The sequence below is a fragment of the Heteronotia binoei genome, chromosome 7 (assembly GCF_032191835.1).
Source record: "Heteronotia binoei isolate CCM8104 ecotype False Entrance Well chromosome 7, APGP_CSIRO_Hbin_v1, whole genome shotgun sequence".
Classification (NCBI taxonomy): domain Eukaryota; kingdom Metazoa; phylum Chordata; class Lepidosauria; order Squamata; family Gekkonidae; genus Heteronotia; species Heteronotia binoei.
Window position 1 is genome coordinate 31,594,060 of NC_083229.1, and position 72,089 is coordinate 31,666,148.

The following is a 72,089-nucleotide window of genomic DNA, read 5'->3' on the forward strand; positions in this document are numbered from 1 at the left end:
CATCATAGACAATGTGTGGACCCTTGGGACATGCACAGTTTGTGCTGTAGCTGACAACAGAAATGGGTAGTACTTTTCAAACATTCTCTGAATTACATCAGAAAAACGGAAGAACTTCTGGGATTGGGATAGCACAAATATTACACAACTAGAGATTGGCAAACTCTCCTCAAACACTGCAAAAATCTCACTTTGTTAAATTGGTTCACAACTAATTTGTGTATGTTTGTTCTCAGGTTGTTGATTAGGATGCTGCCCATGTACAGGGAAAAGTATTGCAGTATTTATTTATTTAGATTTTTATCCCACCCTACCCTGCAAGCAGGCTCAGGACAGCTCACAACATGTAAGTATAAGAATTTTCAAAATGAAGACATAATATGATAAAAGTTTTAAAATTCGGTTCTAAAGATAGATCACAAGATGGCAATAATGCAATTAAAGTGTTCTCAGAAAAAATTAGCCTTCGTTTGTGCACTCAGTCTTCTGATTTTAAACAAGTGGCAAAGCATTCCCACCACAATACATAGAACAGGGATGTCAAACCTGCTGAATCAGGCCCCGGGAGGGCTCCCATCAGGCCCCTGAGCAACTACTTCCTTCTCCCTATCTCTTGTTATCCATTACAGTGATCTCTCTCGGATTGTATTCTAAGCCATCTAGCCCATGGTAGGAAGAAGACCCTGATTCAGGAGGATCCCCCACTTGGACCTGGGGACTGGCAAACAGTCACATTTGGAATTCTGACACAGTTTGGTGAGGGAGCCAGAAAATGGCTGAAGCAGAAGGCTTAGGCAACCATCAAATAGCTGCCACAGCTTACCTTTGGTCAAATAGTAAAGAGATATTTGTGCTGTGGGGGCAGCTGTTGCCAAAGCAACATTTTAAAAATCTGCACAGCCAATCAAATCTCCAACTGCCTGTCAGAAACCATGTTGGGCAAAAGCTGCATATGGCCCAACTCACTCTAAAAACATTTGGTAGGCAGGCACCATGAAAGGTGTTGGCAGATGATGTGGTACCCACAAGCACTATGTTGGGAACTGCTGTCCTAGCCATAGATACCGAGTAGTAAAGAAAGGGAAACAGTTACCTTGATGTCAGGACCAGTTCTAATGAAGTAAAAGATCTATGTCAGTTTTAGGCACCTAAAAATTAAAGCAGTAAGAATTTTATTTATGGCAATCTATAGAATGACATAGAGTTACAAATCTTTGGTGCCAAGTTTTTATTAAGTTACTCCAAAATTGCGTTCCACTTGGCTACTCTATGAAAATACCACCTGGTGTAAGAGAAGGTATGTAGAAGGATGGGAGGAGGGAAGGAGTCCCTAAACAGAAGTGAGAAGGTGGGGGAAGCCATGAGGAGCTAGAGGATAGTAAAACCAATTGACAGGCAGTTGGAAATGGAGTTAGGGAAGTCTGAGCTATGAAGCAGGGAAGGGAGGAAGGACAATGAGATAAATTTCAAAGGATAAGGAAAGAACAGTGGGAAACATTACATCCTACTCAGTCTGCACTGAAAAAGTGACATTGTCTTTTGCTTGTGGTAGAAGAAAATACGATGAGGCAAACGGATTCAAAATGGCAGTTCAACGGGAATCCCTCTGATTCCTTTCTCTCTATTGCCAGGAGATGACAACAAGGTGGGGACAGGATCCTTCACTGGATGACTGGGATGGCTGACCAATTACATGTGGAAGGTGCCGGGGTCCTTTGTGGGGTACCTTGAATGATTAGCATCCAACCTGAAGATAGGATTATTTTGGGTCTGGAGATGGGATTATCCTGCCTGATTATTATGTTTCCATTGCAAAGGACATTTTTGAGTGGAATAAAGTACCTAGTTATAGTCTTGCAAACAGTTATTATTAATCATGGCATGGGTGTGAGGTGCCTGAAGAAGGGATTCCAATGAGGGAGGTGGATGCCTTAAAAAAAATCAGTAATGTTTGCTTGCATGATCATCCTAGGTTACTTCCTACCTTTGATGTGGAAGGTGCCGGGGTCCTTTGTGGGGTACCTTGAATGATTAGCATCCAAAATACTGCTTGAGATTTTTTAATTGAGATTTACTAATTTGATATTTCTTTGTGCCATTGGTGTGAGCGCCATAAACCAGCTAATCTTGAGATCAGTTCTTGAAATCACCTCACAAATCGATGTCTCTGACAGCACAGGTCCCAAAAGCAGACAATATAACCGATGCTGGTCATTTAAAGAATGCATCCAACTATAAACATATAAAGAAAGAATGAAGTGCAAGTCATTCCGTGCTTGACAGGTGGATCATTATAATGACCCAACCATGACATAAGGGCTATGTGCTTCTCCAAGAAGATTTAGCTGGCGGACTGTTCAACTGTACAAATGGCCACACATTGCAACTTATTTGTTGCTTATTATTAAGGCGTGACCTTGCCTTGCACTACACGCAGCAACTGTGCAGGCGCAAACTTATCAATTTGCATGATGTCTGAGACCACTTTCAGCAGAAAACATTAAGACAATCCAATCAGAAGCTCAGCTGGCATGTAAGGAAGGATCATATTCAAAGGCCCTGATTTGGGTGCCACTGCCATCTGAGGTTCGACTAGGGTTGTCAGCTCCAGGTTGGGAAATACTGGGGGATTTTGGGGGTGGAACCCGAGGAAGGTAGGGTTTGGGGAGGGGAGGGGAGAGATTTCACTGGGGTATAATGCCACAGAGTCCACATTCCAAAGTGGCCATTTTCTCCAGGTGAGCTGATGTATGTCACCTAGAGATAAGCTGTAATAGCAAGAGATCTCCAGCCATCACCTGGAGAATGTAAATGCTAGGTTAGACTAGTAGTAACTTGAGAAAAGGCCTTTTCAGTCATGGTGCTCAAACTCTGGAACTTCTTCCCCAGGCTGATTTGCTTGTTTCCCTGTATTGTTGTGTTTTGACAATGGGAGAAGACTTCTTCGTTCTGTTTGGCATATCTCTAATAATTGCTATTGACCTCCACATATGTTGTCGGAGATATGTCTATTTACATGTTTTTATTGAACGATTATACATATACTTTAAGTGTTGCTAATGCTGAAATGATTTAATGTTTGATGTCTACTGCCTTGGAGAGCCTATTTGGGTGGAAAGGTAGCTTAGGAATGGGTTAAATAAAATACAACACATTTAATAGAATCATAGAGTTGGAAGAGGCCATACAGGCCATCAACCACCTTGCTCAATGCAGGATCAACCTAGAGCATTCTTGAAAAGTGTTCGTCCAGCCACTGCTTAAAGACTGCCAGTGACGGGGAGTTCCCCGCCTCCCTAGGTGTAGGTATTTCAATGAAGACCTGGGTAATGTGCCAAAATTCTCAGTATCCCTGATTGCTGAATCTTGAGAATTTTTTATTATTATTATTTTATCTGGTATATTATTCTAAATCAAATGTGTTTTTAATAATGGTTTTAGAAAGCATAATCAGCATTTTAAAAAAGATAGCATGAGAGATTAATGCTTTAAATTAGTGTTTCTTCTAAGAATTAAATCCCAGAGGTGTGTGTACAAGATTGCAGCAACAATTTATATTATTATCCCATCGTTATCTTTTGGCCTTGCTGTCTTATTCCTTTTTAATGTTTAAGAGTTTTTGCTGGTATTGATGTCTAACAAAACCTAACAACCCTGTTCTGTGAGGTCATTGTACGCGCAAATGAAAGTTACAAAACAGTGATATGTTTTCCCTATATAATTTTAGCATTTTAGCAGTGCGTTTAAAGTGTACTTCACAGTCTCTTGGGATGAAGGCTGCTAAATCAGCATAAGATACTGTTAAACATCTTGGCAGCTTCTTCTGTTGAGGTTTGCAGCTATTTAATGAGAGTTCACACTTTGCAAGAAATTGCAAAATGAAATAATAAAAAAATAACAATGACGATAGTGGGTGATTACAGTGACCTGCAATCTAATCAAAAGATCAGTTACAGGCTTTTAAGGCTGGTGTACTGGCAGTTCCCATCCATCCCACAATGATGTCTAATTCTCTTTAAGAAAAAAATGGGAGTTGGATATGGTGGCAGTAGGGTTGCCAACCTCCAAGTGGTGGCTGGAGATCTCTCGGGATTACAACTGATTTCCAGGCAAAAGAGATCAGTTCATTTGCAGAAACTTACCTCTTTGGAAGGTAGACTCCCCTCGCCAAGCCCTGCCTTCTCAGACTCCACCCCCCAAACCTCCAGGTATTTCCCAACCTGGAGCTGGGAACCCTAAGTGGCAACAAGATTGCCCTTAGGCAGAATTGTCCTTTGCTGAGTTTTCACATAAGACCTCCCCCCTGCCCAAGTAGTAATGTTAGGTCTTCAGTTCTGCTGCTGCCATGTTTAGAGCATGTGGTTGGACAATGGCAGGGGTTTCCAGGCCTTCTTTTCCTACATTAGCACAAGCTATACCTTGAATCTGCATTTGGAGTACTTGTATAGTTCTCGCTGACTGTGGGGGGAAAATGTAGCACTGGAAAAAGATGCTGATAAGGACAACCAAAATGATCAAAGGGTTGGAAACCTGTTTGGGGCTTTTCAGTCTTAAGAAAAAAATGACAAAGGGGCTGTGAAGAAATGCTCCCCCCCTCCTTCTGAAGTTTGAAATAAGCAGAGAACAGGCAGGGAGGAGGCACCTTCCAGCTGTAATTGGTCAGTTAATGGCTTTCCAGGCTCACCTCAGCTACCTCTTTAGAAATGCTAATAGGTCTAGCAAGAGACAATAGGTGGGTCCAATCCCTCTCCCTTTCCCAAGAAGTGAACATAGATCTGGAGGACTTTAGACTAGAATCTCCAGAAAAAGCTTCCTTGACCTCATCTGACCTAGTCAGTGGGTGGCTAAAAGAGAGATGATAAAACTTAAAGAAGCAAGAAGAATGGTCTCTTTTGTGCTGAGTCCATCAGAGCAGACAAAACTCTTAACTGATGTCTGGAAGAAGCCACCATTAAACATATGCTGACCTGAGGAGGTGGAGGAAGCTGCAAGGTAATGGAAACTATGTAGATATTTATAACATCCTAAGCTAAGGAGCCTGTCCAATATTTTAACATCCAGTAGGGCTTGGCAGTATCACTTGAGCCTTAATGCTGAGTGAAATGGAGAAATGGAAATAAGCTCAGGCACATATTGGCACATGCTTGTGTGCAGGCAAAAAGAAATAAGGAACAGGAATAGGGTTTTGGTGAGAACCAGGGAGAAAATTACCACCGAAGAAATCAGTAAATTACTGATTTTTAAATAATAATGATAAACATTAGCAAATGGTAGCAGCTAGTTACTGGAAAGGCAATCTCATTATATACACGTTTGCCTCAGAGCGGTTTTGCCAGGCCTTTGGCTGAGGTGGCAGACACTACATTAGATGCCCCCACCCCCCATCCTACTCACTCATGCTATTCACCTGTACTATGCAAAGGCACTTTCTATGTATTGAGTGGTGAGATTGCTTTGCCACTTGTTAAAAATCAGAAAATTTAGTGCACACACCAAGGCTAAATTTTTCTGAGAGCAGTTTAATTGCATTATCATCATCTTGTGATTTATTTATAGAACTGAATTTTAAATATTTTATGGTTTTTTCTAAAAAAAAATTATACTTACATGTTGTAAGTTGCCCTGAGCCATTTGCAGGGTAGGGCGGGATAATAATCTAAATAAGTAAATAAATAACACAGTACCTTTCCCAGTACATGGGCCACATGTCGTAATCAATAGTTCGAGAACAAACATAAAAAAAAAAAAATTGTGAACTAATTTAACCAAAAGTGAGCTCTTTGCAGTGTTTGAGGAGAGTTTGCCTACCTCTAGTTGTGTAATATTTGTGCTATCCCAATCCCAGACGTTCCTCCATTTTTCTGATATAATTTCAGAGAATGTTTGAAAAGTACTACCCATTTCTGTTGTCAGCTACAGCACAAACTATACACATCCCAAGGGTCCACATATTGTCTATGATGTTAGTAACCATGCCAAAGTAGCTATTCATGTGGGTGAAAGACATGTTCTTTATGTGCATATAAGCTACAGCAATGCCAAAACTGTGTCATTATATATAAACAGTCTATGTGCCCACTTTTAAAAGATTGTCCCAAATGTATTCTATTTAGTATAATTAATGATTTGTCTTGTATCTCTTTGTGGCCAATGAAACCATCCCTTTACCCTTTAACTCACATCAATAAACATTCATTCAAAATGTCATAAAATTCGATAGTATATATGCTTTATTTTATTTTATTTTATTTTGTCTTTTCTTCCAAATCCTTCTTTGTATTCAGGGTGTCTTCCTCTGGATTCTTCTGTGTGATGTCACAGCAACTAAAGCCAACTTGGTCATGGCATCTCTTCCTGCTCATGAACCTATCATCACAACCTATCAGCAGCAAAGTGGCTGAACAAGCAGAAAAGGCAAGTTGAGTCATGAAGAGTAGACTGGATAAGTGCTCCAAAAGTGGACAAACTATGTTGACTTTTTCTTACAACTGGACATGTGCATGTACACGCAGGATAGGGTTGCCAATCCCCAGTTTGGAGGCCCTCCTTCACTTCAGGGTTAGCAGAAAGTGGGGTGGGGTTGTCCGCTGGGCACTCCATTAAATCCTATGGAGACCAGTCCCAATAGGGTATAATGGCAAATCAGTCTGTGGGAATCTGGGGCTCTGGGAGGCTGTTTTTTGAGGTAGAAATAGCATCTGGTGCTTCTCCTCAAGCTTTAAAAAGATTAGACCAGGGGGTTCAGTTCTACGAGCCCCCAAAGAAGGTGTCCCATCCTCCATTATTTCCAATGAAGGGAAGGCATTTAAAAGGAGTGCAGTCCTCTTAAATATGATAGCCAATCATGCTTGTCACAACCTTGCTCCTGGCTCCACCCCGAAAGACCCAAGATATTTTCTGAGTCGGACCTGGCAACCTTAATGCAGGATGTTCATGTGTTCACTGTAATGAGTGAACAGGTCTTATATTCTGCACTTTGTACTAAACCTTCAGGTTAATGGAGAGTTCTGAGGACCTTGAAAAACTGCACAGTTTTGTGCTGCCACTGTTTGGTGATAGTCCATTTGGTTTTTTAAAGTATTATTATTTGATTTCAGAATGTTTCTGCTTTTGACCTTAACACAATCTTATGAGCCATACAGAAAAAAAAAAAATATCCCTGAAATGGCATAAGTAGACTTTAATATGATGTAAATGGATTTGGAGTCTAAGCCAACTACACTCTCCCATGTTTAGCTTGCTTGAGAGTAAACCCTGTTCAACTCAGCAGCACTTACCTCTGAGTAAACATGTACAGGCTCAGGTTGCTCAAATAATTACCTTCCTAATATTTGCAATAAAAGGAGTCTGTGGAGCACAGATGAGTGATGCTTGTTCTGAATGATGTCTAGCAGGCAGAAAGAAAAGAAATGTAATAATCCCGTCAATTTGAGATCTTGCAATTGCCTTAAAAATATTTTATAGATGCCTTTATAGTAATCATGGCTCACAGAGAGGGGGAGAAAATAATGGAATGAGTTCTGTACCAAGGAAGAGAGGCAGTATTCAAAGACTAGAATTATCACATTCTTGTACAAAGCTAGAAACATTCATGTAAAAGTGATTTATAATGTGTGGCAGGCATCAGATCTATAGGCATATACAACGCCAGAAGATTTGTGGATGAAAGCTCAACAATGATTGCAATGATGACGGCGGCCATTGTTTAACAGACAAAAGAGGAAATAGGAAGTTGATGCAATTGAACTGTATTTAATTTAAGAGCCCTGTCGTGGAGATTAGATTTAAGCTAGAACACCACTGTAGCTGAAGGTCAAAGATGGAGTGGTATAACTCAGTAGTACAGCATATAGAAGTTGGGCTCTGCATTTAAAAATAAAATAAAATAAAAATGTTTTAGATCTTGATTACTGGTAGGACACCTGCTTTGTTGTCCCAAGGTTTGTTTGGTTTTTTGGTGCAGTTTTATTTATTTATTTTAGTATATTTCTATTCCACCCATTCCCCGTAGGGCTCAGGGCGGAGCACAACATATGATAAAACAATAAAATACAATAAAAACATTTTACTAGTTCAGGATTTCAGTTCAGACTTTTGTTGTTGTTGTTGTTGTTTGGTACCCACTTCTACCGGCAGTGGGGTCTGGAAATGGAGGAGGACTGAAATGTGGCCCCAGAGTCACCAGGAAAGCAATGTCAGGCAAGTTCAGGGCTAGGCTAGTTCAGTGTTTGATTCTTCTTCTTCTTTTTTTGTCATTATCTGGGTTTTTTGTCATTATTTGTTTTATGCCACTTCTTCAGAGTCCTGCTCCAGGCAGCTTACTATTAAAAACACAACAGAACAACAAGCCATACAAAGCAAGACAACATAAAATTTGTCATAAAATAGAAACAGACTATGAAAGTTGATAACATGAAACTCCTAATTTAAAACCTGGTGTTTTGGCCTGGCACCTAAAAGAAAGTAAAATAGGTGCTAGGTGAGCCTCAAGAGGGAGAGTATTCCAGAGTTGAGGTGCCACCACAGAAAATGACCCATCTTTAGTTGAAGACAGGGTTCTAGAGAGCAGTGCTTGAGAAGAAAACCTGAACAGGCTAGTATAGTAGGAGATGGTTCTTCGGGTAGGATTGGGGGGAATTAATTATCAGCTATCTGGCAGGGCCTAGTTCCTTCAACTTTTAAAACATTATTTTCTGGACTTTTTTCAATGCTATAATATCCTTTTTAAGGTGCGGTGACCAGAATTGCACATAGTATTCCAAATGAGACCGCACCATAGATTTATACAGGGGCATTATGATACTGACTGATTTGTTTTCAATTCCCTTCCTAATAATTCCCACCATGGTGTTGTTATGTTTACACATAAACACACCTGAAGTTGTCTTTCATTGAATCAGACCATTGATCCATCAAAGTTAGATTGGCAGTGGCTCTCCATTGTCTCAGGAAGATCTGGTCCTTTTAACTGGAGATGCTAGGGATTGAACCTGGGACCTTTTGCATGCAAAGCAGAGGTTCTTCCTCTGAGCTTTCACACATCACCAACCAAATAGCTGTTTGCTGGGTGAGCTTCATCTTTTCTTCCTCTGCGTAGGAAACCCAAAACACTCCAGAAATTCTGGAAGAATAATTACAATTATTCCTGGGATTTCAAGAGTATTCAGAATCACCTTGGGTATACCTAAGCTGACTAAACCTAGAATTTCCATGTGTATTTTTCACTTGGGTATACCTAAATGCACACCCCCACGCAAAAGGTCTCAGATTCTATCCACGACATTTCCAGAAACAGGTGAAAAGAAAGACCTTGTGCTTGAAAGCCCCTGCTAGTGAGATTTTATGTACTTCTTATATATGAAATGCAACCATCAATTGGAATATTCAATAAGCAAAAAGGAAAGACCCCCATATGCAGTATACAATTACAGTATGAGCTTCATTGTCAAATGATGCTGTAGAGACAGCTAGCATAAGTAGGTACCTCTTGAAAAGGAATTAGTTACATTTATGGAGTATGGCTCCACCAATGCAATGCCCTGAGCCCATCTGGGAGAGGGCAGGATGTTGGGGGGGGGGCATAATTGCTCTCTTTAAGTATTTCAAGGGCTGTCACTTAGAGGAGGGCAGGGAGCTGTTCCTGTTGGCAGCAGAGGAGCGGACTTGCAATAATGGGTTTAAATTAAGGGCGGGAAGGTACCAGCTGGATAATAGGAAAAACTTTTATACAGTAAGAGTTGTTTTACAGTGAAATCAGCTACCAGAGGAGTTGATGAGCTCCCCCTCGCTAGCAGTCTTTAAAGCAGCGATGGGATGAACACTTGCGAGAGATGCTCTAGGCTGACCTTTATGTCCCCTTCCAACTCTATGATTCAAGGGAGATTAAGCCTTGCCTTCCACATTATTGGTCAGAGGAAAATGTTTCCCCTCCAGACTTGTTAATTATAATGATAGGGACAACAATATATAGTAGGAATTATTTACCGTACATTACATTTCTCATTGTGAATTAGGACCTTGACACGAGGATTCTTAAATTGGGTACAGGAACAGAGTAGGGAATCAGGAGCAGCCTCCTCTCAAACCATTCCCCCCCCCCCAAAAAAATCCTTTATTTATTTCATTTAAAAAAAAAAAAAAGACTTTACTGCGATGGAAGATAAGGGTGCCATTTGGAAGGAACACTCCTTGTGAGAGGTACTAAATGGCAGCTTCCTTCTCACACTCTCACACATACTCTGCTGGGGCCAGGTACTTTCACTAGCTATCTTGCAGAGATGCCTTCTGTCCATAAAATCTCCTAGACACCGATGAAACCAGTGGGCATTAAAACAGCATGTATGGACAAACATGCACAAATTATAGTTTTATTGATTTTTTTTTCTTGTTGAAGAACTCAGGGAAGCATACATATTTCTTTCTTCTTCATTTCATTCTCACAACAACCCTGCTAAGTAGATTAGTCTGAGAGAGAGAGAGAGAGCAACTGACCCCAGAATCACCCAGTATGTTAGCAGGGGGCTTTGATCCCAAGTCATTAGTCTGACAACTCCTACCCTGCACTGGCAGGATCAAAACAGTTTCAGATTGAGAAGATCAAATGCTTCCTAGGAGAAGAGAGTTTTAACAAATCTCTAGAAAGCCGGAGCAAAGGTGCATGATGAACTTCTTGGAGTAATGAATTCTAGAGTCTGGAAGATATAGCTAAAAATGCCTGTGTTAAAAGCAAAAAATAAAAAGCTTTCCAAAGATTTTCAGAATTGCATAGATCAGTCAAAATACATTACAGGCAGACCTATAATAGTTTATAATAGTAGCCATGTTGGGCTCTTCAGTGATGACTCCTATTAGAAGACTATCGCCTCATTTTCCTTCCAGTGCATCCTTTGATAAATCTTTCCCCAATTATAAATAATATATGCTCTCATTTTTGGTGACATTGCTATGGGGAGAAACATCTTTAAAAAAAAACAGGAACATTAATAAAGAAAAAAAAACCCTTGCAATATATTAAGTGGGCAATTATTTTCTTTATTACAAATGTGGACAAATTCTAAAGTCAGATTTACACATTAAGGGTAGCAGGGTGACTATTTTAATGGATCCTTTCTAGACAAAAATGTGCATTGCGAGAAGCCAATTTTGATTTAAAGTGATGTAAAATTCAATTACAGGCAGGACCAATTTTTGACAAGCTGCTTTAAGTGATTACTAAGTCTTTGGGAGGGGTGTACTGTTTGTAGCCACAAAAATGATCCTGTGACCTTAACTTGTCAGAGCCAACATCATTAAAACAGAATGCTGAAAGCATTTATAGGAAATGTGGAGCCATATTACTGCAGGAGGCCATCCAGATGGCATTTGATGGATGCCAGACCTGCAAGTTCTTTGATACATATCCACCATTAAGGGTTTGAGATCCTAAGCTAAAGTTGTTGGCTTTTCATTAAGACTGTTTGAGCAACATGTCTTATTACAGTTTATTAAACAGAAGCTCAAATGATGAATTCGGTGGTGAGGCTATGCTGTACAAGTGCTATCACTTGTTAACGTCACATTAAACAATAAGTGTGTACTATGTTATGTATCTATAAATTCACACAGATTGAGTTTAAAGCAGTTTGTGATAAACTGTCCAACAGCAGAAAGTCTCAAAACAATGTTTGCTCAGATACACGATGAACGAGAATAACGGCAGTCTATATCCTAAAATAAGAATGTCATCAACACATCAGATTCTATTACAAACCATGGCCAGGGGAGGTCTTAGTGATTCTGGGCTTCCAGGCAAAAGTCTATGATGGGGAACTAGAATCACTCACCTCTCCACCTGAACTACACCTCTCCACCTGAACCACACCTTTCCACCTGAACCATGCAGAAATCACAGAACTGACTGCTGCCTAGTATTACCACACTTCAGGTGGCACCTGGAAATCTCCCACAAAATTGATCTCTGGATGACGAAGATAAATTCTCCTGGGGGGGGGGAATGGTTGCTTTGGAGGGCTGACTCGATGGCCTTATCCCCTGCTGAGCCGCCCTGAGCCTGCTTCAGCGGGGAGGGCAGGATACAAATAAAATAAAATAAATCTGTCTCCTCTCCAAATCCCTCCCTCCCCAAACTCTACCCCCAAAATATCTAGGTATTTCCCAATCCAGATCTGGCAAGCCTACCAGTCCTGCCACAGCTCTGAGGAGCAGGTATGTTTAAGGCAAATTCCTGATTGGCAACCAGGCAGGCCAATGTAGCATGATCAGCCATTGCCTGAGCCCCAAAGGGGGTGGGCAAATGCATCACAGCCGCCAAACTTGCCAGATACTGCCGAAGCCTCAAAGCAGGTGGGCAGGCTGAACATTTGGCAGCTCTGTCTCTCCCTCTTCTTTACCTTTTAGTGAGGGGAACAGGACCATGGGCGGTCAGTGACCTTTCCAATCCCCTGCCTCAGGTCCCCTATGGTTAAATCCACTCCTGACCCCTTGAATTTCAGTATTTTGTCTTTCTCTTCATAACAATCTGTTTTCTCACTTGTATAAAGGTATATCACATAGTTTTAGTTAGCTCTTCAGCTGTATGAGGATAAATATACATATAATGTAAAAAGTGGGCTTTCAGTAAATTCCAGTTTCTGATACTGAAAATTTGAGATAATTGGACTTTTGTGCAGCTAGCCATCTTCCTCTACACTCTAGGCTTCAGATAGGTCACTAGCCACTATCTAAGTGCTACGTGACCACTAGGGATGTGCAAAAAGAAGAAGTAAAATTTGGATTCGGGGGCAAAAATATCAAGGGGGGTGAATATCAGATTCAATGGCTGAATCTGATTTGGGAGATATTCGGCTATTTCTGAATATTAAAAAAGGTAGTCCCCTTTGCAAGCACCAGTCATTTCCGACTCTGGGTTGATGTCGCATCACAACATTTTATGAATATACATCTCCATTATACCCTATGAACCATTGAAGTCAATGCAAAACATAGGGTAAAATATATGGGGTTGGGAGTTTGTGTGAGAGGCACCAAATTTGCAAGGCATCTGCAGTAGCCTCTCCCCCACAGAACTCCCACGTTTCAAAAAGATTGGACCAGGGGGTCCAATTCTAGGGGCACCCAAAGAAGGTGCCCCCATCCCACTATTGTTCCTCATGAGTTATTGAAGTCAATGTCAAAACATAGGGTATAATGTATGAGTGTGGGAGGTGGAGGTTTGGGGGAGAGGCACCACATTTGCAGTGTAGCCTCAAGAAAACCCCCAAGTTTCAAAAAGATTGGGCCAGGGGGTCCAATTCTAGGGGCACCCAAAGAGGGCAACCCATTTCCCATGCTTTCCTATGGCAGGGGGAATATGTGTCAATTTCCCCTTGGTGGGAAAATTGACACTGGGGAGGAAGGGGTTTAAGGGAAAGGTACCAAATTTGTAATGTAGCTGCAGAAACCTCTCCCCCAGAGAATCTCCAAATTCCAAAAAGATTAGACTAGAGGTTCTCATTCTATGGGATCCCAAAGTGGTTGCCCCCATTCCTCAATGTTTCCTACGATGGGAAAAACTTGCAAACAAAAACAGCAATCAGATTCTCCAAGAGAATCTCTGCAGTGAAAAATCAACTGTGGTGAGGGTGCTTGTTTGCAAGGAACATAACAGTGCTATGTGCCCAGCAAATCAAGTGCCACTGTGGCAGTGCCAGTATCTCACACACACACACACACACACACACAGAGGACCTTAGTTAAAATCTCAGAATCTCTCAAAATTACAAACCTAGAGAGCTGCTTTCTGCAAGGACCACAGTACAAAAACAGTACATTGAATGCACTGGTGCTAAGCAGCAGAGCTCTGTACCAATGATGACCAGCCCAGGTTAATGGTGACTAACCCAGTCTCACAACCCTACCAACTACTGACCAGTTGCTGAAACAGCACCCTTGTGGCCTGGGTATACCAAAGGATGAATGCACACAAATCTGAAATCAAGATTCACAAAGCTGAAGAACTTATTTTACTACAACTTCATTTCATAAACAGACAGGAACAGGAGAGTGCAGGGGTTCTATTGCCCTGAGTTTTGGAATGAGAGTAAAGATTATAATTCAGCAATCTCCTGTTCCAGTCTGTAATTCAGCAGTCCAGCATCTCCTGTAGCATGTTAACAGGTGGTAGAAGATGGCCTGATTTGTAACAGTTTTCAATCAGATGGTGGTAAAAGTAAAGGTAGTCCTCTGTGCAAGCACCAGTTGTTTCCAACTCTGGGGTGATGTTGCTTTCACAATGTTTTCACAGCAGACTTTTTACGGGGTGGTTTGCCATTGCCTTCCCCAGTCATCTACACTTTCCCACCAGCAAGCTGGGTACTCATTTTACTGACCTCGGAAGGATGGAAGGCTGAATCAACCTGAAGCCGGCTATCTGAACCCAGCTTCCACCGGGATCAAACTCAGGTCGTGAGCAGAGCTTAGGACTGCAGTGCCGCAGCTTTTCCACTCTGCGCCATGGGGCTCTCAGATGGTACCCTAATATACAATAGTACCCCATAAGTAATAGACAGTATCTGTATGGCAGGCACTGGACAAATACTAAATGCAGGGGAAGCTGAGATGGTTTAACACCCACTGTCTCACCCAAAGGCCTGGAGGAACAGCTCCATCTTACAGGCCCTGCAGAACTGTGATAGCTCTTGCAAGCCCTGATATATGACACTTCCAATTAATGTAGGAATCAATTCCCCCCCCCCCCAAAGTTCAAAAGCTAGAAAGGATAAAAATGAGGTGCATTAACATCCAAACCATTCCAGCTATTCTTCTTTCTGGGGGAAAGTTTCTGATTTCATCTACATTTCTTTAAAAAGGATTTAGTAGACCATGGGAGCAGTCCTAAGCAGTCCAACTCAGAAATTCCCAACTTCAAGAAGTTCCATTTGTGGTAATGCTATCTTCAGCTGTAACCAGGCCTTTTAAAATTAAAAAAATGCCCAGCAGGAACTCATTTGCATATCAAGCCACACCTCCAGATGTCATGCCAGCTGAAACTATGTTCCTGTGCATTCCTGCTCATAAATAGCCCTGACTAACCATTTCAACATTCCACCACCTTATTCTCTTGCTAGGTTTGAGGGTTGTTCAGAGAATAAAATGGAGACTTGTGTACAACACCCTAAGATCCTTGGAAGGACAGCAAGATAACATTATAGGAAACTATAGTAGACTAGGGAAAAGTTCAGGCACAGTCAACGCAGTTATAAAATGGCTGATTTCCTGGTGAAGCAATGTTAAAGAGAAAACGAATTTGCTCATTCTTTCAGGTGACTGGAGGCAGTAAAACTTTTCAGAATAGTTGATTTTGCCTTCATGTTTCTCTCCCACCTGTGTTAGGGCTACCAGGTCTGTGTTGGAAAATACCTGGAGACTTTGCGGGCTAGATCTAGGAGGGGGCAGGGTTTGGGGAGGGGAGGGGCCGCAGCATGGTACAATGCCATAGAGTTTAGCCTTTAAAGCAGCCATTTTCCCCAGGGGAGCTGATCTCTACCAGCTGGAGATCAGGTGTAAAAGCAGGAGATCTCCAGGCCCCACCTGGAGGCTGACAACCCTAGGACTGTCTAGAACTGTTGGCAAAAAATGCACAGTCCATGATTTAAAAAGAGATAAAGGTGCTGAATCTGTCGGCTGAAATAAAGAAGTAGTTTCGCGTCAGAGTGAACAAACTCTCTAGGCTAGCATCTGCCAGAGGCTAAATCAGCTATCAAGTGGCAAAACATGCCTTAGCTACAGGTCATAAAGTAAACACAGATGCAGAAAGTCTGTTCATTGGAGGGAACTGGATTATGAAGCACAAAGAGAAAATGGTGGTACTAGAGCTTGGCAAGATGAGCATTAGAAGGAAATTATCCAGGGTAGGAATAGGGGAGAAAGCCCAGAAGAGAACCTTGATCTTTAGCAGGCATGAAAAACTAAATGTTATCTATAATTTCAGAGAGCTAAATGTTGACTAGATTTCCTCATAATTTGTTTTATAGACCATTATAAGACTCAGGGAATTTTGGGCTAAGAGAGATATCATATTTTCTCCACCCACAGGCACAAGATAGTAGCTGTATTTTATTCATTTTCAGAGTATGCCTCATTATCAATTCTTAGAAGACGACAAGAGCAGAAAAGAGGAACAAGGCTCTATTTGAGAAGATAAAGAGAAGGGATAAAGAAAAAATGGACCAACAGAAAGGGAGAGACTTGGCCTTTCATTCATGCATTCTACATGTAATCATAAAGTGTGCAGATACTGAAGGACTCACCGGATTTCGAGTAGAGTTGTTAATTGACACTGAAATCCTAGCAGAAAAAATTGAGGGGATAGGAACAAGTGATATGGCACTGCAGCAAGTATAGCTAAACCATAGAGTTTTTAAGTAAATCCTAGAGCATTGCCCCGGAGCAATGACATAATTTCTAATCTTGCATCAAAAACTGACAGTGCACCTGAATCACCCCTCCCCTCTTTCCCCCCATTGCTGGGAGGTCTGTAGCCTGGTTTCATGTCAGAGTGGCTGTCATGCCTACCTTTTGCTAGGGCCAAACTTTGGTCAAGTGCTGCCATGACACAAACCAGCTCTGATCTCATCAGCTCTCAGAAGTTAAGCAAGGTCAGCCTTGGTTAGTACTTGGAAGGGAGGCCACCAAGGAACTTCAGGGTCGCTACACAGAGGCAAGCAATGGGAAACTACCTCTGTTTTTCTCTTGCCTTGAAAACCCTACAGCAGGGGTCCTCAAACTACGGCCCGCGGGCCAGATGCGGCCCGCTGAGGACGTTTATGCGGCCCGCCGAGTTATGGCAAAATCAGACTGGAAGTGACGTTCGACCTAAACTCGCGTTAGTAACGCACACTTCTGGCACTGGGCTGAGGCAGCGGAGACAGAGTGTGAGGTGATACCGGGGTGAGGTGAGTTCCCAGGCCGGGGTGTGTGGTGTGGGGAAGGGAGAGAGATGCAGAAGATGGAGAACTGACGGCCCGCGGCCTTGTACAGTAACGGCAGTCCGGCCCTCCAACAGTCTGAGGGACGGTGGACTGGCCCCCTATTTAAAAAGTTTGAGGACCCCTGCCCTACAGGATCACCATAAATTGGCTGCAACTTGATGGTATGTTCTGCCACCAGGGCTTCAAATGTATTAGCATTGAGTTCTCTCCTCAGTTCAAATGTGTATGGCCTCCACTAAAAAACGGCATGTATTCAAAATGCTTATACTTCCTTTGTTGGTCCTTTAGCTCTGGACAGTTATTATTCTATGGTAAGTGATTCTGTAATTCAAGCCTCCCTGAATTAAATTATGCCTTCTTCCTTTAAAAAAAACCTAATCCCAGCTTTGGAGGGGGCAGTTGGCTAGAGAGACTCTTTGTTTTGTGAGTAGAAGGCTTTCTGTGTCTGCTCAGAGGCACACATGCTTTCACAGGCAAAGATATTACCTCATTGTTTTCCTGCGTCTGAAATGTTAATCAGCTCATAACCAGAAATCTGAGTGCCGACTGCAAGGATTACCAGACATTTTAATGTCCCTCATGAAATACAGGGCCTCAGGATAAGAGAGCAATTCACACATTTTGCTGTAGGAGATGAGAAAATTTCCTTTGCAGATGTTACACTGGAAGTGTGAAAAGCAAACTCCTTTATTTAGTCAGTCAGCCAGTTTATTATGATCCAAGATCAGAAATCGAGTCTTCCGGAAACATGCCCTTTAGAGAGGGGTGAAACAAGGATGTATCCTTGCCCCTTTATTATTTAATTTTTATATTAACTCAATGGTCAAGGTTTTATTTGGCTCTGATTTTCATCCTCCAAATTTGGTGAACAGACCAGTCCCTAAGCTCTTATATGATGATGGCCAGGGCTTCTTCTTCTTCGTCGTTTTCTTCTTCTTTTTTGGAGCAGGAATACAGCTCTGGCTGGCTTGGTGTCAGGGGGTGTGGCCTAATATGCAAATGAGTTCCTACTGGGCTTTTTCCTGCTGATGTCACAGTCATTCTGAAGTAGGGCACTCTTGATATACTGTAAAGAAAATAAGGCAACAATCAGTTTCTCCAAAATCAAAATATTTATTTTTGTCAAAAGGTTTTTCTTCATTCTCTCCCCCCCCCCCCCCTTCATATCTCCATAGAACATTGAAAGCCACTATTAGCCAGCATAGGCCAAACATACCATGCACCAAAGCAACCCCACATATGGACATCACTAAATGGCTGAATGAGAGAATAATTAGAATGGAGATATCGGGTAGTGGTGTTCTGGTTTTGAGGAACTGTACTGGTAAAATAAAATCATCCACTAGTTATATTTGCTTTTCATAGAATCATAGAGTTGGAAGGGACCTCTAGGTTCATCATCCAACTCCCTGCACAATGCAGGGAATTCATTACAACATTCCCCCTACACACACACACACACACACACATGGTGATCCCTGCTTCAATCCCAGAAGATGGCAAAAAAGAAGAAAAATTTCTGCCTGACCCCAAAGTGGTGAACATTATTTATCTGGGTGTGTAAGAAGTGGTTAAGTGTACAGATTCTGATCTAAAAAGAGCATTCACACAGATTCAAAGCAAAAAAAAAAAAATTGAATTTGGCCTCTGAATGCCTGCACTGGAAGGCAGCATCAGGGGAAGACCTTGGCCTTGAGAGTCTGTTTGTGGATCCTCCAGGACAACTGCTTGGTTGCTCTATGAAACAGGATACTGGACTAGATGGATTCAACTCTTCTTATGTTAGATTCTTAACTTTGTTCCCCTTGTCCTCTCCTCTTGCCAGCCCTGTTTTAGCTGCCGTCTTGCAAGCTCTTGTAATATTCTTGATTTAAATTATGAGCTGAAGATAATTGGATTACTTTAGCTAACTCACGCTAATGCCTAGATCACAGCCCTAAGCAGTGATCGAGAGAGAAATGTAAGCCTTTGCCAAATTATGGGATTGGGAGCAGCCTCCCCCCACCCAGTGACTAATTTGGCACCTGCAAAGATGATCAGAGGGGCCTGGAAGATTGCTAGATAACCTTGGACCAGGAACATACTCTCAGCCTAACCTACTTCACAGGGTTATTGTGAGGATAAAAAGAGGAGGAAAAAATGATGTACACTGTGTTGGGTCTCCACTGGGGGAAAAGGTAGTATATATATATAAATTAAATAAATAAATAATCTGGTAGTTATATTATAAAGGGTATGCCTTGACATGTATATAATGGGGAAAATAGGGTAGACTAAAAGTGAATTGAGTAAATTCGGTATGCTGACTCTCCATTTGATTACTCTGAATTACTCTTTGATGGTCACAACCAGTTTGAGCCTGTTTGGTGTAGTGGTTAAGTGTACAGATTCTTATCAGGGAAAATCAAGTCTGATTCCCCACTCCTCCACTTGAAGCTACTGGAACAGTGCTGACATCAGGAGATGTGGATTAATATGCAAACATGGCCTAATATGCAGCTTTTGGAATGGCCTTGGGTCAGCCGCAGCTCTCGCAGAGCTGTCCTTGAAAGGGCAGCTTCTGTGAAAGCTCTCTCAGCCTCACGTACCTGACAGGGTTTCTGTTGTTGGGAAGGAAGGTAAAGGAGATTGTAAGCCACTCTGAGCTTCAGATTGAAGGGCAGGATATAAATCCAATATCATCATCTTCATCATCATCAGTGTTCTAGAGAGAAAGTGAGTATCACAGCATAAGCAAACACTACTTATTTCAGAACTATCACACTCCTAGCACAACTACAGTAATGTTAAACATGAACTAGAATTCTATGGAACTTTCTAGGTACAAATATATGAAGCTATATGGAATTGAAAACAGTTCAACAGGATTTCAATGGCAGCTGTGTATCTCACTACTAAAGAACAGAGTGCCAAGAGACACAATTATTAGAGGAGCCTGTATAATGCTTTTTTTATAAGCCTACAAGGGATGTTAAAATTTATGGACAGACAGAACATTTCTGCTAGGGGGGAAAAACACATATATGCAGTGATGGTGACTCAGGGGAAGAAGCCAAAGTCTTTGGAGAACTCCAGATTGTAATAAAGCAACTATAAAAATGTGTTCATGGACAATTGTTCTTCCATGTTTATGTTTTTAAAAAAGGCTAATAAAAGAGCATCCCTGTAAGAGCTGTAAGTAACAATGCACTAAAAAATCCCCACAAAATTCCTTAGAAATTTGCATGTCACAATTTTAAATTAGTTATGCTAAGATGAGGGCATCATGTGGTCTTTAAAACTTAATGTATTCCAAAGGAACTATTGAAGACTGGGCTTGCCTCAGAGAAGAAAGAATGGGGGACTGTAGCTCTGGGGTAGAGCATCTGCTTTGCATGCCGAAGATCCCAAGTTCAATCCTCAGCAGTCAAACAGTACAGGTAGTAGGTGATGTGGAAGACTTCTACTGGTTGCCTTGGAGAGCGCCTGCCAGTAACTGTAGACCAATAATTGATTTGTTAGAAGGCAGATTCATGTAATCAGGTGACCATTCCAATCAACATCTTTGAATCATGCCTAGGTGAGATGTCGTGACTCTTTTTCTCAGATTATCTGGCAATTAGTGTTCATAAATGGTTTGGTTCTGACTCAGACCATTGGTTCACTGAGTTGTCATTACTGGTATTATCATTTACTTTGCTTGGTAACAGCTTTCCAAAAGTTTGTTGTTAGTACACAAAACAGATGGAAAAAGAGAGAGGGAGGGAGATTTAGCACCCTTCCATGAGCTTTAGCAAATTCATAGCAGTGTTTTTTTTCCTTCTCTCTTTATCGCTCTTTATTTTCCAGCATCAGAACTCCCCTCTATTTTCTCACAACTGCCTACTCCAGCCCTTCAACTAGTCAGCTCCTCCAAACCCTAATGGGTGCTCAGGCAAAATCCAGTTTTTAAAGACCTTTAAGATGATATGTATAGTTGTTTTGTCATGGAATAGACTGAGCCTTATTTATTAGAAGCCAAGTTCACAACAGTATGTTTAGGGATGTCACATGTTATTTTACAGAGACAGAAAGAGTTGAAAATAGTGGTGTGCTCCTGAAAAAACAAAATCTGATTTTAATAATAATAATACTTTTTATTTATATCCCACCCTCCCCGCACAAGCAGGCTCAGGGCGGCTCACAACATATAAATGCAATACAATAAAATCATACTTTTTGGTTTCAGGAAAAGCATACATGCCAGTATTTGATGGTATTTGGTACTAATTTGGGTTTGGGTTTTCTGGCATTATAGAATTATTTTTGTTCCATTATTCCCTATGGGGACGGGGTATGAGGGGGACAGAGGTGGCTGTTTTTCAGCCAAATGATACTAAAATACCAAGAAAGCTAGTTCTGCTTGTCCACTAAGGATCCTCAAGGGGTCCAATTCTATGGGCCCATGAACAAATTGCTCCCAGCCATCTTACTTGCTGAAGTTTGTACCAATAGGAATAAATGGCTCTGGAAAAGCATCTCACCTCCACAAAGGAGGGAGGAAAGGAGAAGGAGCCAACCAGACTCACAGCTCTGCCAGGTTCTGCACCTGGCTTGTGCTGGCTGTGAGCTGCTGTCCCTGGGGCAAGAGAGACTTGCACCAGCTGGGAGCTTGCTGTCTTTGGGCTGGGCAAGACTCATGCTGGCTGTGAACTACCATTGCTGGGTTGAGCAAGAAATGTGCTGGCTGCGCTCTGCTTTCCCATTGCCCAGGCAACCAGTCAAAGGGAGGGGGAAAACAGGCCTAGGATCCTTAAAATATTAGCCCCGGATATTCCTGAATATATATGGGAACCAGGTACAGGTATTCTTGAGAACTCCAAATACCATTCTGGATACCTGCGTAGACCCAGAAATACCAATAAAGTCCGGAGTGAACATCCTTAGCTGAAAAATCTCCTTCAAATAACTTTATTTTTTTTTTTGCAGGTAGATGCATATAGACGTGGCCCTTTCAGAAAAACACTGTGCGAGACATCCAATTTTGTTGATACTGAATGAATGCAAATCTTCAGCCTCTAACAACCATCTGGTGTCTGTTGGCAAACCATCATTTTATCATTTGAAGGATATAGTTCATTAGAGGGCTTTTTCTCATCAAATACATTGTAAGTTGTTTGTATGAACAGCTTCATTTCAAGATGCTGCACTTGGGGTACTAATGAAAACAGTCATTAAAGACTATTTTATTTTAAATTTGATGCAAAAAGTTATAACATTAGATACAAGTTTGTAGCCATAAATCTGTCTATAGAAAGGCAGGGTCTGTTTTTTCTGATGTGCTGGGAAATTATTTTCTCACACAATCTGTGCTGCCAACTTCAAGGTGGGGCCTGGATTTCTGCTAGAATTAGAATTAGTTTCTAGACTACAGAAATCATCTTACACTGGAAGAAATGGAAGCTTTGAAAGGTAGATTCCATTGGCATGACATCCCCTCTGAGCTTGATTGTTGAGATGTGGCATAGTGGTAGAGCATCTGCTTGCTATACAGAAGGTCTTAGATTCAATCACTGGCTTCTGTCCCCTCTTATCAAACTCTGCCCTCCTCAGGCACTAAATAAAAATATCATTCTGCAAATTACTAAATTTGAGTGAATGGGAGTCAAGGAACAGAAGCCAGAGATATTATCAAGGAAGAATGTACAAAGGCTATTCCAATCCAGAAATCTCATCAAGGAAGACTGTACAAAGACTATTCTAGTAGCAAAAAGAAATGAAAAGCCTTGATGGATGGCTAATGAAACTCTTAAAATGCCTAAAGATATGGGGATATTTGGTTAATATAGCAGTTTGCCCAGTCATAGAAGCATGATACTGAGCACAGTAAGTAAATCTTCCAAGAAGAATATTGAAAAGAGAGAGAGAGATTATATTTATTCAAGTAGTTCTAGTAAACATTTAGGTTGCATTTGAAAGGAGAGTGAGAACCCTAATCTAAAAATTACTTTCCCTATCACAAATGGCCAGCTAATCCAGCATCATGTATATGGGAGTATGAGGGCATTGTATCAACACAAGAGACCTGTAGAGATGTGTGTCTTCATGGAAGGCCAGGTAAACAGAATCATAGGACAAAGAGAAAGAGGAGGGGTTGGAGGGCAGCTCCTAGGTTAAGAGGAAGAGAGGCATCCCATTCAATGTGATAACATCCATACACACATAGAGTGATGTAACACTCCCTAATGTCCAAGCATGTTGAGTTGCTCACTTAACAAAAGATAGATAAGGAGCAAGAGTAAATGTGATGGAAACCCACACAGAAGTCTAAATGCTGCTTTCCAGTGACAAGCACATAGCAACAGAACTTTTTTTCCAGAAAAAAGCCCAGCAGGAACTAATTTGCATATTAAGCCACACACCCTGACACTAAGCCATCTGGAACTGTGTTCCTGTGCATTCATGCTCCCCCCCCCAAAAAAAAAGCACTGCAAAGCAACAAAAAGAACTATTACATCAACCAGTGTAATGAAATAGTAGGGAATTAAAAAAAGGAAGACTGCAACCTATACTCTAGACAAAAGTCTACTGTTAGGATCGAATATGGTGAAACAGAATGGTCCCCAATTTGAAAAATGTCAGAAAACGATTTTTTTTTAAAGCCACATCCAGGCCTTGAATTCAAGAGGAGCTCACAGGAGCTTAGCTAATGAACTTTTCTGAAGGTTTCCCTTCCTCCTCCCCACCTACATACCTTGTCCATTGAATAGTGGGTGCAGCTGCATAACAATCCCTGGATCAGCTCCACCACCTATTTTTCTACAAAATGACCCCTCTCTTCTATGTATATGCAGAACATATCATGAGGAAAACTGGATTAGATTTAGATGAAGGCAGAATGAAATTTGGTGGAAGGAACATTAACAATTTGAGATATGCAGATGATATCACATTACTGGCAGAAAGTAGTGCTTGAAATAGCTGATGAAGGTTAAAGCAGAAAGTGCTAAAGCAGGAGTACAGCTGCACATCAAGAAGACAAAAATAATTATTACTGGGGAACTTAAAAATGGACAATGAAAAAAAAATAAAACTATTAAAGATTTTCTGTTCATTGGCTCCGTTATCAACCCCAAAATCATGAGACTGAGACTGGGAAGGGTAGCCATGAAGGGAAAAGGCAGCAGGAAAAGTGGAATATCCAAGAAGAGATAGATTGCTTTAATCAAAGAAGCCATGGTCCTCAATTTGAAAGACCTGAGCAAGGCTGTTAATGGTAGGAAATTTTGGAAATCGTTAATTCATTGGGTTGCCATAAATTGGAAGCACCCTGATGGCACTTAACACACGAACATTCTGCAAATAATCCCACTTATGTTCCACCATAATCATTCTATAATAATGGTGGGGGAGGGGGGGCTACTAGTCTCTGCCACCCATTGGAAGAATAAGACAGACATGGATGTTGGTTTAGCTAACAAGCCACTTGAATTATTTACACCATTTCAAATGTCAAAGGCCAAACTAACTTGCAGCATGGTCAAAACCAGGGGTCACTCTGACCCCTCCCTTGTCATATTATGGGTGAGCCACCCTGCTCCAGGCAGGAGCCATCTTGACATGGCTCACATCCAGCTGGCACAGCAAGCAGATAATTGTCCTGGGACTCCATCCCCCCCCCAGCTGCACAACTAAAGAGGAGGAGCTACCCAGCACAATTCAAAAGGCAGTTTACATTGTCCACCGTGGGCCTCATAACTCAAGAGCTGTACACACAAGACCCCTTGCCACCAAAAGTGGAGTTTCCAGATGGTGCACTGCTCACCAACCTCATTTTCTTGCCCAACACTATCCTGCCAACCTATAAAGTGACTAAGCCTATTTAACAGCGCAGTTACCCAATCCACTGACCACAGTACAAAGTAGGCAAAGACACACCCACCTCAAAGCCAATCCAGAAACAGCAAAAAAATTCCTACCCAGCCCCTCAAAAGGCAACCAATTGAAACCTACATTGCATACTAGGTGGGAGGATAGGCACAAGGGGAAGGCTGAGGACTGGAGGCAAGGCCAGCACAGGAAACCTCCAGCTCTGCTCCTGGGCCCAGTGCCTGGATGCAGCTTTTACCACCAAAGGCTGCCTCCTCCTTCTTCTGGAGAGGCAAAGGCAGCTCCCAGCCATGCCGCTGCAAAATCTGGTGGCCAGATGGAGCCAAATTCTAAAGTCTTTACTAATGAAACTTTTATTTTATATGACCAGATGTGAAATATTTCAGTGGACAGTAGTTTCAAATAACTGGGGACAGTGTTTTTGCTGCTTCTTCAACTAATGTTGTGGTGTGAGATTCCTGAGCAGCCAATTGATGGGACAGAAATGGTGATTTAGGGGAGAAATGACTAGCTGCCATCATTTCAAATTTTATTCAATTCCACTAGAAAATGATGCACAGCTCCTGCCAAGAACAGAAGAGCAGAACCTTCTAAAAGTCCTCAAAAACTAAAATAAGAAATACTGATGCCCTGCATTTCCAGAATTTATTGTACTTCTGGTGTACTGTCAAAAATTGATTCCCTATCTCAATTGTATTTGTATAGCACATATGCTTCCATTCTCTGGTTCCGAATGTTTCAGTTTGGATGTGTCATGGTTGACCAAGATAGGTTGGTAGAAGGGAAAAAAGAGATAGGTTTGATATTTTGTTGCAGATAAGAAAGATGTTTTCATGCTAAAAAGGCCCTCCTTGCTTTGTAGAACTGAAATATAAATCTATACAAAAAATGGAACAGTGTTTTCATTACTAGCGTTGAGACAGTTTCAAAGTTCACTGCATATTTTCAATTTCACAGGAGCAGTGCTTCTAAATCATGTTGTCTGTCTGTCTGTCTATCTAATTTGTGTGTGTGTTATCCTCCATTACTTGAACAACTTTCTGTTCATTTACTAGTTGAATGTTCCAGATTTGGGGGATGGTAGGTTGGACATTGGATGTGGTTTGGGATAAAGATTATCATTATGGAAGTATTATAGAGGTATCGCTGTACAAATGCAAAAAAAGCAATATATATATAATTGGAAGAAAAACCAGCGTGTAAAGCAATATGGAATGCATACTGAAATGTGCATCATGCAAATCCATATGGGCAAGGTTCTCAGAAATTCATTCTGGCTCATCAAAAGGATGCAGAATAAACATTAGATGAGGCAATAGGGCAGCCAGGCCTCCTGCTGTGACCTCCTACAGAGAAGCTGTATTGCTTGTCCCTGCTCTGAAAACAACAGCAGCAGCAACAACAAAAAACCTGATGTTGTATGCACCATGATGTCACTTTCAGAGAAAATTTTACTATAGAATTTCCTAGAGCTATCTGACATCACTTCCAGGTTTTTCTGGAAATGGCATCCTGGCACACAAAGGATGCAATGTGCTTCCCTATGTCCCATCTCCAAGATCCCATCCGCAAGCTGCTGCACAGCCTAGCGACTTTATGAGACATAACATGGGGGAAAAGAAGGAAAAAAATATGTCCAGTGCTTTTCTGATACAGAAAGCAGTTCCAGGGAGGAAACCTCATGAATATGCATGTATGTTAAGTGTCAACAAGTTGCTGCCAACTTATGGCAACTCTATGAATGAATGACTTCCATAACAAACTATTGTTAAAAACTTTGCTCGTGTTTTGAAAACTGAGGGTCATGGTCTCCTTTATTGAGTCAGTTCATTTCATGTTGGATCTTCCTCTCTGCTGGCTGTCTTCCCTAGCATTACTGTTTTTTTCCAGTGACTCACGTCTTCTCATAATGTGATCAAAGTATGATAGCTTCAATTTGGTCATTTTAGCTTTTAAGAGTTTGAACTTGATGTGATCTAGAACCCACTTATTGGGGGGGGGTGGTGTTTGGTGCAGCATAGTATCAGTAAAACTCTCCTCCAACACCATGTTTCAAAGGAATCAACTTTCTTCCTGTCAAGTTTCTTCATTGTCCAACTTTGACACTCGTACATAGTAATGATGAATACTAAATCGCCTTGATCTTGGTCAGCCATGACACATCCTTACACTTAGGGATTTTTTCTGGCTCCTTCATGGCTGTCCTTTGCAGTCCAGAATAATACCTTATTTGTTCTTCTGCCTTGTCTCAACATTGGGTTTTCAAAGTATGAGATAATCAGAAATGGGTTATCATTGTCTTCTTCTGTGCAGTACTAACCAAGGTTAGCTGAAGTGGCACTGATGTTGTCTGTAAAAGATCCTCTGTCAATGTCACCTTCCAATACTGCTGTTGCCCTGTAGCTACCCTTCAATGGTGCCCCTATCACCATTGGAACTGTTCTTAGCCAGGATTCTTTTGGAGCCAGGATTCTTTTGGCACAGAGATGGAAATTTCAGGAAATTCCCACGAGAATGGACTTGGTGGGAAAAATTCTGGAAACAGCAGAGCTGGACTTTTTATCCCAGCTGTTGGCTGGGAAATCTAAGGAAGAAGCAAGAAAATATTGGTTGAAATTTTATGCCTGGCTAGATAAGACTCTTAAGATTCTCTGGTGTGAATTTATATCTCCTTTTCCTGTATTCTGTATTACAAGATTGCTTTTACTGGAAATGTCAAATTCAATAGATATTTTAACAAAAAGATTTATAATACAAAATATCAAAATGTTGATGATGCAAAGTTAAGAGATAATGATATGTGACAATCTATGTATTTTAAGAAAGTATAGCAGATGCAGATTTGTATTTTTTAAAGTACTCTCTAAGCAGATTAAGACTGATTTGTAATCTTTATTTCTTATCCCTTCTTATCCCCTAGGCTTAATTCTTTGAAACTAATACAAAACTTTTAAAATTGGAACTGTTCTCTTCTTCTGATGTGGTTGTTGATTCCTGATGGGGGTGTTTGCATCTGAGTCTAGTGTCTCAGCTGTAACTTTAATGATCAAAATCAGCACTCTTAACCAGGCTTGGAAAACAGCTGTTAGCTGGCACAACACTTTCAGGAGAGTCAACAAGCTTCATTGTGGATCACTATGGTTTCCCAGCATCTTTCAAAAGCAACATCTCACACGTCTCAACAATTCAGCCATGCAGTTACCAACATGTTATCATTGTGATTTAGCCCATGTTGATGAAGGCAATTTTGGGGGTTACATGTCCCTCCCTCCTTTCTTTCATGGTATTCTTCTACATTTGCAGGATGGATGATATTAGGAAAAAGATAGCTTACAATGAGAGCACTTCAGCAGTGGAACTGGCTGTCTAGGGAGGTGGTGAGCTCTCCCTCACTGACAGTCTTCAAGCAGCGGCTGGATGAACAGTGGTCAAGGATGTTTTAGACTGATCCTGCATTGAGGAGAAGAAGAAGATGATGATAATTTATATCCCACCCTCCACTCTGAATCTCAGAGCAGCTCACAGTCTCCTTTATCTTCCTCCCCCACAACAGACACCCTGTGAGGTGGGTGAGGCTGAGAGGGCTCTCACAGCAGCTGCCCTTTCAAGGACAACTCTGCAAGAGCTATGGCTGACCCATCTCCATTCCAGCAGCTGCAAGTGGAGGAGTGGGGAATCAAACCCAGTTCTCCCAGATAAGAGTCAACACACTTAATCACTACACCAAACTGAGCCAGGGGGTTGGACTAGAAGGCCTGTACAGCCTCTTCCAACTCTACGGTTCTGTGAAAGAAAGAAACCTATTCACACTCACAGATTATCCTTACTGGAGAAGTTTGCTTGAATTAAACCTGTGGGATGGATCCAACTTGCTTTTCAATCCATTATGCCCAGTTCTCCTCTTTACCATAGCCCCCTGTTCCACATGACATTTGTCCCTGCTGCTCCCTTGATACCCAGGATACCATTTTGGTGCTCAAAGAGAACCCCTCCTTTTTTTGATAGATGAAGAACTGTTTGCATCCAACACTATGTTTATAATGATCTTCATCAGCATAGGTAGCATAGGGGATTCACATTGTCGATGAAGGCAAGAATCTTAGCATTCAGCTAATTTTCAATTCATGAGACGCATTCCTGGCATTCTGTCATGAGCTGCATGTAACTCTAAAGAATTTTAATGAGATTTTAGTACTATAGAAAAGCAAGAATCTGACAATGTAGAAAATATTATGGAACATAAATGTGAAAATGGAAAGCTATAATGTCTCCTGTACTTCCTGTTTGTTTGCAAGCAAACACAAATACAGTTTTCCTCTGTAGCCTTGCAAATTAAAATAGCTAAAATCACAGCTGACAGAATTGCAGAATTGCAGAAAGAAATGTTGAGCTGATCATTATTTAATGACTTACGTGGAGTGGAATCTCTCTCTGGCCTATTATGCACTAGTCTATTCCCTCATTTTCACTATGCATCACCTTTGGCTTTGGGGGGGGGGGGGTTGGTCATTTCCCCCACTGTCACTACGCATGTCTGTTGGGTTTTCTTTTTCATTTTGTACTCCTCCCTCCCATGTCAGTGCTCAGTTCACTTTCTACTTGCAGTTTCCCCAGTGTTTCTCAGAGTGGTTTTGTGGCAGTCTTTCCCTTTGCCTCACTTCAAAGTGTCACGTTCACAGGGCGCAGGCAGGTGGGAGTCCAAAGCCAGTCCAAGGTCAAAGTCCAGGAGGTCAAGCAGGAGCCAAGTCACCAAAGCAAAATCACAAATCCAAAGTCAGTGTTCAAAAGCCAAAGGGTCAGAGTGCCAAGGAATTCAAGCAGGTCAGGATCTGGAATCAGGAAGGAGCGTGGATGCAAGTCAGAGAATTGACTTGTTGCTTCCACGAGGTTGCCAGTTCCTGGGTGGGAGTTATATGAGAGCCTTAATCAGCCTGCTCCCTGGGCAGCCGTGACTCTGCTAGAACTCAGGGGTGAGAGATCTGAAGCATCTGCGTGCCTCATGTCTCCACTCTGAAAGTTCCTTCTGGAGCCAACTCTGAACTTTTGAGATGGGAGGGGGAGAGCTTGAAGGAGATTGATTGTCCACAGCTGACGCTGGTGCCGGGAATGTGGGGAGAGTGATTGATAGGCCAGCTGCTGGTTGTTCGGCTGAGGAGCTAGTAGGCAACTCTTCCAGGTCTGTTAACCCTTCCAACTCCCCCTCATCAATTCCTGACACAAAGCCATAAATAAAATTCAAACACAAACATTCCCTTGTTCCCTCTTCCCTTCCCCACCTCTTGGAAGCCACTCCTGTGCCCACATCAAGGTCTTTCCTCCCACTCTGCACCTTCTGCCATCTTCCCGCATTCATTGGTGCTTACTTGTAAAGCTTTGGGGTCTTTTTTAACAGGTGGATTGAGACCGATTCCCCACTCACCTTGTTCTGGTCTCATTGCTCCTGTTCCTTCTTTTCTGCTGGATTTCACACAAACTGCCCTGGGGTGGCGAGTTGCTCTGCCTCTCTTCAAGTTCCCTCTGCAGCAGGCAAGATCCTCTGAAAACCAGTTTCTGCCTGCTGCAGAGGGAGCCCTGAAAAACACAAGGTTTGTTATGTAAATAAAGCTCTTATCTTTCCAAACATCATGGAGTACAGGGATTTTTAGCTGTTTTTAAGGAGAGAGGAAAAGATTGTGCTGCCCTGTGTGAGGCTCAAACTCTCAGTCTTCAGATTATGAGGCTGGCACGATGCCTATTGCACTAATGAGGCCGCTGCTTCACATGAAACCAAGGCTGATTGCATAGCCCTGTCCTCATCTCTTGGAAGCAGGACAGTAAGCACCCAGCTTGGAGGGGAAAAGCTACAATTCCCAGGCTTCCCAGAGGCATTGGGGGGGGGGGAGGACCAAATTCAGTAGTAGTAAGGAATCAAACAGACTAATTTCCATCCCTGAATGATGGTCCTGCTTCGGGCTGGAACTCTCCATCTGTTGCCTTTGGAGGGAAGAGAAGAAAGAAAAGGGCAACCTTCTCCTTTGCATTGCCCGTGTTAGACTACAGAAGAAGAAAGCACGGTAAAATATGTCTTATTGGAAGAAAATAATACCTCTGCAGTTTATGAAACTCTGGCCCACATTAACTTTCCTTTCATTCAAGGAACTGAACCCTGTGGATTTAAATGGATGCTATTGCACAGCTGACTTGATGCTATTGTGCAGCTGCAATAGGGCAATTGCATTAATTTCTTAAAAAAAAAAAAAAACTTTGGTGGCCACCCCCCAGATGTCACAAGTGACATCCCCACCCCAATTAAGAAAAACTTCAATTTCTGTCATAGCTGCAAAATGAATGCCCCAGAGAAAAAAAGAAATACCCAAGAGAGGGGGGGAAAGAATACATGGATGGCAGGCACAGAAATCCAATGTTAAGCTTCAAGGGACTGCTTGGGTACTGTGCAGTAAACTGCAGTAAGTCCCTCTCTCTCGGCTTGACTTTGCGAACGAAGATTTAAGAAGGGTGCAGTAGTCCACGTCTGCTGCAGGCTCGCTGGTGGCTGACAAGACCAATGCGGGACAGGCAGATCCGGCCACAGTGGCTGCAGGGAAAAGTCTGATTTGGGGTTGGTGCTGTAGCAGTGCGATTCTTCCTCAATCTCCTTTTGTCCTCAAGACCAGCTATGCATGCATTCTCAAAAGAAGAGACAGCCTGGTGGATAGTGTTCCAACACACAAGCTTTAGTCTTTGCACACTTTGTGAGGCAAGTGCATGCCTTTTCTTTGTTGTTATTTTTTGACCACAAGTAAGGATGCCCATTGACCGCGGCTAGCCAACTGGAGTGGGGGAGATGAGCTTTGTTTAGGCCACCTTTTCTAGGCCCCTCTCTGTGTGGAGCAAGCAGTGCTGTCCCTAGATAAGGCTGCTTAGTCGTTCAGGGTGCTGCCGAAAAATGCTTTCGTCTCCGGGTCAGCATCAGGCGACCAATACCCTGAACCGCCTACATGCAGGATTGGGACTGCGGCTTCCAGTGGCATCTTCCACCTGCTGTTTCGCCCCTTGCCTATCGCTGCAGGACTTGGTGTGTTGTGGGTTGTGGATGTGGATATGCCCTTCAGGCCTGCGCAGAGGAATTTTTAGGTGAAGCACAGTGTGCGCGGTACTGGCTCCACCCTTTCACCTTGGGGTCATCTGCCATGGCCCAGTAAGCTGGGACGCCGGCAGTGAGTCCTCCAGGTGGTAGGTGTACTGCAGTAAGTAGGGGTGTGCAAAAAACAAACAAACAGAATTACAATGAATCGGAAATACACGGGGCCAAAAAGATACGGAATACCGTGTATTTCCTATTACTGTACTCGGAATAGCCGCATATACGGTAGATGCGCAGCTATTTCCGAATATACGGCCCTATTATACCCTATGGCCATTGAAATCAATGGCAAAATAGGGTATATTGGAAGCCGCCTGGAGGGGAGGGGGGTTGAGAGGATGCAGGAACAAGTAGGTGCTCACTTCATTCACTCTCAAAGTCTACGTTCGGGGAGCCGAACAGAGGCAAGTTGACCTTCAGGAAGACCAACTGCTCAACTGTCCAGGGTTGCAGGTGATTGCGATGTGGGCAGACAATGTTGCTCATATGCGAAAAGACGCACTTGCTCTGCACGCTCATCAGTGAGCATGAGAGGAATGCCTTGGCTATGGAGGAGAGGGCCAGCCAGACCCCCTCCTTCATGACCCAGTAGTCCAAAGGAGATGTTTCCTGCAAATTGATGGGCTCTGAAAGATAGTCCCTCACCATCGCAGCACCCATCTTTGCTCTCAGGGGCCTACCACCGCTCCTAGAGACGCCAACAAGCCACCGGTGAGTGTCATCTCAGGACTCTTCATGGCGTGAGTCTGGTGGGAAACACTGCCTAGCCAGGGAGGTTGGGGATGAACAGCAGTGGAAGTGGCAGATGAACTGCTTCCACCCACCTCTTCCTCAGCTGGCACTGGGCCCTCCCTGGCACTGGGCCCTCCCTGGCACTGGGCCCTCAACTGGTACTGGGCCCTCCCTGACTCTGCAATGCTTGACCTTCTGGGAGAGCTCGTCTCGCCAGTGATTGAGCTCGTTGGCCCGCTCAGCGACTGTGCCCTTAAGGCGCAGGTCTAATGTGGTTGCCATCATGTAGACCTTATCCTGGGTGAAAGTCTGAAAGTGGGCCTCAAGCCCTTCCTGCAGCCTAACATCCAGTGCGCGCACCACTGGAAGAACGTCTGCACGGCCTTGAGCTGGCACTAGAAATGACGCCAGGTCCTCATGGGCCATGTGGACCATGGGGACGACCAGTGCGATGCTCGCCGTGTCAGACGAGAGCATTTCTGTGTGGGTCTTGAAGGGCCCAAGAACCTCCACAGTCTGAGAAATGATCACCCAATCCTCTTGGGTGAGACGGTTCTCATCCCGAAAGACCCTCGTCTCAGAGACAAAGGCATCCAGGGCTGCTCTCTGCTCCACCATGCGCTCCAGTATGGCACAGGTGGAGTTCCAGCGTGTGGTGATGTCACTGATCAGGTGGTGCCCTGGCATGCCTGTCAGTGTCTGTTTCTCACGCAGCAGATGCAAGTCCATATTGCTGCATGAGAAGTGACCCGTGATGTGCCGACACTCCTGGAGCAGAAGTCGGTACTCATGGGCTGCGGCTAGATACCGACGATCCTGGCTTTTCGTCTGGCCCAATGCATCCTTAACCATGCGGTGGAGAAGGTGGGCCATGCAAGGAAGGCGTTTTAGGCCCTGACACTGGATAGCCGCCTTGATGTTGGAGCCACCATCGGTCACCACAAAGCCCTTGGCGACATCCCCACTGCCTACCCAGCCCTCTAACTGCCGTGAAAGGATGGCTTTGAGAGTGTCTGCCATGTGTGGTGCATCGACTGCTTCGGCGCTCAGCAAGGCCCAGCGATAGCCGGCCTGGCAGCCCTGACCCTGCCTGTTGCTACTGCCACCCCCACTCTGCACCTCACTAGGTTGCCACCAATGTGCAGTCAGGGAGAGATCCCCCTCGAACGCATGTTGGGAGCTCCAGATATCTGAGGTGAAATGAACAGTCCCCCCAACAGCAGAGGACAAATGCTTTTTCACCACATATCTGGTTGCCCTGAAAACAGCTGGCACAATGGTCCTGTTAAGGGTGGTTCTAGCAGGAACTTTGTACCAGGGCGCCAGGTACTCAAGCAACCCTAGCACCCCAGGATTCTCGACCTCTGAAAATGGAAGCCCATAGGCGACCGACCTGGCAAGGTTCCAGGTGATCACCTTCCTGCCGTACCTGATTCCCCCTCTTAGCACACTGGTGCCACCCCTACCAAACATCTCAGGCAGAGATGGCTGGTGTTCCTGTACTCCCATGGAACGCTCCTGGAGAACTCCTGAGGTAGTCGCGATGGGACTGATCTCCTGGCTGGGTGATGTTGGCCACTTGGGCACTGCAGCACCAGCCTGCTTCTCCCCCTTAAGATGCACTGCCGGGTAGTGCTTCCGCAGGTGGTTCCGCATCCCACCCAGAGTCAGGTGGGCAGGGTCCCGCCCATGACTGATCCGGGCCCTGCACAGCTGGCACTGTGCATAGCGTGGATCATCCATAAGTCGGAAATACTTCCAGACTTCGGAGGTGTACGGATGCCCAAGCTGACTGGCAGCTTTGGTGTCTGGAGCCACCTCCTGTGAGGTGCTTGGGGCAGACACATCGTGTCTCGGGGTGGCAGGAGGGGCTGGCAGCCGGGGGGAAGTGGGCGGAGATGGAAGCACCTCGTGTGTCTCCATCTCTTCCCCCTCCACCCCATGGGGCCTCCCCTCCTGGCCATCCCCTGAAGGACTGCTGGTGCCCAAAGGAACCGAAGAAGGGGGCTGGTCTTCCTCAACCAGCTTCTCCTCCAACACAGACAGCAGCAACAAATCAAACACAGAAGCCTTTTAAAACAGTAAAAAACTTAACTTTTAACAATACAGGAACTTTACCAGCCCCTCTCCCCACAAAAAACCTTCACCCTAACTCCAAGAAATCCAAGCCATCCAAATCAGGAAAAGTAAAAGGACACTGCACTTTTAAAAGTCCTCTCACTAAAGTAAGATACGGGCAAATTGGCAAATCCCCCACCCCAGGCCCCCACCCCCAGCAGAACCCCCTAACCCCAAATAAGCAACCCAGTACTCACCCACCCAAATTTGGATAAGTAAAGGGACTCTGAGTCTTAAAAAGTCCTTTTACTAACTAAAATAAAAACAAGAACCCCAAGACTGTCTTACCTTTAGACCTCTTCTCCAGGCACTGTCTAGCAGGTCAGGCAAGGCTGAGAGAGAGCAGCAGCAGCTGAGGCCAATGACCAGCGCAGCACAATCTCTCTTTCACACCAACACAACAGCAATGGAGGAGTCCAGCCAGGCAAACTCCTTAAAAAGGTTCTCTGACCCACAGAGAGTTTCAAAAAATAGCATTGCTCTGTGATTGGCCAGAGAACACTGTTTACTTGGATACCCAAGTAAACAAAAGAACAACAATGTTGCTGATGGCTGAGGGATTAGCCCAGCCATCAGCTACACAACAGCCCTGCAAAGCATGCATTTGCAATGCTTTGGATTGGCTGCTGCGGCTCCTATCCCCCTCCCCCTCCCTCCCTGATCCCAGGGAGGCTATGGGAGAGGCGGGAAAAGGCTTCCAAAGGCGGGAAAGGAAGCAAGCAGCTCCCCTGAGACTGCAGAAGCCCCTTTCCCACCTTTTCCATTGACTTCCGTATACTTCCGAATATCTATACGGAAGTATATGGGGAGCTATATATGGCTCCCGTTTAATGGCCTGAAAATGGGATCGGTAGTATACGGTGCCAAACCGAATGCACACCCCTAGCAGTAAGCCATGAGTTCAGAAAGGGTTGGTCTCTCTCTCTCTCTCTCTCTCTCTCTCTCTTTCTCTCTCTCTCTCTCACACACACACACACACACAAACACACAAAAGCATACATACATTTATACAGACACTATTTGGCAGAGTGTTGCCCCAAACACACAATTGTATTGAACAACATATTTGCCAAATCCTTTTTGTTGTTGTTGTTGGGGTGGGGGGTGGGGGTTAAAGGCATACATGTAACAAACCTAATAACAACAAACCTAATAATAAAATAATGATGCATAGAAAACCGAGGAAAGTAGATAAATAGAATGCAAGAACTCTCATTAACGTGTCAAAATTCTGCCAAACATATAGCCAATCATCAAAGGCAAGCACATAAAATTTGCACCTGTCATAATACTAATTATATTTTTGATCATGAGTTCTTCATTGATGGATTATGTTCATCCGTTGTCAGAATATTTTATTCCACCACTGAAAATAGTTTGTCTCACATTTCATAAAGAACACAAGTGAAAATTAGCACTTGAAGCAAGGGGAATCAGGTAATCAATTACACAAAACTCTCAAACCAAGAAAACACATAAGAAACTCCAAATCTTTCTCTAGAAGAACATGAAGCATAAGAATATTTTTAAAAAGCTCATGTGATTTGTTTCACATCTAGTGCCCCTTAGAAAGGTATTCATATGGCACTAGTTGGTAATCCCCACTCCAACCCATCATGGTGTAATAGTTAAGAGCAGCAGAATCTGACCTGAAAAACTGGGTTTGATTCCCCACTCCTCCACATGAAGCCTGCTGGGTAACCTTGGGACGGTCACAGCTCTCTGCCAGAACTCTCCCTTTCTCAGCAATCAAACGTCTCTCCCCCCCCCCCCAATTATGAACTATCCACTTGAAGAAAAGAATTAAAGAAGGCCTAGCTAGTATTGGTGCTGGAGAAGACTCTTGAGAGTCCCTTGTACTGCAAGAAGATCAAATCAGTCAGACCTAAGGAAAATCAACCCTGACTGTTCCCTGGAAGGTCAGATGCTGAAGCTGAAGCTCAGTTACTTTGGCCACCAAATAAGAAGGGTGCACTCACTGGAGAAGATCCTGATGCTGGGAAAAACAGAAGGCAAAAGAAGAAGGGGATGGCAAAAGATGAGACGGCTGGACAGCGTTACTGATATGACTAACATGAATTTCAGGAGACTTCAGAGGATGGTGGAAGAAAGGAGGGCCTGGCATGACTTTGCCCATGGGGTCGCAAAGAGTTGGACTCAACTGTGCAACTGAACAACAACAAAAGCTAGTAGTAATCAAAATGAGACCACTGTGTTGAGAAGCACTGTCCAGTAGGGTTGCCAACCTCTAGGTGGTAGCTGGAGATCTGTTGGGATCACACACAGAGATCAGTTCACCTGATGAAAATAATGACTGCTTTGGAAGGTGGACTCAGTGGCATGCTACACCGTTGAAATCCCTCCCATCCCCAAACCCCATCCTCCTCAGGCTCAACCCCCCAAATCACCAGGTATTTCCTATCCTGTAGCTAACAACCCAAGGCTGAGTCTAACATAATCCAAGCAAGACATCTCTCCCAGGAGACAAGGAGCAGTAAACCAAGCACACAGGTGGTGCCAAATGGGCAATGGCATAGATAGCTGCAGTTTAAAATTTTCATTGGAAATTAGAAGGTGGGCTTTGTTTTTGTTACATTTTATTTTTGCTTGAAATGCAAACAAGTCTAAGGTTTGTGCAGCTCATAGAATAGTCATACAATAGAAGAGGTGAATGCAGGAAACTGATGCCCTGTCTGGAATCTGCTTCATGGTACACTACTAGACAGGGCTATGGTTCACATTCTATTTCTTTCTTGTCCAGTGTTCCCTCTAAGCTGAGTTAGTGTGAGCTAGCTCACAGATTTTTAGCCTCCAGCTCTTACATTTTTGCCTTAGCTCAGTAGAATTGACCCCAGAGCACAATAATTTATGCAGTAGCTCAGAGTTTTAATGCCAGTAGCTCACAACTTTAATACCAGTAGCTCGCAAAGTAGAATTTGTGCTCACAATACTCTGCAGCTTAGAGGGATCATTGCTCTTGTCCTCTCTTGCCTTTTTGAAACCCCTAAAAGGTCTGTGTATCATATGGAATGGGAACAATGTTCATTTATTACTCACAGTTGTTCATTTGAAGATTTGATTTGCTGTCTAACGACATGTCTGGTTATTTTAGGAATAAGCAGTGCAAATATAACATGAAATGACAGTTCCTAGAGATGCCATGTATTTGATAGAAGGCAGCAATCATATTGTAAAAATGTCATATTGCTAACCTGGGAAGAAATATAACCTTAAATAGAGAAAAGAAATGGAATTCCACCAATATATAAACTTTCATTAAAAAAAATAAACCTTCCATAAAAACTGTTTCGTATCTTTAAATGAAATATAGAGTCCTGAAAACACCAATTCCTCAATTATCTGGTTTTCACTGGAAGTAAAGGTGAGGGTGTAAAAGACGGTGGGGGAGAGGAGACTGTGTTGTGTTTTTTGTCTCACTTCTGATGTGCATGCAAAGGAAGCCCTGTGGTCTAAAGTCCAAACAAAAGAGTACCAAGAAAAGAGAATGGCCTTGGTTAATTGTCACTTCTAACATTCAGTAACAATCCTGAGGCAGTTGCAAATGCAAAGCATTGTCTTTGTTGTTCTGCTCAATAATGTTCAGAGGGAATCTGTTAGCTACATTTTAACTTTATGCATAAGAATGTCATTCTGAGGGATGGGCAAATGTTCCTTATTCCATGTATTTTTTTAGAGTTGTTTATGTTTCTGTTAACAGTTTCGGTTTTCTGATTTCTGAATGTTCCCGTTTTTAGCTTCATTTGCATTGTGTGCACACCGTACAGTTTTTATAAATAATTTATATTGTATTTACATGTACAACGTAGGTCAGTGTATGGATGGTGGTAGAAAGTGCTGTCAAGTCACAGCTGTACGGTCACACTGCAGGGTTTTCAAAGAAGATGCTCGGTGGTGCATTACCATTGTCTGCCTCTGCATTTGCTAGACTTGATTTCCTTGGTGGTCCCCCATCCAAATACTAAACCGGAAAGACCCTGCTTAGCTTCTGAGATCAGACAATTATGATCAGACATTATGATTAGTATTATAATGCCCCTGTTTAAATTGATGGTACAGCCTCATTTGGAATACTGTGTACAATTCTGGTCACCACATCTCAAAAAAGATATTATAGCATTGTAGATATTATAGTAAAGTCCAGAAAAGGGCAATTAGAATGATTAAAGGGTTGGGACACTTTCCCTATGAAGAAAGTGTTGGGGCTCTTTAGCTTGGAGAAACGACGACTAAGGGGTGACATGATAGAGGTTTACAAGATTATGCATGGAATAGAGAAGGCAGAGAAAGTGTGTGTCACTTCATAATATTTCTCCCTTTCTCACAATACAAGAACTTGTGGGGACTCAATGAAATTGCTGAGCAGTCAGGTCAGAATGGATAAAAGGAAGTAGTTCCTCACCCAATGAGTGAGTAATACATGGAATTCACTGCCACAGGAGGTGGTGGCAGCTACAAGCATAGATGGCTTCAAGTGGGGATTGGATAAACATATGGAGCAGAGGTCCATCAGTGGCTATTAGCTACAAGGTATAAATGGAACACTCTGTCTGGGGCAAATGATGCTCTGAATTCTTGGTGCTTGGGGGAGGGGTTGCAACAGTGAGAAGACTTCTATGTCCTGGCTCCACTGGTGGACCTCCTGATGCCACCTGGGTTTGTTTGTTTTTTGCCACTGTGTGACAGAGTGTTGGACTGGATGGGCCATTGGCCTGATCCAACATGGCTTCTCTTATGTTCTTATGGAAGGACACATATAATTGGCCCCACTTGAGCAGTTCCTGGCTGCTGTGTGCAATCATAATGGCCTATAACCTTGCTACTGGAAAGTAGTTCATGCACTTCTACAGTTTAAAAAAAATCCTGATTTGAAGAAGAAGAATTGCAGATTTATACCCCTCCCTTCTCTCTGAATCAGAGACTCAGAGCGGCTTACAATCTCCTATATCTTCTGCCCCCACAACAGACACCCTGTGAAGTGGGTGGGGCTAAGAGGGCTCTCACAGCAGCTGCCCTTTCAAGGACAACCTCTGCCAGAGCTATGACTAACCCAAGGCCATTCTAGCAGGTGTGAGTTGAGGAGTGGGGAAACAAACCCGATTCTCCCAGATAAGAGTCCACGCACTAAACCACTACACCAAACTGGCTCTCCTTCTATTTCAAATAATGAGATTTGGATTGTGTGTCACTTCGTAGTGGGAGAACTGGCCCTCATTATTATTGATTTCAACAGAATTTATTTGTATTTATGTATGCACAACCTAAAGTCACTAAGAAAAGGAAAAGTCCCCTGTGCAAGCACCAGTTGTTTCCGACTCTGGGGTGACGTTGCTTTCACAACATTTTCACAGCAGACTTTTTACGGGGTGGTTTGCCATTGTCTTCCCCAGTCATCTATGCGCCCCCCCCCCCCGCACCCAGCAAGCTGGGTAGTCATTTTACTGAGCTCGGAAGGATGGAAGTCTGAGTCAACCTTGAGCTGGCTACCTGAAAACCCAGCTTCCACTGGGGATCAAACTCAAGTCGTGAGCAGCTTAGGACTGCAGAACTGCAGCTTTAACACTCTGCGCCACGGGGCTCTTGAAAAACGCTGTTAAAAGCCAAGTAGAGTTGCCAGGTCCCCCTGGCCACCGGTGGGAAACTCCTGGAGATTTCCAGATGGAGCCTGAGGAGGATAGGGATTTCAATTGGGTACAATGCCATAGAATCCATCCTCCAAATCATCCATTTCCTCCCGGGGAACTCGTACCTGTGGGGATGACCTGTAATTCCAGGGGATCCTCTGGTCCCACCTGGAGGCTGGCATCCCTGATCACAGAAACATCATTAAGGAATTAACAGGAATTATACAAAAATGGTGAACACTGGATTTTGCCCCATAGATTGAATCATTGTATAGATATTGTACAATGACAGTCATTTCATTAAAGGGCGTAACTGGCAATCAGGCTGTGCCTCTTCAAAAGCAAGAACAGAATACTTCCACTTCAGTCCCTGTGGCATTTGCAATTTGTACCCTTTTATTGCTTCAAAATCTTTCTGTCTTTCCCAGGGAGGACAGACCAAGTGTTCATCTTGATTGATGACATGAATTCTCCTGTACTGGAATTGCTAGGATCTAACCCACTTGTAAAATTTGTTAAGCGCTACTAGAGGCATACAGCCCTGATGAACCTGTGGTTCTATTTGGTCCCACTGTCAAGTAAAATGTTCTTCAGGCTCAGAATATTTACTTGACTGTTTGCATTCCTATAATTATTTTCAAATAAAAGCTGAGAAGAAAAGAGAACGTCTGCCTCAGGCTGTGTCTTCAGAATGCCAGCAAAGACTCATAAGGACTGCTCAGCTGCTTCATGAGCACATTATTTTGCTTTTTCACACTGAAAATATGATTATCATGTATAATTCTTCCCACAGAGTAGTGTTTCTTTTCTTTTTTTAGTGTTAGATCATTATCAGCACTGAATGCTAGTGCAATGTTTCCGTTTCGGAGGAAGGAAAGGAAAGTCAGATTAGTTTAGTGGGAACCGAACATCCACTACGGACTCATCATTATTTTAAAAAAAGCATAGGTACTGCCTTGTCTTTGGTTCTTTTGCTTTCTAAATATCACCTACAAAAGTCAATGCACAGAAGACTCGTTAGAAGAAGGTCTGAGAGTGAAGTGTGACATGCGCAAAGATCTTCAGTTAATCAGTTGCATCATACCAGCTTCTCCGTTATTAAAAAAGAAGGGGGAAACGCCCCTTCTGACCACTGAAAAACACAACAGTGGGAATTATGGAACCCATATGGACAAAAATAATGGAAGAAGTTACACTGTGGAGAAGAATTAGACAAGACTGCTTAGAAAAGCTGGTAGATTCCAAACCAATGATTAATGTTAAGCATATGAAGAGTACCTAATATTAATGTTGGCATGTCCCTTCCACCTTCCATATTGTTCTTCTTCCCCTCTGCTAGCCTCATTGGGGTCACTGCTTCAACAGGGTGATGACCACTTTAGTTTAGTTTAGTTTTTGTTTTGTTTTTTTAATGTGAGATAGTTTCCTGTGGTGAGAGTTGTTATCCCGAAGGCTCTGTGCCAATGGTTCTGAATTCAATTGTTACCATCTTTTTTGTCTGTGATATATATTTGGGAAGAGCCACTGGGTAAAGTGGTGCTACCATCATGAGTCTCTGTGGAAGAATTGGAAATGGTGAGAAGGGATGAGCCAGGTAAGGAGGAGAGAACTTAGATACTGACAGCTTGTCCCCCTTCCAGTACTGCTTTCAAATACAGGATTCTTGATTAGTACACCCATATCTTCTCCTGTAAGAGATTGCTGCTCTCAGTGAAAAGAAAGCAGCTATCATCCATGGTTATATCCAGGGCTTTTTTGAGCAGGAACTCACTGGAACGCAGTTCCGGCTGGCTTGGTGTCAGGGTGTGTGGCCTAATATGCAAATGAGTTCCAGTAGTTCAGTTGTCATGGTCAGATAGTTACCCAGGAAGCCTTAGACCTGGAGCTGGAGTTGCCCTTTTCCTCCGCAGTGCATGACACTATTATTACTGCGAACCACACCTAAAGGATGGGTACATATGGTTCTCAATAGCTTTGGGGGATTTTCCAAGGGGTAAGGCTAGTTTTCCAGAATAAGGGAATGGTTCACAGTTGATGTCATCACTCCCAAGTGCATCTTTTGACCAATCAGAGCTTGTTCATTTTCATGACTTACTGAGGAGCTGGAGGAGATGAAATGGTGATGAAGCAGATGCACTGATGGTGCTAAAAGAATGAATTTTTAAAAGTCATAGGCTAGAAAGTATGTTCCATGCCAGTGACAGCAGCAAAGAAAAAATATTTCTCTGGTATCACAACTGCATGTGCTCTGGTAACTTCCAGATTAGACTATATAGCATGGATGATGTGAAAACTTCACAGAAAACCCTGCAAGTCCAAAATATGGTCTCCAGTTAATATCAGAAATTTGGCACAGTGACCATTCTACATCAATTCTATGTGAACTTCACTGGCTATCAATTCATTTCTGGGTACAGTTTAAACTGCTGTTCTGATCATTAAAACCTTAAATGGTAGTTTTGTATTCTCTACTGTATTCCCCTAGGATGTGGGACTAGGTGAACTAAAAGATGTCTTCCAGTTCTATGACTCAGGATGATTAATATATTCTGAAAATGGATACATAACAAAAGTGATCCTCCAAATTCTAGGTCTTCCTATAAATTGAGGAGTGATTACACCAAACATATTGAGGTTAAATAATCAAACCCACAGGCCAAATATGTCTAGTGTACATTGCCACTGTGCATTTTTTCCACTGCATGACCACTCAGTTATATTTGAACAATATACTAATCCGGTTTGCTTTAAACCAAAGCATAGCAATTGTTCAGGTCTGAAATTTGCCCTGAATATCTGGAGGGAATCTTCCTAGGCTGAAATTTACAGCATTCTTTTCTTGCCAGAAATGTCCTTTGTTGTAGATATTACATCCAAGAATATCACTTTACCTGTCAACAGTATGAAATATACTCTATTCGTGTCCTATGCAGTAGGTCAAAATCAAATCCCAGCTCTGCCGGCTGTAGGTAAAGAACACAACTAGGCACTGAAGGATAAGTTGATACCTTGGCGCAGCGGGGATCTGTCTTTCTAGTACTGAACTCAGGATGCTTTGGATGAAAATAGCCCTAAACAATTGTGTTTGTTGATGATTCTTTTACGTACTAAAACTAAAGGAGCCTGGTTTTATGTGATTCATTCTTTGTTCCTTAAAATATGGTTTAATCAGCCCAGATCTTATCTATTGACAAAAATATTTCCCCCATCAATATAAGGATTATTTTCTGTTCAAAACCAACTGAATAAGATATAGGATCTTTTTTAAAAGTCAACAAGCATAATAGGTATACACCAACCGAGGTTGAGTTTTTAGGTTCACTTGTCAGGAATATGTAAACTTCATTCCAGGACTGGAAAGAATGTCAGATTGTGTACAGTCAAGGGACTGATTGCCCAAATGCTTCAAACTGTGCTATGTCCCTGTTAATGTTTGCAATTAAATAACTGGCAGACATTTAATATTATGATTATAGATCCTGAAACCATTTTAAGTCCAGAAATCCAAAGGCAAGGTTTCATAAGATGGGATGCAATCTAACAGAGTCTAAAAATGGTTTCCTCAGTTGGAGAGTTCTTCCCCAAAATGAAATTATTCTATATACGGAGGCAATGGGTTGGCTTTCAGTGGGTAAAGCTTGTTACCCTTCTTCTCAATTTCCAACAAGTTGTTGTAATTTAAGAGTACAAGTAAGGGTCTGATGATTATATGTGACATTAAAAGCAAGTCTCCTGGGTAGACACATGGAACTGACAAATCAAGATGGGTAGCCATGTTAGTCTGTCTGTAGCAGTAGGAAGAGCAAGAATCCACTTGCATCTAAAAGACTAACAAAATTTGTGGAGGGGTATGAACTTTCATGAATCGCTGCTCACTTCTTCAAATACAACATGGAACTAACAGTAACACAAAGAGCTTCCCATGGCCTTTTTCTGTTAATAAAATTGTGTAGGGTGGAAGGAAGGGAATGGTGAAGCCCCTCCTGCTACCAAGATGCACTCAGGAACCAATTGATCCCACACACATTGTTTTTCAAGTGAGTGCAGCATCACATGCTAAATATGAGCTTGGAAAGCCCAACCCAACTTTATTTTAATATTCAGTTCAGACCTTTATTGGCATAAAAGCAAAAATGAGTCATCTTTTAATATTTAATCTAATCAGAGTCTAAATCTCCAGTCTTCTCTACCTTTTGTTTTTTAAGTACCTGAGTATGACTGGAGTTTAGAGACATAGATCTTAATGACACATAGAAACTAACTAAGTTTTTAACACCATTTCTCCTGATTGATAAATGTAAATATGGACTTTGATTCTATTAACAGATCTGAATTGGAAAAGGTATGGCACAAAGCCAAGTCAATTATTTGTTTTGAAGTGACTCCACACATTTTGACATGACTCCACTCACTTTGATATTCCAGACAATAGAAGTGTCATGCACAGAGCCAATTTTTGGGCTGAGGTAACTAGGAGTACACAATCCTGGTTTTTTGAGGGTCCAGGGAGCCAGGAATTTCACCTGCCTCATTTTTCTTACCTGGTAAAAATCTCTGAACAAATGCTAGACCCTTGCTGGCATACCTTTGAGCCTTATGATCAATGAAAACCAAAAGGCAATACAAGATACCAATATGAAGTTTAGAGTAAAGGAAAGCAGAAGAGGATGTAGTCTTACCAAAGCATCAGTTAAATTTCATCTATGTATTGAGAGGTAAAAGTCACTCAGGTTGCTCAAGTTAGATACTTTATGAGTTTGTGGCCTTATAAGTCCATATTGCCTCATGTTTTTATTCCAAAGAATAAGGTTCATAGAAATCCCATCTCAACTGATTTCCTGAAGTGGTTGGTTGATTACCAAATCTATGAGACCTAAGAAATCTTTACTAGATTTTTCCTATATACTTTTTTCCCAAGTGAAGGTTATCTGATTTCTCTTTATTCAACACCTGAGAAACCTTCTTACCCTTTTACAGGGCTGTTAAGACCTTGCACATTAATCTTCATTACAGCTAATGAACTATGCTCCATTCTATGAGATTCAGAGTAATGAGAGGAAGGCTAAGCAAGATTTATGCTTCCAGAAATGACAGTAAATTGTTAGTTGTGGCAACAAAATTGTAATTTGGCAATAGAAGTGATGGTATAATGAAACTATTATGTATTGCTGCACTATAGCTTTTGGACAAAGTGCAGTGGGTGCTATGCATAATCTAGAACCAGTGGAACAACCAATTTATTTATTTATTCTATAATTTAGATACATAGAAAGTGCCATCAATGGTGCACAATAAATATAATTATGATATCCAACTAGATGAAAAAAGTGATCTTGAGAAACATAGGTCAGGAATTATTCAAGATGGTTTCAAACTAGGGAGAGTATGACAGTTGGAGTAACTGAAGCCACTCTGTAGGAAGAGGTCAGTGAAATGGAGAAAGGTTGTTGCTCAATGGTAGAACATCTGCTTGGCATGCAACATGTTCCCAGTTTCAACTCCTGGCATCTCCAGTTAAGTTGTTAGGTAATGTGAAATATCTCTACCTGAATCCTTGGCGACTACAAGTCAGAGCAGATAATTCTAACTTGATAGACCAGTTATCCGACCCAGTAGAAGGTGGATTAATCAAAAAACAATTGGTGTTAAAGATAGCAGCTCATAATAGTTCTATGTAGTACAGTTTTGCTTGTGTTTATATCTACGAGCCACTCTAAAGGAGGGTGATCCATGTAATAACAATTCTTCCTTCACTCCTTGTTTAGCCACCTCTGTGTCTTTCACATTAGCTACTAACTGAAACGGAAAACAATGCATATTGTCATATGGTACAGGACCTCTGTTCAGATGGCCTTCAGGAACAACTTTTCAAGCTGTGCTTGTGTAAAACAATGGGATCATCTAACATACAAATCCACCTCCCACTATTCCAACTAGAGTGCCGAGTTACTATCTGAGCTATGGAGATGCGCACATCTCATTGACAAGAAAAGCAATGTGCTCAAAGAAGCCAAACTTGAGAAGAGCCTACTGTATTTTGTTAACTTTCTTTTTAAAGGAAGGCTATAAGTTAATAAGCAACTTGGCCAAAGCCCCAGAGAACTGCTGTCATAAGGCATAGCAGAACACAGCCATTTTCCTTTCTAGTCCTCTGTGCTCAGAAGACAATACACGCAATGATCATTAGGTTGGAAAATACAGGGAACACAAACCTCAATCAGTTGATCTTGTACAAATTGACTCTCTACAGAGCATCTGATTCCTTAATTAGCACATGAGAAAGGAAAGGAGCCAATAGTGAGGCAGATGCCTTTGCTGAAGGAAGTAGATATCAATGCAGTCTCTCTTTGCTGACATTTTCCCTGTTTCTCCACTTAGATACTAAAGATATATATATATATATATTTAAAAATATATCACTGAACAAACAATAGAGCAACAGAGACCCCTACAGGACCTTTCATAAAGGGGAAGAACTGTTGAGAAAAATAAGAAGAACTTGGCTGAAATTTAAAACTTTCTGTTCTTTCGGATTATCATCATCAGTTCAAATAGCCTGTAAAAGGAAAATGGAAAAGTCAGTGGATCTTACATATGAGACATTCTGCATCACAATTATTTTCCTTCAGTTTCCAGTGCTTACACCCTGTGGTAATTAATGGCTAAAACATATACGCATGCACATGTCAGCTAGAATAAATGTCCAGGTCAGGTTTCCAGAATGCCACTAAGTTATTTGCATAATGTTCTTACAAAATACGTTTTTAATCATCTCTATGTAAAAGATTTAGGAAAAGGGTTTTGAGTTTGAAATTCAGTGTTTGTATCTAGTTGTAGCTTCATCTTCCATAACGCTTGTGGAGTATTAAAACTGACTTCCATGGAAGCTACAAGTTCCTGCATTAAGGCATCATATTTAAAGACCCATCTAAAGCAGGTCTTGTCAGTATCCTACGTAGGTCATTTCATTTGGCTTATTCCAAGAAAAGTGTTCTTGGGATTGCAGTGTTAGTGGGCCTTGCTTTTCCCTCTTTCTACCACTCTTCTACCAAATATTTACACTGCAATAGGAACACTAATAATTTGTGTCTCCTTTTCCCAATGTTAAATGGTAAGGTTTGGCTTTGTGTCCATTGCAAATGCTATGTCCATTAACATATTAAGACAAAAATGGTGTGTAGTTTTATATATTTGGTCTTCTTTATCCATAAAATTTGGAGGGAGATAACAAGTAACACAAATATTTTGGCTGTGTGTGGAACTAGTTTGTCAGGAGGTATGATGTGAAGGTGAGTAGCTCCATTGCATGCTTAGTTGAATGTAAACACATCTGAAATAAAAGTGCCATATAACAGAACTGGTCCTGTTGCATAGCATGCCATCGCTCAAGGCTCTGCTATGAAATGGAAGGCAAACAGTAAAATGGGGAGGAAAGAGCGCTCTTTGGCTGCCAAAAACACTATGCTTGGGGTCATGGCATGAGACCTGCATGGATAACAGGCATGTGGGGTGGGGCTGTAGGAAGAAAACAGATGGGGATTGTACCCTCACAGTAATGATCTAGGGATAAGAGGGGCCACCTCACTAGCAGCTTTTTTTTAAAAAAAAATCAAATTCTAGTAGCTATTTATAATTTAAGCATTATTTCCCATTGTATGACTTGTCCATAGCAAGGACAGAACAGTCTTGCTCCACAATGCAGCCCAGTTATGCTAACAGATTGTAAAAAAAGAACTTATTATGAATTGATGCCACTTAATTTTTCTATGTAATGTCCAAGAGGAGGATCTAGGACAACATAACATGGCTGATGGATCCTTTGCTTCTCTTCATGGTTTTCAGTTCTTCAAAACGTGGTGGAATACATTTAAAGGTAGCCAAACATCTATAACTCCAGTTTTATCTTGGATATATACAATAGTAGAAAAGCTGGCTTACATGTATTCACTGTTTGTCCTTCACAAATACTCTGAATGACTGTTGAATTGCCTGAGGGAACTGGAATGTTGCTTTGACTAGGGAAAGCACTATGTACTATTAAAGGGCACTGATCAGTGCAGTGCAGCCCAGTGAGCTACAGTTACTGTACTGCATGCTTAAATAGTTGAATGAGGACTTTTGAGAGCCAGGTTCAAATCCCCTTTCTACCCTGAAGCTTACAGAGTCAGTCGCTCTCTCTCAGCCAAACAGATCTCACGGGATTATTGTGAGGACATAAAAGGAAAGAAAGATAGGTATATGCCACTATGAGCTTTCAGAGGAAGAGTAGGATAACACTGCAATAGACAGATGCATAGAGATATAAGTTTTACATAATAATATTTAGAAATAACCAGCCAGATGTTTGATTGCAGGTTTAACGTACTGGTTCAGTCCATTAAGTTAGAGCTACATGCAAAGCAGACTGGTGTGTTTGGGTCTGCAAGGCTTTGGGTCTGCAAGGCAACTTAGGCACAAATGGTGAAATTGTGGCCCTCCACCTGACTCCTTAAGATGACAATCATCTTCTGCAATTTCATGACAGCAAGTCATAGCATAAAGAATAGTAGATTGGATCCAAGTTCCCAAGAAAGGAGATGACCAGCCTTTCTTCCGACAGTCCAGTGTGACCCTGTAAAACCATCTGTGTGGCTCTCTGGAACCATGTGCCATGTGACATAGAGGAACCGCAATCACAAAGGGAGAATTGATTGAAACCTCATTCACCTCTCATGCTTCCCCTGAGCCTGCCTTTGGCGGGGGAGGGTGGGATACAAAAATAAATTTATTATTATTATTATTATTATTATTATTATTATTATTATTATTATTATTATTATTATGCTTCTATCATCAAGATTCTTTTGCATGGGTTTTGATTGTGTGTAAAATGATGTCAAGTCACAGCCGATTTATGGCAACCGCAATCAAACTGGACCTATAGGTTATGTCTGTTATGTGTAACGTTCCAAGTTGTATGTTATATTTTTTTAAGTTGTATGTTATTTTTTTTTTAAAAAGGTTGTACAATATGTTATGTTTTAAAATACAGAGAGAGACCCAGTTTGGTGTAGTGGTTAAGTGTGTGGACTTTTATCTCAGAGAACTGTGTTTGAATCCCCACTCCTCCATATGCACCTGCTGATATGACCTTGAGTCAGTCACAAGTTATTGCAGAGCTATTCTTTTCAAGAGCAGTTTCTGTTCGAGCTGTCTCAACTCCACCTATCTCACAGGGTGTCTGTTGTGTGGAGGGGTAGGGGAAAGAGATTGTAAACTACTCTGAGACTCCTTTGGGTAGTGAAGGGCAGAGTATAAATCCAATCTCCTCCTTGTCCTCCTTTTCTTCATAAAATTTAATTCTTAAAACCAGGACAAGTGAGGAGCAGAGGTGGTTTGCCATTGCCTGGCTCTGCAGAGTCTTCCTTGGTAGTCTATCTTCCAAGTACTGACCCTGCTTAGCTATAATACTATGCCACCTTTCCTCTAGTGTGGGTTTTACTAAAGCATATATGCTTCATTTTGGGTACGTGCTCAAAAAGTTTGATTTTTAGCAAGTGGACTTTCAATCTTTATAAAAGTTCTCTAAAATACTGTATATCAAAGTCCCCTTACTATAATTCAAACTTTTTGAGCATGTAACCAAATGAAGTTTTATTTTTTTTAATTTATTTTTATTCAATTTATATCCCACCCTTCCCATGAAGAAGACTCAGGGTGGCTTACACAACCAAGTTTGCATTGAACACACAAACACCTATTGTATGTTAGCCAGTTCTTGCTAATTTTTGGGACCTGCTGAAATTCTGAGTCTTTTGTTGTATTATAGCATCCTGTATAGTAACGCAGGAATTCATTTTTAATTTTTTTTTTGTCAGTTTGCACTGAAGAATAGTATGCCATACCAGTAGCAATCAGCCATATACTAGAAAGTCTAGACAGGACATGGATTTTTTTTTTTAAAAAAACCCTATTAAATTACTGATATATTGATGTCAAAGCTGTACTCTTGGCTATTTCACAAAGATATAATAGTGAACAGAATATTGCAGTGGACAGTTAGAATCATAGAGTTGGACGAGACCTCCAGGGTCATCTAGTCCAACCCCCTGCACAATGCAGGAAACTCACAAATACCTCCCCCTAAATTCACAGGATCTTCATTGCTGTCAGATGGCCATCTAGCCTCTGTTTATAAATGTAGAATAAATGTAGTTTACCTCCCCTTACCAATTTACCTTTCTATATATAATATATATATAATTTTCAATTATCTTATATAAAGCAGCAAGAATCTTATCCAACTCCCCAAAAAACAGGTTTTCCTTGGGCTGCTTTCCTTCACTCACTGACTCCATCCCTATTGGGCTAAGCCATCTAGTTCTTAATGGTTACATATGACATAAGCAATCCTTCCACTTCCCATTGACCATGCATTCTAATGTTGTGCAGAAATTTAGGTTGTAATATAGCAACTGGCCCAAGGTCACAATGAGTTTCATGGCTGAAGGAGGATTTAAGCCTGGGCTTCCCTGATTGGGAGGCTCTCAATACAGAAGACCAGCTCCATTGTTGAAACAGAATAACCAAAATTAAAATTTCTTCCCATTTTCCCCACATTTTCTTTATATTCTATTGTATTAACTCTCCCTTTCCATTCCTTTATAAAATCTTTATATAAATTTATATATATAAATTTATAAAAAATTTAGATAGGTAATCACTATCTAAATAGAATGGTACATAGTAGTTTTATTGTTCATCTTGGAAATCATGCAGCTTAGTCGCCAAATTCTCCCCATCCATATATTTTCCCTTCATGAAATAACTTCAAGGTGCAGTCGTTCAGGATATAACCCAGACTGGTTTTTATATGTGTGGGAAGCCTTTATTGCAGGGTTGTCAGGTTCCCCCTAGCCACTGGTGAGGGATGGAAACATAGGGTTGCCAGATTGAGGTTGGGAAACTCCTGGAGATTTGGGGATGGAGCCTGGGGAGAACAGGGAGTTAGTGGGATACAGTTCCATAGAGTCCATCCTCCAAAGCATTCACATTTTTGAGGGGGCGGAGGACTGATCTCTGTAGTCTGGAGATGAGCTGTAATTCCAGGGGATCCCTCCTTTATTAACAACATGATGAGATCGGACAAAGGATTTACAAGTAAGAAAGGGTTACAGAAAAAAATGGCTTGCGAACATGGTAGGCATTTTGTACAGAGGATTTATTTGCAATACCTGTGCTAAAGAGAATGGGGAGAGGTTAAAATTTTAAGTTGGAAGAAGGAAAAGCTAGATTTAACATATAATTACCAGCAGAAGTCTTTAAGCTCTGCTGCAGGCACAGCAGAAGGGAAAGGAATACTTTATTGCACTGGGATTCTGGAAGAAAAGCCTGCTTGTCTGCACAGCTCTGTATCAGTTTCACTGTTCGAATAAATGACATTCATTAATTATTCTTTGCATCCTGACCTGTAATTCCACTGCAATCGTGAGCATCCAAGAGAACATGATATGTTCCTTGTGCAGCAGCTGTTCCCTCACTTGTTTGCAGGCTTTCCAACATTCTCGAACAATCACCTGTAATCACTGAGGGGGGGTGGGAATGGCAAGAACAAGAAAGAAAGAGAAATACCTTACAATATATCTTGATCAAGATATATCATTGCGCTGTCCTGGATCTTGTGAAGCTATCACAAACGGGAGAAATCTCCAGGTTAAAAATTACACAACAGCTACAAATCCAGTCTGAGTCTCCAAACGGATCAACTTGTAATTTTCTGAAATCCTGAGGTCAAGACTTGACCCAGCCAATGTTGTCTTGTTTTTCACATTCGAAAGGGTTCCCACAGCTTTCTTTTCTGGTCTTAAAGCTGAATATTTAGCTGTCAACAATAAAGCGCATTTCATCATGAAAGTGAAAGAGTTTTCTAGGCTTCCCATTATTTTATTGTTTACCAGTTCTTTATGTCTGTGAACCTTACAGCCATTGAATTCTTTTAACTTTACAGCTATTAAAGTTTTTCATGAAATTGGATAAGCCATTCTAAGAATCCTGGATTCCAAGGACATAATTTTGTTTTCCCCCAACCAACACATGTTGTACACCTTCACCGGTTTACCCTTCCTGAGCAAACCAATATAAAGGACAAAGAGTGCTTTACAAAGTACAGCCATCATAACTTTCTGATTATCCTGCTTGAAATCGTTAAACTCATTCGTCTGCAAGACAGAAAGTTCAAAGTAGCATAGTGTATTTTATCTAATGATCCAAGATCAAAATTAAGAATATGCAATATATGCTATGCTAAAGTCCAAAGTAAACACAAGAATAGCCTGATCATGAGACAGACTGAATGCTGATTCTCAAATGGTGAAGTTGCCAAATAATTGAAAGGTAGCAGATACCTGCCATATCTCCTCCACTTCTAACTCCATGTGATGTTAGGGTTCAATCATATAAGGAAAGGAAAGGTCCCCTGTGCAAGCACCAGTCATTTCCGACTCTGGGGTGACGTTGCTTTCACGTTTTCATGGCAGACTTTTTTAGGGGGGGGGGGGTTCCATTGTCTTCCCCAGTCTTTTACACTTTCCCTCAGCAAGCTGGGTTCTCATTTTACCGACCTCGGAAGGATGGAAGGCTGAGTCAACCTTGGCCCAGCTACCTGAATCCAGCTTCCGCCAAAATCGAACTCAGGTCATGAGCAGAGAGTTCAGACCACAGTACTGCGGCTTTACCACTCTGTGCCACAGGGCCGCTAAACATATCATAATCAATCATATAAAGGACACACTAAAATAAAAGTAAATATAATTGTTTATTGCTAAACCTAGCTTTCCTGAATGTTCTCTGACTCCTACTGCCTGCAGCTCCTTCCTCCTATACATCCTATAAACTCCCATCCTATATACATCGTATAAGGATGTATCTCTAAATATTAGTTACTACACCATATATACCATTTCTGGAACTTACTAGCTGAAATCTCTTAGGCTTGAAACAGTGGTGATGCTGTTTGTGTCTGTCTCTTTAACATAATACTAGGAATGCTCGTTGTACCAAGAGAGTTGAAATTCTAGGGATGCATAATCTGTTCCTATATGATATTTTATCAGTGGTTCTAAGAAGCCCTTGAACAAAAATAATGTTTGACATCATCTTAAAGGTTTGACTATAAAGAACAACTTAAGTTACAGAGGCTTAGCCAGATATCATTGGCTCTGTTCTATATTGATTCCATAATTTTGCTGTATCAAATTTTCTTTCTACATCCTTCAAAAAATTCACTAAGAATTTCTGTCAACTCTGTTTGTGTGGACAACACAACACACATTTGACTCACATTTCATATATTTTGGTCATGTTGCTAACCATACTTTGCAGATAATAATAATACTTGTATATCCATTGCATTCCCCCAAATCCCCAAAATATAGGACTCACCTCCAGAAAATCTGTGTAAGTGAATGCACACAGAAGGTTCACTCCAAGACATGAACAACTCAGATTAGGACAAAATGTTCTCACTATTGGAGAGGAATGTGGAAACTTTTCTACTAAGGTAAATTATTTATTTATTTTATTTAGTGAACTTATATTCCGCCCTTATCTATCTTTTACAACTTTATAAATCTGCAGAATATAACCGTTATGTGTCATTCTTGCAAAAATATAATTCAGATTCCGAGGTTCCACAAGGATAGAGCAAAACAGGAAGAAATAATGCTAATAGGGATGCGATTTTTAGAAACAGAAGGGGATAATTTTGCAAAAGGGAAGGAGGGAATGAATCAATGGAACAAAGTGCTATGCTCAACTCAAAATAGGTATCTAAGAAAAGAAAAGGAAGTTATATTCTGCAGACTTATAAAGTTGTAAAAGATAGATAAGGGAACCATAACACCCTTTTGTTAATAATTTCAGAGGGGTAGTCATGTTAGCATGTTGCAGAAAAAATAAACAGAAGTCCTGTGGCACTTGAAAGACTAATAACATTTTATTACAGCATAAGCCCCCATAGCTTTTCTCCTTTTCCTGCCTTCTTCTCTATTCCCACCTGCTACCATCCTACCTTTGTTTGCCCCCCCTGTCTTTAGCTTTCCTTCCTTCCCTCTCCCAGCAAGCCTCTCCCTGGGAATAGAATTGTGCAGTGCAAGCTACCAGGCTTGCCCCAGTTGCATAGCAGGGAACCTGCAAGGACCTGCAGGGAGGACCTCATCTTCTCTTTACCCCTTCCCCCAGTATCTCTTCTTTCCTTTTTCCCTATTCTCACCTTTCCCTGTTTCTTTCTCTCCATCTCACCCACCAGCCAGCCACCTTTTATCTTCTTTTGTACCCTGCTTTTCTCCAAAATGGGAACACAAAGCAGCTTACATTATTGTCCTCTCCTCCAGGTATCTAGGCTAATAGTATGTGACTGGTCCAAAATCTCCATAGCAGAGTGGAAATTGAAATGAAGGTCTCTGAGCTCCTAATCGGAAACTCTGACTACTACTCCAGACTGGCTATTTTGGGGTGGCTTCAACAGCATCATAGCCAGGAATTTTTTTTTGGTGGGGCGGAGGGAAGGAAGGGGGAGTTTATCATGGTGGAGCTTATTTCCAAGGAAACCTGCTAAGCAGATCAGACTGCACACAGGGCCAGCCCTAGACTGTCTGGCATCCTAGGCAAGGCTAACTTCTGGCGTCCCCCCCCCACACACACACTGATAACATCACCGAGTCACATGGGGGTACCCAATTCAGTGATCCCAGAAGGCTGGCACCTTAGGCAATTGCCTAGTTTGCCTAGTGACAGGGCCAGCCCTACCTGCAGAAAGAAATGGAGAAGCTGCTCTTGCTTGGTTTTGACTGAGCAGCCAGCATGTGTCTGTTCCAGGTCAGGATTTGCAAACAAACATTTATAGGAAACTTTATATTAATTTTACTTGTAGAGTACTTCAGAGGTTTGGATTGTTCAAAACTGTCACCTTTTTTTTTTTAAAAAAAAGTTTTTTTTCTCTCTTTTAGTATAGGCTCCAGCCTCACCCAACATCCCTTTAGAAATGCTAATAACCTCCCTGGCCAGAGACAATGCTCCAGCCAATTAACACTTTTACAGTGCTAATGACCTCCCTGGCCAGACAATGATATGGTCAGTTCACACCTCCAGCTAAAAGCTGACAGCTAGCAAGGAAGTGAAAACAGTTTTTACCTACAAATGGCTTTCCCCCCCTCAGTCTCTCTTTCTCTTCTACCAGATCACACAAGGCACACTCAATCTTCTGGTTGGACTGGACAAATTGGGGAGGGGGCACCTGGTGAGAACCTTCTCATAGTTATGGGAGTGAGCTGCAGGCTACTCAGTGACTGATGCCAGGCCTGGCCCTAGTGAGTCTTCTTTCATCAGCTTGAAAGGACACTGTCCCTCCCTCTGCCTTTTACTCACACAAACAAAGGCTTAAAGGTTTGAAATACTGTTGCAGTTGCCTAGCAATGCCCACTGAGAGCATTTGTTTCTTACAGCTACAGGAGCTGCTTCTATCATTTTGGAGGGCTTTAGCCCTCCAGTTTTTTGTTGGTTGGTTGGTTGGTTGGTTTTAAGATTGCAGATTTTCTACAAACCTGGGGATATTCATGTTTGTAGAAAAATCTGCCTTGTCTGTCCATGGCCTGGTGTCCTGAATTTAAGTAACCACACATGGAGCCATGTTGAGATTTAGATCTATTGATGTGTATTATATGAAGAGATGATTTTCTTGTATGAATGCATTTCATAACTTTTAGAGTTGCCAATCCCCAGGTGGGGGCAGGGGATTCCCTGGTTTGGATGCCCTCCCCCTGCTTTAGGGTCATCAGAAAGTGGGGGGAGGGGAGGGAAATGTCTGCTGGGAACTCTATTATTCACTATGGAGACTTATTCCAATAGGAAATAACGGAGAATTGATCTACAGGTATCTGGGGCTCTGAGGGGGCTGGTTTTTGAGGTAAAGGCACCAACCTTTTAGCATAGTATCCAGTTTCTCTCCACAAAATACCCCTCAAATTTCAAAAAGATTGGACCAGGGGGTCCATTTCTACGAGCTCTAAAAGAAGGTGCCCCTATCCATTATTTCCTATGGAAGAAAGGCAATAAAAAGGTGTGCGGTCCCTTTAAATGTGATGGCCAGAACTCCCTTTGGAGTTGAATTATGCTTGTCATACTCTTCCTCCTGGCTCCACCCCAATGTCTCCTGGCTCCATCCCCAAAGTCTCCTGGCTCCACCGCCAAAGTCCCCAGATATTTCTTGAATTGGACTTGGCAACCCTAATAACATTGCATCTAAAACATGCACACACACATACTATGTCTATGACTTCTTACATACTACTAGAAGATTCACTTCACCTTGACCAGAGCCACAGCTGAACTTTTCTCACAGAGCAATATCCTCTTAATGCATCATTTTAAACATAGAGGAGAAAAAAACCTCAAAGAATGGAGGGCCCAAGCCTTAAGTAATCTTTAAATGACCATCCTATGTCTTTCTCAGCAGGCATGGCATTCTCAGCAGTGGCGATCCAATCCCCTATCCCACTTTTGCGCCATTTATGTGATGCTGTCTATTTGTTTTTCTCTGTCACCTGCCCTTTACCTACTTTCATCTGTGGGCATACATACTGAAAATTACTAACTGTCCCTGATTGTCGTCTTATGTACTACTCGATGTTATGTAGGTATTGTGTAGATTATGTTTTAATTGTTTTAACTTATTGTATATATTTACTGTTGTAACCTGCCATGAAGCCTGCCACAGAGGGAAGGGTAGTTAAATAGAAAAAAAATAGTTTTTAATTTTTCTTTAATTGTGAAAGAATATTAAGGGGAAAAGGATATTAAGGCTGACAACAGACGGCCAGCTCAGGGTGTCATGAAGCCACCCCAAAGAGAACTGGCTGGGAAAGGAGTGGCCAGGAGCCTCCAGAAGGCATGCAGCCTGCTCCAGAACAAAAATAGGCTGTGTGCACACCGGAGGCGTTGTCCTGGTGACACCTCAAAGCCACCTCAAACTTTCAAAGTGGTGCCGTTCCAAGGCAGCTTTGATCCGGCCCCAGGCAGGCTGTGGTCAGAACGGGGACAGGAGGCAGATGTGCACATGTGGACACACTTTTGGTCCACCTGCCTCCCATCCCCAGGGTGGCTTAAACCACCCATCTGTTGTCACCCTAAGAGTACTTACTACTAGTTGGTTGGGAGGTTTTGTTCAGTAATAGATCATCCGTTTGGCACAGAAATGTTTCCAAGTTCTATCTTCAGCATCTCCAATTAAAAGGAACAGGTGGTATGAAAGACCCTGGGAAAACCCTGAGACTCTGGAAAGCTACTGGAGAGCCAGTTTGGTGTAGTGGTTAAGTGTGCGGACTCTTATCTGGAAGAACCGGGTTTGATTCCCCACTCCTCCACTTGCACCTCCTAGCATGGCCTTGGGTCAGCCATAGCTCTGGCAGAGGTTGTCCTTGAAAGGGCAGCTGCTGTGGGAGCCCTCTCCAGCCCCACCCACCTCACAGGGTGTCTGTTGTGGGGGAGGAAGGTAAAGGAGATTGTGAGCCGCTCTGAGACTCTTCGGAGTGGAGGGCGGGATATAAATCCAATATCTTCTTCTTCTTCTTCTACTGCTAGTCTCAGCAGACAACACTGATCTTGATAGACCAATAGTTTGAATCTGTATAAGGCAGCTTCCCATGTGTTTATGTAGTCCTTGTCTTCAGAAATGGCTTCCCACCTCTCTGTGCAGTTAAAAAGGGAGAGCGATTTTAGTAAACACTCTACATTTTTAGGCGTTCTTCCCACAGGATGATATTAGCAGATAATTGTATTATTACTCAGTCTGACACAACTGAAGTTGGTTTCTGTTTCTCTTTGAAAGCTCTGTCTTCTCAAGAAAGCAATGGAAAATAAAAGTATTTGGTCCCAATTTGTGGTAGAAAATAGCATTCTGGGAATTTGGGAGAGATAAAAATGATGAGCTGTAATTCTATTGTAAGCTTAGCTAATATAAATCATAGGGTAACTCAAGAGCTGGAAGGGATTTCACTAAAAAGAGAATCAAAGGAAGGACAAATTGTAACAACGATTTGAAGGTGGAGAGATTCATGGGGGGAAAGCAGAGATACGGAGATTGCTTACTGTGCATTTGCAGTAATCCCAGGAAAAAATTGCCTCCCTGACAGCAGGAATTCTCTTTTTCAAACCCAATTTATTTTGAAGAACAGACATTTTGGACTGTTATTTACATTGGAAAGGGAATCTGTCTATATAACATTCCATTCCATGTGTCTGCAAGTGAGCAAACACTTCAGTTTCTCTTTGAAACATTTCTCTAAGCATAGGCAGGAAACTTACAGTACAATCCTAAACAGGTTTCTTCAGAATCCTACTCAAGTCTTCTCAGTGGGGCTTACTCCCTTAACAGTGCTCTTATAATTGCACAGTTAGCCATGGAAATCTCAGATAGGGAGTCAGTCAATAGGCTCCAGTTGGTTCCTAAATAACCTCCCAAGAGGTACTTGCAAATGCCTAGGAAGCTCAGAGGGGAAAGACATAAGAAATGACTGGCTTCTTGGATATCAGTGCCTTTGTGATGTTATTTCATTTATTTTATGAGTTGGATCCTGCCTAGATTTCCACAGGTGCAAAGGGGATGATTTTCACCAACCCCCTCCTCCTACCATCCTGCAGAATGCCACCCAAGCTATTCCAGGAGGTCTCCCTATGCCCCAAGAGCAACATTTCAGGGTTAGCTTGTTTGCTTGTTTGTTTGAAAACTGCCACTGGATGGGGGAATTGACAACCCCCCCCCCTTACTATGCCTAGCATTAACTGACAAGAGGATGAATCAATAACATTAGCAGCTGTGTATTTAATGACCTTAGACATTTGAAGTCTCAAGATGTTTGTTGCTATTTTTAGGCGTCACCCCCTAAGGAACTGTCAAATGCAGAGGAAACAAGGAGGGGGAGAACAAGGGGAGGAAAACCTCAAAATCCAGGAAAAATTGATTTAAAAAGAAAAAAAATAATGGAAAAAATAAAGACAAAAATATAACAATGTTGGTGGCAAATTTACATATAAATTTCCATAAAAGATTTACAAATATATATATAAAAAATCCATAAACCATTGTTGCCCAAATGCCATACATTCAAATACTGATAGAATTCTAAGGTCCTCAACCCACTGATTTATCAGAGGTGGGCATTTATCTGTCCAGTGTTGTAATACACATATTTTTTGTTATAGTAGGGGCAGAAAGGGTCCATTTTTGTTGACCATCTGTTAGCCTCCAAGGGACAGGCAGATGTTTTAAAAAAGAAAAAGGCTCAAGCACATGCATATATAAAGGCCTATATCTTATGTGTATGGGAGGATGAACACATGAAACTGCCTTACACTGAATGAGACCAAGGTCAGTATTGTCTACTCAGACTGGCAGTGGCTCTCCAGGGTGATCTCAGGCAGAGATCTTTTTTGCATTGCCTACTGCCAGATCTAGAAATGGGATCTTCTGCACACCAAGCAGATACTCTACCACTGAGCCAGGTCCCTCCCCTATGTGTAGAAAGGTTTATTATAACCCGATCTCATCAGATTTCAGATGCTAAACAGGGTAAGTACTTGGATGGGAGACCACCAAGAAAGACTTTACAATGGCAAACCACCTCTGTTTAATAGCATACTCAGGGGTGGCCAACGGTAGCTCTCCAGATGTTTTTTGCCTACAACTCCCATCAGCCCCAGCCATTGGCCATGCTGGCTGGGGCTGATGGGAGTTGTAGGCAAAAACATCTGGAGCGCTACCGTTGGCCACCCCTGGCATACCTTGAAAACCCCTTGCTGGGGTTGCCATAGCCCAGCTGTGACTTCATCAAACTTTACACATTTCATGGCACTTTTTACACACACATCATATGTAAGACCTTAATAATATTTTCAGTAAGGACATGTATAGGATTTTGTTTTCATTTTCTGTTTATTTTAGCATTGTTCTTCATTATTGTTATTAAGTGTTTTTATTGCTTTTATTCTATTCCATTCTCGTGTCATTTCTTTCAATAAGCAATGTATTTCCAGCTAAAATGTTTCCCCCATTAAACCATGACAACATGTTCTTGGTATAAAAACCACTTAACATTGCAGTCCTCATTTGTTGCAAGTTGTGTCTGTACAGCTGGTAAACATCCCAATCAGTGTTGAGTTATTCCTCATTCGGTCTTTGACTTGCTTGAATTCTAAGCCAGATAGCCTGGTTCCAGAATATTTTATTTACTTTAGTTCAGGATTCTTATAGGCCATATATCTACTCATGTCACAAGGATCCTGAAGGTAGATCGAAATGATTTCAAATATTACCTATTGGTTGATTCCCCTCCCCACCCCCAGTCTGAACTATATTAAAGATTGGGAGTAATTACCTCAGCAAATGTCTGACTGCAGATCCCTAATCTTCCCTGAATACAAAGGAGATCACTTGTAAACAAATGTCCCCCAGACAGTGCTCAGTATATTTACTGAGGAGAAGACAAAGAAATGTAAACAGTATAGCATGCCAGCAATGCCTGTGGACAGGGATATGTAGGCCAACAATGCCAGTTGTAGTGTTTCCCATAGAGTTTCCAGTGATTCCTAGAGATACCCTATGTCACTTCCCACTGTTTTTTTTAACTAGAAATGATGATGCCACAGCCAGCATTGTGTATGTGTGTGTGTGGGAGGAGGTATTTTTCTCCTGCCATCACTTTATGCAGCAGCAGCAGGCATTAGGAGCCCTCCGCTCCAACTGGGGCTTTGCAACCCAGACCAGTAGATTCCTTCTTGCAAGAATTAACATTTTTATTGGGTAATGGATAACATGCCTTTTTACAAATGGGTTTTTGCACTGTGTAAAACCATGTATCCTGGCAGGGTCACAACTTTCTAATCTAATTAATTTCCGTATACAGAAGGGTGTAACTTTGCTTAGGATTTCAGCACAGGCTGCATGTTTCATGCATCTGATGTAGGGTTGCCAAGTCCAATTCAAGAAATATCTGGGGACTTTGGGGGTGGAGCCAGGAGACATTGGGGGTGGAGCCAGGAACAAGGGCGTGACAAGCATAATTGAACTCCAAGGAAGTTCTGGCCATCACATTTAAAGGGACAGCACACCTTTTAAAATGCCTTTCTTCCATAGGAAATAATGAAGGATAGGGGCACCATTTTTGGGGGCTCATAAAATTGGACCCCCTGGTCCAATCGTTTTGAAACTTGGAGGGTATTTTGGGGAGAGGCACTAGATGCTATACTAAAACTTTGGTGCCTCTACCTCAAAATATAGCCCCCCCAGAGCCTCCAATACCCACAGATCAATTCCCCATTATTCCCTATGGAAATCGTTCTCCATAGGGAATAATAAAGTGCCCAGTAGACATTTCCCTCCCACTCCCACACTTTCTAAAGTGGGGAGAGGGCCTCCAAACCAGGGAATCCCCTGCCCCCTCCCTCTCTCTCTCACACAAATACTTACTGGGTCTTGTTCCTGCAGAACTTTACTTGCTCTGAAAACGAAAGCAAAACAAAGGGAGGGGCCATTCTCTGACGAAACTGTTACTGACCCTTTCCCATGAAGCCCTTCCTGTTTCCTGCTTCCTGCTCAGCCTTAAAGGCACACATTTTAAGAACGGACCTGTTTGCAGGTTTCTAAACCTGCAGGAGCTCTAAAACTACATGGTGACTGTGGGGGCGGGGCTTCCCCCGCCAGCCAGCTGGCTACGGGCTGGGGGAAGCCTGTATAAACAGGGGATCCCCTGCTGGGACCTGGGGATTGGGAAGCCTAATCTGATGTAGTGAGCAACGACTTCCAGTGGGATAAATGTTGTTAGTCTAGAGACTAGTGCCATTGGACTCCCACTTTATTTTGAGTCTAGGTCAGTTCCTGTAATCTCTTTGTTGCAGAAAAGTGTGAACAGTCATCAGACACAGACTCTGCCAAGGTACTTTGCAGTCAGTGACGAGCTCAGACATGTTTTGGCTCTTTGCAGCAGTGCTAAAGCCATTTTTCAGCTCCACAAGCCACAATAACCAGTCACACCTATTTCAGCAGCTTACTTGTTTGTCTACCTAGAAGTAAACAGGCTTAAGCACATTCCCTTTATCACAGTGTCATTTAACTACAAGCCTTTCCTTCCTCTTCCACAACTGCTAGCATGTTTATTTTCTTTCCTGAATGGAACTGATGCTTTTTGATAGTTAGCTATTGCTACCTAGAATAATAAATACGAAGTCCTGCTTGCAATTTGAGATGCCGAGCCACAAAATAATCTGCCAATGTTAAAAATGATGGGGTCATTTCCTGCCCGCCCATTACTTTTTCTAGGATTTTCTGCATTCATGTTGAAACCACTGCTTTAAGCAGTCCAAAGGAATTATTTAACTACTACAAAACAACTGCACATTGCAAAAGTCACCCCATTGACATTGCTCACTATATTTTGGATATGTGGATGACTTTGAGAGCAATTATGAGCAGCCCTTCTGAGAAGGCATGGGCACAAACTGGCTTATGAAGTTTTGTTATGAATTTTGGCTGGTTCGTGGTTTGCGAATTGAAGTTTATGGCAAGTCAACCGGCACAAAATTTCCATGAACCTTCAAGCAGTTTGTGGTGGTTCATGCTAGTTCATGAATGGATACATTTCCAGATACACTGTCTCCACTTAAATTGTTTCCCAACCTCCAGAGCAACAGGGACCCCTGGAATTCTCCAGCCTTGGAAACACTGTTGTCATGTCAGTTTCAAGAGCAGTGGTTGTTTTGTTCCCCTTTGCTAGTGTTCTTTTGTGTTCAGTTCCTATTTACTTGAACAGAACTTGCAAAAATTCCACTCCCCCTTGCTTGGATTTGTGACTCTGTGTTTCACATCTGTCCTATTGAGCTGGCATTGCCACACTGGCAGTGGGTTTTGCTGGACACTTTATGATTGCACTGATACCACTGGGTACTTTGTATATTGTACTGGTTCTGCTGTGCTTGCAAAATGCCCTCTTGTTTGGCTTGTGATTGAGCTGGCATTGCCAGAGCCTTTGGGACTTGAGATCATATCACAGGATCTTGTGTAATGTAAAATGTGGTGGAAGTAGCATCAAAACTGCCTGTTTAGAACTGGAGGGCATGTCTGTTTTCTCTGTTTCTTTGTCTCTTCAATCTTCATATGTACATGTGGAAGTGACTACCTGTTGAATGAATGTTACCTATGGGACTGCTCAATAGTTAAGGATAATTGAATCATGGGAGCAACCAAGCATTGCATCAGTGAAGATCTCATATGATGGTTTTTAACAGGAATTGTCATTCAATTTCAATTTCAGTTTCTCCTGGAGGAGGAAGAAGATATGTATATTGGACTATTTTCCACTTTCTTTATAATAATAATAATAATAATGTTGTTGTTGTTATTAAAAATCCATGATGTGTATAAGACGTGTGTGTGTGTGTGTGTGTATGTCTTTTGGGGTTCCTGTTTCTTCAATGGTTTGTCTGTTTATTTCACTTGCATGCTGAAATCCTATTTTGTATTGATTCTGTGAATCAGGCATCTCATTAGAAGGAGGGTGGGAAGGGTTGCAACAATGCTTAGTTCTTGTGGACCTTTCTTACACACCCAAGGAAATGCTGATGGACACTTTGGGGTCAGCAATTTTTCTCCAGGCCAGTTTGGCAAGGGATTGTGGAGGTTTTTGACATCTGGGCATGGAGCAGGGGTTACTGGGGATGTATGTGTGGGGGGAAGATACTTGTGAAGTTCCTGCATTGTGCAGGGGGTTGGAATAGGTTCCCCTGGAGGTTCCAACTTTATTATTCTATATACATATGTGCTTTCAAGCTGTTACAGACTTACAGTGACCCCAGCAAAGGATGTTCAAGACAAGTGAGGAGAAGAAGAAGCCTTTGCCTTCCTCTGTAGAGCCTTCCTTGGTGGTCTCCCACTCAAGAACTGACATTGCTTAGCTTCCAAGATCAGACGAGGCTGGGCTACACCATACCGTGTTCACTCCCAATAGTCAAATAGACCTCCATCAATCAATTACAGCAACAGGATTGATGCAACCAAGTAATCACATCTGGATGGGGTAGTAAATGATGCTGAAATCTCCTTACTCAGCATTCTGTGGAACATTTATTAGCTTAGGAACCTGGAATTGGATGGTAATGGGACTGGCATCTGCCCAGGTTTGCTTTATGCTTAATCTGGCCCTGTTTGTATACGCACTGAGCACCTGCAGGTTCCACTGACCTTGTGAAATTGGGATCGTTAATTCTGATTCCTGGCATCTCAATAAATCTTGCTATTTTGGGAAACCTGTACAGGCAAATTCATCTTACACAAGTTAGCGTGTTATTCTGAAGGGTGTACATAAGGTTTCATCAGAAGAAGAAATATTTGAGGCTCTTGATTTATTAGGAGACATTAGCGGGGTGGCATACGGGAAGTCTGAAGCACATCTTTCCATGTCACAAGATACTTTGCTGAATTTTAGCTACACAGAATTCATCCCAGGGCTTGGGTTATTGCCATACCACCAAGCAGGAGAAACTTTGATTCAGAATATATCCAAATAGAGTCGGTGAGATAAATGTCATGCAGAATTCAGTTACATATCACTCACAATGATCAGAAAAGTGCCCACAAACCCCCCTCCCCCATTTTTTGTCCCTATTACAAAATCTTTCTAAAACTGTCTGGACCAGCTTTGTCACTTGTGTGGCTAGAAAGCCTTCTACTGATGATGGCAGAACAGCAGCTATTTACAACAAGCACAGAATTCAGTGTGCTTTCCTTGAGAAACCAACATATTAAAAATGCTATCGCACCTTCCATCAAATATGTGCTGTGTTGCTAAATTTGCTCTGCTGTGAAAGACTGAGGATTCAGTTCAATTCACAAAAACAGGATGTGGACTGACTGACTCAAATGTCTGCCTCATCCTCTTCTGGAAGTCACCTGAGCACTTCTGAATTTCTCATCCCTGCTGCCTCAACTTCAGCATTCTTTTGATTTTGATTTTATTTCCCCTTGTGCAAATTGGACTTCTGATTCTTCAGTTTGGCATCACTATCTGTTTCTTTGCCTTCAAAACTTCTGCATTTCAGTGTGATTTTGTGTTAGCAGGGCACATCCAATCACAAAATGTGTGTACATTAAGTAATCAGATCCACAAAACTCAAACAATGCAGATCTGATAACAGTTGTCGCAAGAACCAAATAACAATGAATGAGTAATGGTTCTAATAATAACCCAGTGGAAAAAAACAAAAGCCTGGTTTTAAACTCAGCCTCAGCAGCTTGTGGTTTGAGTCCTCTAAATGGCAACAGCAGTGGTAACATTTGGAAGGCTGGGCTTTGGCCTTTTTTTTCTGCCCATGACTGATGTTCTCCTCTGGTGGCAGCCATGATAACAGACGGAGGACTGGATTTGGCCCCTCCTTCAAATGCTGGCGTTTGATGCCTTCTTTACTTGTGTCTGTTTACCTGTCCCTGCAGTCAGCTTTCAAGCAGCTTAACTTGCACAGGACAAATAGGCTGCACAGCAGGAGGCTCAGAGGGAAGCTGAGTGGACTGCTGGCACAAAGAGAAGGGTGGAATTGCCTCCTTCATATTGTGATAGGAGCGATGTTTACTAAACAGATGGCAGTGGGGGGAAGTGCTGTCAAGCTGAAGCTGACTCATGGGGACCCATAGGGTTTTCAAGAGCCAGACGGAGGCGATTTGCTATTGCCTGCCTCTGAGTAGCAACCTGGACGTCCTTGGTGGTCTCCCACCCAAGCACTAATGAAAATCTACCCTGCTTAGCTTCTGTTATTGGGCTAGCCTGGTGATTCTTGTTTTGTTTTGTTTTTTCTTCAAAAAAGAACAATGAAATAAGAAAACAAATATTTTATCCTAGAACATTTCAGGAAACAATACCATTTCCTTGTTTCCAGCTCTTACAAGTTTCTCCTCTCTCATCTCTGATAACTTTTTAATAATCCATATTATTGCTGTTTTGGTTACAAATCCCTTTGCAAATATATTAACAAACAAGGAAGAGAACACAATGTTATTTAATTTGTGATGACTCCACATCAGCTTAATCAGGCTAGTAACTGAAAACTCCTTAATTATAGCGTTAGGGATGTACCCATGCCATTACGGGTGGTGCAGAGATGTAAAATAAACATCTGCTATTCTTGAAGCTTCATGCTTAAATAAAACTCAAGTAGGTTGTTAAACTACACACCACATTAAGCTTCAGTCTGTTTAAACTTCAATCCAAATTAAGCCTCAGATATGCTTTCTGTCCACCACAGGCAAGGCTGTTTCCATCTCCTGTAGGTAATGCTAGGTCAAAGAATTTTCAATAGAATTCAGGATACTTTGTAATACATGAACACACTCACAGGGCTATCATGAAGGGGATCAGCATGGTGGGACACCAGCAAAGGCCTAGCAGATGGAGCACTGTCCAGTTCTAAGAGGATATGAGAGAACACCTCAGAGAACACTGTGATATCATCAGTGGGATGCAATGGATAATGGATCCCTTATGTGAGGCTTGCGGTCAGAGCGAGAGCTCGGGTGCCAGCACAATGCCAGTGCCCCAGGCATGGAGCCCCTCCCCACTCCTGCCCATACACACTTCCACCCCCCACCCTCACCCCCAGTGAGGGAGAACTTGGCAGCAGCAGCAGCATTCACACAGCATATCCTGCCACCGACTGCTGTAGCTCTGCCGTGGCAGGGCATGCTGTGCAAACACTGCCACTGCTGCCAAGCTCTCCCTCACTGGGGGTGAGAGTGGGGGTGGAAGAGTGCACCGGGCAGGGGCAAGCTCCTAAATTTTCCCCTCCAGGGGCAATGGTGGGAGGGAGGGCCGAAACCGGTGCCCTCCCCACCAGGCCACGCTCCAGGCAGCTGCCTCAGGTTGCCTAATGGACGCGCCAGCAGTGCTTGTGGTCTCCACTCCCTACAGATAAATCTCATACAAAATAATGACAGATCCTGGTATCAGTGAACATCACACACACATACCAACTCAGCACTCTGGCAAAATTAAATGGTCTATGTATATGTCCTTTTTTGGGGGGTGTTGATACAAAATTGAGGTGCAGATGATAGCTAGGGTTCATTTTAAAATGTTTGTGGAAGAGCACCTCATTTCGTTGCTCTCATTTTCTTTTTTGAGAACAATGACAATAAATCTATCTATCTATCTATCTATCTATCTATCTATCTATCTATCTATCTATCTATCTATCTATCTATCTATTAACTGGACCACCATTTTCTAATGGAAATTTAATTGTTTATTTGTCTAAATAGAAAACTCAGAACATCAAGGCAAAATCAGAAGCTTAACAGCAAAACATCTCCTAGTGATTCCCGGGTTAGCCTGGCGCTGTCCCAGAAAACGTGGATCAGGCATTGAAAGCCATAGCTGGTTGGCTTAAGCTGAGCTGACTGAAGCTGAATCCAATGAAGACAGAGGTTCTTTGACTGAGTTGCGGTGGCCTGGGCAGGGAAATCCCCCTACAAGCATTTGATGGGGCGCCACTGTCAATGGCACCCAAGGTCAGAAGCTCGGGGGTGCTGTTGGAAGCCTCCCTGGCAATGAAGGCCCAGATAGCAGCAACTGCGAAATCCGCCTTTTTTCATCTGAGGTGGGCGAAAACAACTGGTTCCCTTCCTCAACCGTCACGACCTGGCAACTGTGATCCATGCAACGGTTACCTCAAGATTGGAGTCCTGTAATGTCCTCTACTTGGGGCTGCCTTTGTCATGAACCTGGAAACTTCAGCTAGTGCAGAATGCTGCTGCTAGGCTGTTATTGGGGCTGCCCAAGTGGGAGCACATACAGCCAGTGCTGCAGGAACTGCACTGGCTACCAATAGTGTACCGGATTCGTTACAAGGTGCTAGTTATTACTTTTAAAGCCCTGTATGGTCAAGGACTCATTTACCTGAGGGACCCTCTGTCCCCACACGTTCCCCAGAGGGTACTGAGATCTGAATCCCAACATCTCCTAGTGATTCCCGGGCTGAGGGAGTCGAGATTAGTGACCACCAGGGATCGGGCCTTTTCAGTAGCAGCCCCGTCCTGGTGAAATCAACTGCCGGAAGAGGTTAGGGCCTTGCGGGACCTCACCCAGTTCCTCAAGGCCTGTAAGACTGTTCTCTTCCAGCAGACCTTCAATCTACTGTAGGAGAATTCTGGAATAACCGCCATCCTGGAACTAAGAGGAACATCTAACGTGTTAGCACCAAGCTGTATACTGTTTTAATCTATGTTTTTTAACTTATATATTTAAGTGGTTTTATTGTTTTTATGACTGTGATCATAGCACGCTGTGACTTTGATGTGAGACTGAGCCCGCCCCGGCGGGGAGGACGGGATATAAATCGAATTAAACATAAACATAAACAAATATGCATGAACTGGCACTCTGATTGACAAAGGCCTGACAGTAACAATTTTAATTTGGATAAGCTGCATTTTAAAATGTTTATATTCTCTTACTAGTGTTTGCTTCATTTCCTTCATGTGTAAAATTGACACCAGAATATGAACATGTGACATTCGCCACAGTTTTAAATTCCTTCAGTTTACTTTCTCCTTTCCGCCCTTTCTGCAAATAATAAAAAAGTCAACAATTGCATAAAAACTGTTGATCGTTTGGGGTCAGTTTTGATACAGATGGAAGAAATATAAATAGCCAAAAACTTGTTGGCGATCCATCTCTGCGCTGTTCTCTGTCCAAAATTCAGAAATAAAAAGAGGTGGATCCTACTGAGCATGAGCAAAGCCATTGAAGTTGAAGGGTAACTTACCTGCCACTGCACTTCCATTGTATTCTATTGCAGCCCCTCCAAACCCCTCCAAAAACAACCCATAAGTCCCTAAGGTAGCAGACTGCTGAGGATAGATTCAGTGGGGGCCTACAGTGGGATAGTAGAATCTCCACAAATCTCCCCCTCCAACTAGGATCCAAGCTACAGGGCTCCTAATGTATCATTTACAGTTTGGAAACAAAACTATGCTGTTTGGAACATCAGAATCCTGGGAGAAATTTGGAGGACAAAAATTTTAGAAGCTCCCTTGTTTCTTTATCCCCTCCCCCCCCCCACAACCATTTCCTTAGCAGAAGCCATTATGGAAAATTACAAGTACAAAGATGCCAAATGACAATGTCTTATTTGCATTTACTTTTAATACCGTGGAACAGAATTCACCCTGCATATTGCCTGTGCAACCTTTCTCAAAAGATTTTCATTTTCTCATGCACTTACACTCCTATAATGATGTAGCTTTCCATCAAAAATGAGATAAACTGTATGTTAAGTACATAATCAATGTTCATACAATCTTTTTAAGGTGACACGAGATTATTAGTAGGCTACAATTATTTTGGTATCACCCTGGGTTGGTTTCCCCCCCACCACCCCTCATTTAAAAAGGATACCAAAGGCAAACATCTTAAAAAAGAAACCCGAGCAGGGCCCTCAAGGACAGCAGAACAGACACAGACGGAGACATGGAAAAAGACATGGATACAAAATTGAGGTGCAGATGATAGCTAGGGTTCAGTCCCTAGCATTTCCAGGTAAAAGAATTGGGCAATGTGAAAGATCTCCTCTTGAGACCCTGGGGAGCCACAGCCAGTCAGAGTAAACAATACTGACCTTGAGAGATGAAGGTTCTAGGCTCAGTGAAAGCAGTCTTCATGTATCTCATCACATCTTGTCACAAACTTGTGTTCATGAGACAGTTCATGCCCATCCCTAACTATGGCATGTTTGGGTGTCTCCAACTGGAAAAGCAGAAAATAAGAACATTTCTTTGAGAATCACAGACACTGAATATTTAAATGGCCTGCCTGCCATTGGTATATTCAGTGAATTGCACTTTTGAGAATTCGTCCCTACCAACCAGCAGCCTCGCTGGGAGGTCGGAGGAACTTCTTTGCCCTCCGCCCCGGAGGAAGGAGGAAGGCAGATTGGTCCATCTGGGCACCTGTAGCTGAGGCAGGGCTTGCTGCAGTAGCAGCAGAAGGTCCCTTGCTTCTCAGTCTCCATTCTGAAATTGGCCCACCCTCCTGTTCTGATCGCTATGTAGGCATTTGCTAGTCACCTTATGGATTGGGAGGCAGGGTTGGAATTTTTTGGTCTCCAGCTGATTGGCTGAATGCTGGGTGTTTTTTCACCTACCTTGCATAGCATGTTAGTGGATTGTGGAATTGGCTATAGGGAGGTGCTGTTAAATAGGTCAGCCACTTTAGTTGTGGCAGGTTTTATGTCTGTCAATATTATGCAGCAAGGGAGGACCAGAAAGCTTCCCCCTTTGTTGGGTTAGGGGTTTGGCAGGATCAACCTTTGGGTTGGACAACCCGGGGTGGGAAAATGCAGACCGTCTTTTGGGGGCTTACCTGGAAGATCTTTCCATTGAGTTGCACGACCTGAGGTTGGAACTTCTGGGGGTTTTGCCTCCTTGCTGAGCCGGCCGGTTTGGAGCTGCTGTGTAGAGCTCCGGCTAGAGGCTGGGTCGCTCGCCCAGTACGGTGTCTATTGAGACCCCTGACCAGTTTCAGTTAGCCCTTGCTGATTTTTGTTTAAGGTTAAATAAAGTGGCCCTTAGTTATATCCAACTTCTTGCGTCTGACTCTTTATTCTGACTTGGGGAGCAAACATTATGTGTAAATTAATTGGGAATTTTCATGCCAGTGAGAAACGTGGCTTTTACACTGGAAGGCCACTTCTCCTTTATAGCTGAAAGTGAAATGTAATGCTATTTTAATTTTTAAAAATAAATCTTTATCAGTAGAAGGTCAAATGTGTGGCAACACAGAACACATGGTGCAAAATGAACAACTCCTAGCACAGTGTTGTGGAACCAACAAGGAGATCACCCTTCATCCTTGGGAGGATATTTTACAAAACTTAAATGGGGCAGAGGAACCATATTTTAGAGGGTAACAGTAGGAAGTCATGCATATATACATGAAGCTGCCTTAAACTCAATCAGACCATTGTTCGATCAAGGTCAGTATTGTCTACTTAAAGTAGCGGCAGCTCTCCAGAGTCTTTCGCATCATATCCTACCTGGTTCTTTAATCTGAAGATGCTGGGGATTGAACCTGGGACCTTCTGCACACAAAGCAGAAGCCCTTTTCATTGGTCCACAAACCATACTTTTCCCTGAAAATATATCTCATTAAAATTTAGGAGACAGATTGGGAACATCAGTACTGTGATATCAAAATCAAGCAGCTTGGTTTAAATTAAACCTTCAGTTGTGATCCTCAGCTGCAGGGGGGTGGGGGGGAATTTGTATGTGTGTGCTTTTGTCTGTGCAAGGAGTCCTAGCAAACTCCTGGACTATAGCAACAGTTGGGTCTTGGTAACAGAAGAATGTGAAATTTATTGTATATTTATGTTATTTTAGTATCATTTTATTTTGCTTTAGCAACAATTCTTCACCTGAGGAATTTTTAAATCAATATTTCTAAGCCATTTTCCCTCCACACTCTTTAGTTATCTTATTTATTTAGATATTCATACCTTGCTTTTTCTCCAGTTGGGACCCAAAACAACTTATAGGTCCCCCCTCCTCCATTTTATCCTCAGATCAAGAACTCTGTAATGTTGAATTGAGAGAGA